Below are 60,948 nucleotides of genomic sequence, written 5' to 3' on the forward strand. Positions count from 1 at the left end.
TGTGGGGGTGTGCATGTGGGGTATGTATGTGTGTATGCGCATGTATGTGTGTATGCATGTGTATGTGTGCACATGTACGGTTGTGTATTGTGTGCGCACATGCATGTGTGTGCATGTGTACATGTGTGTATATGTGTGTGTGCACGTGTATGTGTGTATGTGTGTGTGCGCACACACCTGCTTCTTCCCCACACTCAGAGCCTCCTCACCGTCTACCCAGCACACCTGCTTCTCGCCCAGGACACGTGAGGCGCTTGGTCTGGCTCTCGGGGCTGGGGAGGGCAGAGCTGGGGTGAGGGTGTGGGTTTCTCTGTGCTTCCCTGTGTCCAGGACAAGAACCCTCCAGAGTCTTCCATGCGTCCAAACTGCTTGCTCCTTCCTGCTAGAGACGAGCGAGCGGGTCCCCACGGCCGGGCCCTGGCCCCGTCGGCGACCGCTCCAGGGCCTGAGAGGACGGCCCGGCCCACTGCTGCTGCGGCTGCTGCGGGCAGCTGTGCCGAGACCTGGCGGCGGCCGCCCGGCTGACACGTCTCCCTCCGCAGCCCCTGATGTGCCAGGGCGTGTGAACAGTGATGTGCGGGCGGGCAGGCTGCTGCAGGCCGGGGCGGGCACCGCCAGTGAGCTCAGCCTTGCACAACGCAGCCGCACCCGCTCGCCTGCCCGGCTGGGGGTGACCAGGGAGGAAGGGCCCGGGGAGGAGAAGGGGCAGCCCCAACCGCACTCTGCACGGCTCCCTGACTTCCAGAGCCTCCATCTGGGGGAGTCGAGGGCGGAAGGACTGTTCCTGGCGGGGGGGGGGGGGGGGGGGGGGATGGGGTTGAGGGAAGGAATGTCCCTGGTTGGGGGAACGGGGTAGGGGCAAGGACTCTTCCTGATTGGGGGGAGTGATGGGGTAGGGGCAAGGACTCTTCCTGATTGGGGGGAGTGATGGGGTAGGGGCAAGGACTCTTCCTGATTGGTGGACGGGGGGGGGGGGTGATGGGGTAGGGGCAAGGACTCTTCCTGATTGATGGGGTGGGGACAGGGTAGGGGCAAGGACTTTTCCTGATTGGTGGGGGGGGGGGAAACGGGGTAGGGGCAAGGACTCTTCCTGATGGGGGGGGTGATGGGGTAGGGGCAAGGACTCTTCCTGATTGGTGGGGTGGGGACAGGGTAGGGGCAAGGACTCTTCTGATTGGTGGGGTGATGGGGTAGGGGCGAGGCCTGCTCCTGGCTGCCTCCAAGCAGACTCTGGCCCCAGCCGTTGGGAGTCACCCTCGCCGGCGTCATGCCTCAGCCACCCAGCCTGCTGGGAGAACACATCCTAGACTGGCCCAGGGCCCTTCCCGACGCCTGCTCGCCCCTGCACCCGCACCCCGCACCTCCACCAGGCAGCACAGGAAGACACCGCGCCCCTGCCCATACCCACACCAGCCCCCAGGGCTCCTTCTCCGGTGCTCCCCCATTCCCTGGGCACTGGGGCCATGAGCTCGCCCTCAGCCTTAGCCGGACCACACTCGCCGCAGGCCTGCGCCTGACGGGGCCTCCCTGCTCCGAGGCCTTCACCTGATCCCCGCTGTGTCCTCTCCGCGCTGGCCGGGGACGGCTGGGCCGTGTGCCCGGGCACGGGGCTGGCAAGGTTTCCCCTTGCCGAAGGGAGATGGAGGGGAAGGTGGTCCGTCCAGGCTACCCTCGCCCCCGCCCCTTAATATCCCAGAACAGCCAGTCTCATGAGGGGGTGTCAGTGATGTGAAGGGTCTGTCACCCTTTCTGGGGGGCTGGGTCACCTCCACCTGACAAGCCCCAAAAGTCTGGATGTAGAGGGGAATCTAGACCTGAGTTGTTGTTGTTGTTGTTGTTGTTTGCTTTTTGGGTCACACCCGGCGATGCACAGGGGTTACTCCTGGCTCTGCACTCAGGAATTACTCCTGGCAGTGCTCAGGGGACCATATGGGATGCTGGGAATCGAACCCAGGTCGGCCACGTGCAAGGCAAATGCCCTACCCGCTGTGCTATCGCTCCAGCCCCTGGACCTGAGAATTTTGAGGTTTATTTTTTCCAGTTTCTCCTGGACAGGTTCCCCTGAACGAAGACGTGAGGCCCATTTTTGTCCCAGATTCAGCTACCCAGCCTCCATACCCCAAGTTCCTCATCACGTATTTGGGGTACCACATTCTTCTTATTCCCTCACAGGCTCCCCCACAACCTGGGTCCCTCCTCTCTGGGCACCTGAGATGCTACCCTGACCCCAGTCACCTGCTCACAGCCAGTTCCTCATTTTCCTGAGCAGCCACTCCGGTCTGAGAAAGAATAGAATGTGCTAGAAGGTGTTCACTCCCCCCCCACAACAGGAGCATGTAGCCTTGTGGGAGACATGGGGTCCCAAAGCTGAGGTGAGGCGGGAAGGTCTGTGAGGGAGGCCCGTCCTGCCTCCATGCTGAGCTCTGGCCCGACAAGGCGCCTTCTTGAACAACAGACCCCCGCCTCTCCGCAGCTCACTGGACCCTTCATTCACCACAGGGTCTGAGGAAGGTCCTGTCCTGGCCCTGTTGAGGGTAGCCTCAAGGTAGGGAGAAGCTGCCCCCATCACCTGAGGGTGTAAGGAGCAGGGTCCCTGAGCTCTGTCACCACACTAGGGCTCTCCTAGACCCCAGAGAAGAGCTGGGGCCAAGTGGGGGTGAGAAATATGGGCAACAAAAGGGTCAGAGAAGCACCTCTGCAAGCACTGCCCCCCCAGGGAAGAGACAGGGTAGGGGGACCCCGAATTCCATGTTCTTTTTTCTTTCTTAATTTTATTGAATCAATAATAAAAAAAGACCTCTGGAACCCAGCCACAGCCATGCTCAAGGCCCCTCTCCACACGTTCAGATGAGCCTCACGCATGAAGGGACCGGCAAAGGAACCCAGGTATGCGGGACCCGGGGCTGAGATCTCCGAGCCTGCTCAGATTGGGACTGGGCCTCTTCCACCCAGACCGTCTATTTTCCAGTAGTTTGGCAGCCACACCCACACACTGCCCCCGGTGCAGTGTAATCCCACCAACAGCCAACATCCAGAGACTATAAAAACAAGCTCCCGGAAGACATCTAATAGCCTTGTTCTCCCTTTTGGAGAACCTGACAGGCTACCGAGAGTCGATTGCCTGCACAGGAGAGCCTTGCAAGCTCCCCATGGTGTATTCATATCCCAAATACAGTAAAAGATATATATATATATATATATACCTCTCAGAGAGCCAGGCAAGCTACCAAGAGTATCCATCCCACTCACACCGCAGGGCCTGGCAAGCTACCTGTGGCGTATTCAATATGCCAAAAACAGTAACAATAGGTCTCATCCCCCTGACCCTGAAAGAGCCTCCAGTCCTTGGGAAAGACAAGTAAGGAGAGGCTGCTAAAATCTCAGGGCTGAGTGTAATAGAGACATTACTGGTGCCCGCTCGAGTAAATTGAGGAACAATGAGATGACAGTGATACAGTGACAGTGATATTGAGTCACCATGAGATAGTTACAAGCTTTCATGTTTGGGTTACAATCTCACAATGATAAAACACCCATCCCTCCACCACTGCACATTCCCCACCACCATTATCCCAGTATACCCCCCCTTTCCCACCCTCCCCCTGCCTCCATGGCAGACAGTATTTCCCATACTCTCTCTCTACTTTTGGGCATTATGGCTTGCAACACAGACACCGAGAGGTCATTATGTTTGGTCCATTATCTACTTTCAGCATGCATCTCCCATCCCAACTGGTTCCTCCAGCCATCATTTTCTTAGTGACCCCTTCTCTATTCCATCTGCCTTCTCCCCTCCAGCAGGCTTCCAGCTATGGGGCAATCCCCCTGGCCCTTGTAAATACTGTCCTTGGGTGTCAGCCTCATATGTTGTTATTCTATACTCCACAAATGAGTGCAGTCCTTCTATGTCTGTTCCTCTCTGACTCATTTCACTTAGTATAGACATGATACTCTCCATGTCTATCCGTTTATAAGCAAATTTCATGACTTCATCTCTCCTAACAGCTGCATAGCATTACATTGTGTAGATGTACCAAAGTTTCTTTAACCAGTCATCTGTTCTAGGGCATTTGGGTTGTTTCCAGATTTGGGCTATTGTGAAGTGCTGCAATGAACATATAGGTACAGGTGTCATTTCTACTGTGCTTTTTAGCATCCTCAGGATATATTCCCAGAAGTAATATTGTGGGGTCATATGGAAGCTCAATTTCTGGTTTTTGAAGGACTGTCCATATTGTTTTCCAGAAAGGCTGAATGAGTGAGCATTTCCACCAATAGTGAAAGAGCGTCCCCTTTTCCCCATATCCATGCCAGCACTGGTTGCTATTGTTCTTTTGAATGTGTGCCAGTCTCTGTGGTGTGAGATGATATCTCATTGTTGTTTTGATTTGCATCTCCCTGATGACTGGCGATGTGGAGCACTTTTTTCATGTGTCTTTTGGCCATTTGGATTTTTTTTTCGAGAAAATTTCTGTTCATTTCTTCTCCCCATTTTTGATGGGGTTTTTTTCTTGTACAATTCTACTCGTGTCTTGTATATCCTGGACATTAATTCCTTATCAGATGGGTATTGGGTAAATATTCTTTCCCATTCTGTGGGCTCTTTCTGTATTTTGGTCACTGTTTCTTCTGAAGTGCAGAAGCTTCTTAGTTTGATGTAGTCCTATTTGTTTATGTTTGCTTTCACTTGCACGGTCAGTGCTGTTTCATCCTTAAAGACGCTTTTAGCTTCAATGTCATGGAGAGTTCTGCCTACATTTTCTTCTATGTACCTTATAGATTCATGTCTGATATTGAGGTCTTTAATCCACTTTGATCTGACTTTTGTGCCTGATATTAGACAGAGGTCAGCGTTCATTTTTTTTTTTTTGCAGGTAGCTGTCCAGTTTTCCCAGCACCACTTGTTTCCTTCTTCCACTTTGTATTTCTTGCTCCTTTGTCAAAGATTAAGTGGCCATATATTTGGGGGTCTGTGACAGGATATTCAACTCTGTTCCATTGGTCTGAAGGTCTGTTTCTAGCCCGATACCATGCTGTTTTAATTACTACTGCTTTGTAGTAGAGTTTGAAGTTGGGGAAGGTGACGCCACCCATCTTCTTTTCCCCAAGGATTGCTTTAGCTATTCGTGGAGATTTATTGTTCCATATGAATTTCAGGACTGTTTAGTCTATTTCTTTGAAAAATGTCATGGGTACCCTTATACAGACCACATTAAATTTGTATAGTGCTTTGGGCAGTATTGACATTTTGATCATGTTAATTCTCCCTATCCATAAGCAGGAGATGTGTCTCCATTTCCTAGTGTCCTCTTTTATTTCTTGAAGTAGTGTTTTGTAATTTTCCTTGTATAGGTCCTTCACCTCTTTAGTTAAGCTGATTCCAAGGTACTTGATTTTCTGAGGTGCTATTGTGGACGGGATTTTTTTTTAGTGTCTCTTTCTTCTCTTTCATTATTTATATATAAGAAAGCCACACACTTTTGGGTGTTGATTTTGTAGCCTACCATTTTACTATATGGACCTATTGTTTCTAAGAGCTTTTCTGTAGAGTCTTTAGGGTTTTCTAAGTATAGTATCATATCATCTGCAAATAGTGATAGCTTGACCTCTTCCTTTCCTATCTGTATGCCCTTGATATCTTTTTCTTGTCTAACTGCTATGGCCAGGACTTCCAGTACTATATTGAATAGGAGTAGCAAAAGCGGGCAACCTTGTCTTATGCCCAATCTTAGAGGGAAGACTTTTAGTTTTTCCCCATTGAGAATGATACTTGCCGTGGTCTTGTGATAGATGGCTTTGACTATATTGAGGAAAGTTCCTTCAATGCCCATTTTGCTGAGAGTTTTCATCATAAATGAGTACTGGATCTTGTCAAATGCTTTCTTTGCATCTATTGATATGATCATCACTGTATAACTGTCATCCCATTGTTTGTTGATTTACTCAAGCAGGCACCAGTAACGTCTCTATTACACTCAGCCCTGAGATTTTAGCAGCCTCTCCTTACTCGTCTTTCACAATGATTGGAGGCTCTTTCAGTGTCAGGGGAATGAGACCTATTGTTACTGTTTTTGGCATATTGAATACGCCATGGGTAGCTTACCAGCTCTGCTGTGTGGGCGGGATACTCTCGGTAGCTTGCTGGGCTCTCTGAGAGGTATGTATATATCTGTTACTGGATTAGGGATATGAATATGCCACAGGGAGCTTGTCAGGCTTCCCGAGCGGGTAATAGACTCTCAGTAGCTTGTCAGGTTCTCCAAGAAGGAGAACTAGGCTATAAGATGTTGCTTCCGGGAGCTTGTTTTTATAGTCTCTGGATGTTGGCAGTTGATGGGATTACATGGCGCCAGGGAGCAGTTTCTGGGTGTGACTGCCTAGCTATTGGAAAATGGGGGATCTGGGTGGAAGAGGCCCGAGCAGCCTTGGAGATCTCGGCCCCAGGTCCCACGCACCTGGGTTCCTCCACTGGTTCCCTCATGCTTGAAGCTCGTCCAAACGTGTGGAGAGTGGCCTTGAGCATGGCTGTGGCTGGGTTCTGGAGGCCTTCAACTGTCAAGGCTCTGCTCAGGGCTGATGGGGGCGGGGAATGCATCTCGTCCCCTTTGAGGGGCCCTGGTGGAGACAGCCAGGAACGAGGGCAATCTCTTGCATCCATCTCTTCCAGGAGCTTGGTTTTAAAGTCTCTGGATATTGGCCGTTGATGGGATTGATATGATCATATAGTTTTTATTATTTCTTTTATAGATATGATGAATTATGTTGATTGATTTGCGAATGTTAAACCATCCTTGCATCCCTGGGATGAATCCTACTTGGTCATGGTGTATGATCTTTTTGATGAGTCATTGGATTCTATTTGCTAATATTTTGTTGAGGATCTTTGCGTCTGTGTTCAGAAGGGATATCGGTCTGTAATTCTCTTTCTTTGTGGTATCTCTGTCTGCTTTTGGTATCAGGGTAATATTGCTTCATAGAAACTGTTTGGAAGTGTTTTTGATACTTCAATTTCCTGGAAAAGCTTAAAGAGGATTGGGAGTAAGTCCTCTTTAAAGATTTGGAAAAATTCACTAGTGAATCCATCTGGGCCAGGATTTTTGTGCTTGGGGAGAATTTTTATTACCATTTCAATTTCCTTGATGGTGATAGGTCTGTTTAGATATTCCAGATTTTCTTGGTTCAGCCTTCAGAGGCTATAGAAATCTAGGAATTTATCCATTTCCTTGAGGTTTTCATGTTTTGTGGCATAAAGATTCTCAAAGCAATCTCTGAGGATCCATTGTATTTCTGTAGTTTCTGTGTAATGTCCCCCTTTTTCATTTCTGATTCGGTTTATTAGGGTTTTCTCTCTCCCTTTTTTTGTGAGTCTCGCTATAGGTTTATTGATCTTGTTTATTTTCTCAAAGAACCAGTTCTTGGTTCCATTGATCTTTCAGATTGTTTTTTGGGTTTCCATCTCATTAATTTCTGCTCTGAATTTTATTGTTTTCTTCTTCCTGTTCGGATTGGGCTCCTTTTGTTGGCCATTCTCCAAGCTCTTAAACTGTGAGGTTAGGTTTCTTATGTGAGCTTGCTCCTCCTTCCTGAGGAATGCTTGTAGAGCTATAAACTTTCCTCTTAACACAACTTTTTCTGTGTCCCATAAGTTTTGGTAACTCGTGTCCTCATTTTCGTTCATTTCCAGGAATCTTTTGATTTCCTCTTTGATTTCCTTTCTAAGCCACTCGTTGTCCAATACTGAGCTGTTTAATTTCCAGGTGTTTGATTTAGTTTTTTGTTTGTGTGTGATTTATTTCTAATTTCAGTGCATCATAGTCTGAGAATCTCATTGATACAATCTCTATCTTCTTAATTTTTTGGAGGTATGTTTTGTGGCTCAGCATGTGGTCTATCTTGGAGAACGTTCCATGCACACTTGAGAAGAATGTGTATTCAGCTTTTTGAGAATGAAGTGTCCTATATATATATCTACTAAGTCCCTTTCTTCCATTTCTTCCCTCAGATGAAGTATTGTCCTTGCTAAGCTTGGTTGATCTATCAAGAGGTAATAAAGTGGTGTTGAAGTCTCCCACTAGTATTGTGTTGCTATCGATGTCTTTCTTCGAGTCTATGAGTAATTGTTTTAAGTACTTTGCTGGTCCCTCATTAGGTGCATATATATTTAGTGTTGTTAGTTATTCCTGTTGTACAGATTCCTTTATCAATAAGAAATGACCTTCACTGTCTCTTGTGACCTTCTTCAGTCTGAAATCAATGTGGTCTGATACTATGATCTTTCTTATGGGAGTTGTTCACCTGTAGGATTGTTTTACAGCCTTTGACTTTGAGCCTGTGTTCGCTCTGACTGTTGAGATGTGTTTCTTGCAGGTAGCAGAATGTTGGGTTCAATTTTCTAATCCATCCTGCCACTCCGTGTCTTTTAATTGGTGCGTTTAGCTTATTGACATTAATAGAGATTATTGTTATGGGGTTTTGTCCCATTTTTCTGCTGAAATTTGGTGTATTTGAGGAGCCTGTCTTATCTTAAAGTAGCCCATTCAGTTGTCTTATAACCATGGTTTTGAGTCTATGAAGTTCCTGAACTGTTGTTTATCTGTGAAACTATGTGTTGTTCCTTCTGTTTTTAATGACAGTCTAGCTGGGAAAAGGTGAGGCATTTATTTCATTGAGTTTCTTCACTATACCCCACCACTGTCATCAGGGCTGGAGCGATAGCACAGTGGTAGGGCGTTTGCCTTTCATGCGGCTGACCCGTGTTTTGTTTGCATTTTCCGAATTTCTACCTTCAAATCCTCTTGTATTTTATCGACATTGCTTTCCATTGTTTCTTTTAGCTTCCTAAGCATCCTCAGTAGCTCCCTTCTAAATTCCCTGTCAGAGAGGTTGTCTAGCACTTCATTGTTATTGGGGTCTTCTGGGCTAGCCTCTTCAATAAGTGAGCTTGGTGGGTTTCTGCATTGCTTTACCACAGTGACCTGTGTGGCTTAGCCCTTCACACTCACTGTTACTATTCTGCTTATGATGCAGTGTTAACTGAGGTGGGCTTAATGAGTTACTGGCTCGTGTGTTTCTGGTGGTGAAGCTAACCTAGTGAAAGTTCCAACTAAGAGGGTAACTTCTGGTTCTTATGGGTTATGGAGGGGGGCCGCCGCTGCCGCTCAGGGCAGGAGCCCTGACACGGGCCGGGTACCTGTATGGGATGAGCCGGATCCCATGTTCTGCCGCACCCATCGCCCTGTGTAGCGGGACTCTCCACAGTGAGCAGAGTTTGACGCCCCAAACATGGGCCTTCCCAACATGACCAAGACCGAGAGCACTGCCAAAAAGCCAGAGGTGATGAACTCTCCCTAGAGAGCAGCTGAGGAGAAGGAGTTGCCAGCTTGGGGGCTGCACACTTCTGCTGTCACAACTACTCAACTCTGCCATGGGTGTAGCCTGGTGCGACTGTAGCCCAGCGTGACTGTAGTCTGGCACAAGTATAGAGTGGCATGACTATAGCCTGGCGTGAGTGTAAGCTGGCACGGGTGTAGCCTGGCGTGACTCTAGCCTCGTGCGAGTATAAGCTGCACGGGTGTTGCCTGGTACGACTGCAGCCCAGCGTGACTGTAGTCAGACACAAGTATGGAGTGGCACGACTGTAGCCTGGTGTGAGTGTAAGCTGGCATAGGTGTAGCCTGGTGCAACTGTAGTCTGGCACAAGTATGGAGTGGCACGACTGTAGCCTGGTGTGAGTGTAAGCTGGCATAGGTGTAGCCTGGTGCAACTGTAGTCTGGCACAAGTATAGAGTGGCACGACTGTAGCCTGGTATGAGTGTAGCTGGCATGGGTGTAGCCGGTGCAAGTGTAGCCTGTTGTGACTGTAGTCTGGCACAAGTATGGAGTGGCACAACTGTAGTCTGGTGTGAGTGTAAGCTGGCACAGGTGTAGCCTGATGAAACTGTAGCCCGGCGTGACTGTAGTCTGGCACAAGTATGGAGTGGCACGACTGTAGTCTGTTGTGAGTGTAAGCTGGCACAGGTGTAGCCTGATGAAACCATAGCACACTATGACTGTAGTCTGACACAAGTATGGAGTGGCACGACTGTAGTCTGGTGTGAGTGTAAGCTGGCACAGGTGTAGCTTGGTGTAACTGTAGTTGGCACGAGTATAGAGTGACATGACTGTAGCCTGGTGCAATTGTAGCTGGCATGGGTGTAGCCTGATGCAACTGTAGCCTGGTATGGCTGTAGTCTGGCACAAGTATAAAGTGTTTTGACTGTGCCCTGGTGTGAGTATAAACTGGCACGGGTGTAGCCTGATGTGACTGTAGCCTGCCATGACTGTAGTCTGGCACAAGTATAGCCTGGCGTGAGTGTAAGCTGTCACAAGTGTAGCCTGGCGTGGCTGTAGTCTGGCACAAATATACAGTGGCATGACTGTGACCTGGTATGAGTGTAAACTGGCACGGGTGTAGCCTGGTGCGACTGTGGCCCTGCATGACTGTAGTCTGGCACAAGCATAGAGTGGCACGCCTGTAGCCTGGAGTGAGATCAGGTGCCCGGCGACACAGCCCGAGTGAGCCTGGGAGCAGAGGCGGCCAGAAGGCCACGATGCACCTGACTTAGAAGCGTGAAGGAGACAGTGGGGCCGGGGGTGGGGGTGCAAAAGAGCTGACCCGAGACGTCTTTAGAAGCTCAACAGACCGAGCAAGACTCGTGGGGCGGGGGAGGGTTTCTCCCGGAGTCTCTGCGGAGAGCAGGCTCCGGGGGGAGAGGCAGGTTTCTGGAATGGACACGACCAGCGGGGTGGCATGCAGCGCAGGACCACTCAGCCTCCTGCCAGCCCTGACTTCCTACTGGGCCTCGGAGCCACGGGAGTGGAAACGGCACGGCAGGAGGCCGGGTAACACTCTGGGTAAACGCTTCCAGCTGCTTCCCAGGGCTCTCCGGGAGCAGCAACGGGAAGGATGCGGTGGGAGGCTGGGGACCCTCCCAAGAGGTCTGGGAACCCCATTCCCCAGGGGCAGGGGTTGACAGAGCCAGAGCTGACAATGACAATGACAATGTCAACTGGCTTCATGAAACCACGTAGTGGCTTCCACCCCCCACCCCCACCCCCCGGCAGGGAGACCAAGCTGGACAAGGCCCCGGCTGGGGGATCCGTGGTTTAAACACACCCCTCTCCACCCATCCCTGCAGCTGGCGGGAGCAGGTCAGACCCAGGCATCCCCCAGGCCAAGGTGTGGGGGCAGGGAGTGGGGTGGCAGGGGTTATCACTCTGGGCCCCGCATTCCTCCCAGCCTGCCAGCCTCCTGATGGCATCGCCCTTCCAAGAGCAAACACCTGATAGAATATTTCCCCATTGAATCACCGTTGGCCTCCCCCCCCCTCCCGGACATCACACGCACCGGGCTGGGCCTGCGTGCTCATCCTCCCCAGCCCGGCCACGTCCCCTCTCCCAGCCGTGGGTGGGTCACTGTGTCTTATCTCGCTGGCCCGCTGTGGCGGGGCCCTTTGCACGGGGCTTCGTGTCCCCAAGGGCCCGCATCTCCCTGCTGAGGGCGAGGGCTGCCTTCAGGGCTCCCCGCCCCTCCCCCAAGCCCACCGCGTGGCCCATCCACAGCTCTGGGCTGCATTAGAGCTCGTCCAGGCCTCAGCCAGCCGCCGGGCCACTGAGCAGCCCGGTGGGCAGATGGCAAACGCCTGGCCACTGACCGTCTGGGCAGTGAGACGAGGTGACCACACAGCTGGCAGGAATCCCTTGGCAGGGTCCTGGGGGCGGGGCACCGGTCTGGCTCCCCGAGGTCTTTGGGCAACCAGGCCTACCACGGCTGCCCCAGCCAGCACCAGCGCTGCTCTCAGGCTGTCTTCCCTGCGGGACTCTCCAGCCCGCGACTTCCTGTGGGTACTGGTGTGCCCCGCCCCTCCCCCCTCAACCCCCCCAGAGCTGCCCCTGGCTCAGATTACAGTGAGGAGGGGATTGCAGAGGGAAGCGGCGGCTGCTCAGAAACCCGAGGCTTTGGCTGTGCGGGAGGCAGGGCCAGGCAGCCCGGATGAGAGGCCAGAGGGCGGGTGAGAGCACTGGGCTCTGATAAACCGCATCCGAGGCTGCACAGGGGCAGGGGTGGGGGTGGGGCCTGAGAGGGACCCTCCGGCCACCCCTTCCAGGTCCAGTTGGAAGATGGAAGGTGGCACCGGGGTCCCAGGCTTCCTACCTGCCCCAAGTAGAAGCGCTTCCAGGATCCCTCTCACGGGGGCCCGGGGGCCCAAGAACGTGGCCCCTGCTGAGACTCCACCACACTGACTTTCAGTGCAGCCTGGGTGGCACCGTCGGGTGGGCGCAGAGCAGGATGTCCCCCCTCCCGGGCTCACTGGGACTCTCTCTGCACGGGGCACTTTCCCAGGTCGCGAGCCAGACCCTCAGGGTCGCTGGAACCGGAAGTTCTCAGGTCACATCAAACGTTCCATGTGACACACCCCAGCCTCATACTAAGTCCTTTTCGGGAAGTCATCGGTCTCACTGGCGGGAGGAGGGGCCTGACATTGTGACTGTCATCCAGGGGCCAGTGGGCCTGGCTACGTCACCCTGTGCCTGCACTGGACACCAGGGCTGGAGCTTCCCCTCCGGCAGGTCCCCCCACAGCAAGGAAACAAGGTCTTCCGGGGAAAGAAGCCACAGAACCATCCTCCTAAACAACCAGGGACCCCGGGGACCGTCCAAGGAGGGGACATGTGGCAGCAGACACCCCAGAGACCCCCAGAGGAGGTCCAGTCCCTGTTGCTGGGGCCCGAGAACAGATTCCCTGCCCCACCCCTCCCTGTGTGTGAGTCTGTGAGTCCGAGTGGGGGTGGGGGCCCAGCTGAGCTGCACCCACTCACACCCTCAGCCTGTCCCGATGCCCTAGGGTCACAGCGGGCTGCAAGCAGAGCCTGGGGCCTGGGTGTGAGCGCCAGCGGTCAGGTCCACAAGGACACTGCTCTACGGCAGCCGCGCTGGTCTGGAGCGCCACACACCCCGGTTCCATCCTGGTCAGCATCAGGTCTCACTCCTGAGCACTGTGAGGAGTGTGACCCCCCCCTCGGGGTCCCCAAACCCAGCTGCTTAGCAGGACAATTAGGGCAAGTAGAGGCCAGGCCAGTCCACAGGAGGAGGGGAGGGGCAGGAGAGGGGAGGAGGACAGGAAGGGGAGGAGAGGAGGGAGGGGAGAGAGGGGAAGAGGGGGAGGGAGGGGAGAGGGGAAGAGGAGTGGGGAGGGTGGGGGCAGAGAGGAAGCAAGGGGAGAGGGCCCTGAGGAGGAGGGATGCGGAGGTGGAAGGCGGGAAAGGCAGATGTGGAGGGGAGGGAGGAGAGGGGGGAGGAACAACCCCTCCTCCATGGTGGGGGGCAGCTGTGGCTCAGCCCAAAGCCCCCTCTTCAAGGCGGCGTCCATGTCACAGGGCTGTGGGGACAGGCAGTGGGTGTGACTTTCTCAGACAGGCTCAGGTTGAAGACCCCCGAGCAACTGGACTCCCTTCCGCCCCTCCCTCTGCGGAGCAGAGCAAGGCAGGGAGGAGGAGGAGGGGGCAGAGCCAGAGTCCAGAGTGCCCCAGCTCAGGGAACGTCCCCACGCCTGGCTCCAACACCCGTGCCCTGCTCTCGGGTTTCCTGCTGTCCCTGCTTCTAGACCGTTCCGTGCAGAATCCCCCCCTCTCTCCGGGCCCACCTGGCGGTCAGCAGTTCCTCCCTAGCTCCAGTGGCCCGAGTGCCTGCGAGTGGGGTGGTCGCACCCTGCGGGTACCCGTGGGAGCTCGGGAAGGAGCCGGACGCTCGGCCCCAATCCTTTCTTTTTTTTTTAATTAATTTATTCTCTTAGCCCCAAACCTTTCTGCACTCCACCCTCTGGCCTGTCCATGGGCTCCCCTGGCCCCCACCACACCTCAGGCTGTACCCCACTTCATCCAGAGACACATACTGAGACCCAAGCTGGCCCCTGACCATCAGAAAGGGGAGGGGGCTTCAGCCCCTTCTCCATCCGCTCCCGGCCACTGTCCTGGGGCAGGACCAGCAGCTCCACTGAATCTGAAAGCTGGAGCTTGGGACAGGAAGAGGGTGCCCTCAGCTCACCACACCCGCACCAGGCTCTGCCCCCCGGGGACACTGGTGTCCAGCTGGGGTTTCTAGACAGAGAATGAGGAGTCTTGGGTACCCCCCTCTTTTTTTTTTTTTTTGCTTTTTGGGTCACACCCGGCGATGCACAGGGGTCATTCCTGGCTCTGCACTCAGGAATTACCCCTGGCCGTGCTCAGGGGACCATATGGGATGCTAGGAATTGAACCCGGGTCAGCCGCGTGCAAGGCAAACGCCCTACCCGCTGTGCTATCGCTCCAGCCCCGGGTACCCCCCTCTTTCTCTGAGCCTCATATTTGAGAGCATGAGCTGGAGAACCCCTGAATCCTCAGTTTTGTGAAGTCGGACCTAGGCCACAGAGATGTCTGGTGCTGAAAGGCTGGGGTGGGGGACCCCAGGGGTGCAGGAAAGATGGGGCTTTCCCGTGCCCACCCCAGCACTGCCTCGGCACGCGTGCATCCCCCGAGGCCCAGAGGCAGGTCTGTGGGTCTGTGGCCCGGCTCTAGGGCCAGTCCCGCCTCTGGCTGGCAGCTCCTTGCCGGCGACCTCGGAGTCCCAGCCACGGCCGGCTTTCTTCCCAGGGTGGAGATGAAGGACCCCAACCCACTGGCAAGCCTGCGGGGGGCGCTTGTCTAGCACACAGCCGACCCGGTTAAATCCCCGGCACCACATATGGTTCCCAGAGCCTCGCCATCCAGCGCCCCCAAAAGTCCACCCGCGGGGAAGGCCCCTCCCAGATGGGGGTGTGGCCTTTGGGAGGCCACTGGCAGCTGGTCCTGAGCCTTTCCTCTCCAGACACCGGCGCCCAGGCGCGCAGGGCGTGGGGGTGGGGGGCCCCCTCGGGTGCTAACACCGGGCGCTCAGGGGTTAGAGGTGCACTGGACCATGAGATCCACAGCCCTGCAAGGATGTCTGCCTTCCCCACACCCTCTCCAACCTCTCCAGGTTTCTCCAACCTTCCCAGGGCTGGCTGGGAACATGGTGGTGTGGGGCGGGAAGGAGAAGGGGTTTGGAAGCGCGTGCACGTGCGTGTGTGCGTCTGTCCGTGCATGAGTGCGCGCGTGCGTGCCTGTGTGTGTGGCAGGTGGGCCAACAGACCCCTCTCTGCCAGTGGCTGGAGGCTATTCCAGACACCTGGCGTGGCTGTGCCCACTGAGGGAGGTGCCAGCCCATGCCCCCCACACACACACAGCGGCCACGTGTGCCCCAGAGGTTGGGCCTCAAGGTCACCCACTCTGGGCAGAATTTCGGGGGGACAAGGCATGGGAAACTCATACTGGTAGAATCCCGATTCACGAAGCTGCCATCATGTCCCCGAAGCATCCATCCGTTCCCCAATTTCCGCCTTCCCTGGTCTCTGCGCCCAGGGCGCTTCATCCCCAGCCCGGAGCCGTCGGGACAGAAACCGCTGGTTTTGCTTGCAAAGGCCAGATCTGCCCAGCAGGTGGGACTTTCTTAAGGGAAGGGAGCTAGGGGGTACAGGGCCCAGCCTCATCACAGGGACCACCCCGGATCTCATGACCCTGAAGGGCAGGGCTGGGCCAGGCCAAACCGCAGTGGACTCCGAAATCAGCCAGTTCTCCCCTGTCAGACTCCCGCTCCTTCTCTCACGTGTGTGTGTGTGTGTGTGTGTGTGTGTGTGTGTGTGTGTGTCTAGCCAGGAGCTCAGCCTTCCTTCCTGCCCCACCCCCAACACGGACACTAGGACTCTGTGGGAAGGTGTGGGGGACAGCGACGTCTAGCAAGAGTAGACGCACGAGCACGGGAGAAAGGAGCACCAACGATGCAGAGCCAGAGCCGGCGACCCCTCCTGCGCACGCGCGCGGGCGCCGCCGGGGCCGCGGCAAGCCAGGTGTTTTCCATTAGGGCTTTTACTGCCAATTCCCAGGCTGGCTGCAGGAACTCTAATCCCCCACCCCACCCCCAGACGGAGCGGACGCAGCGGGAGTCGGGAGGCTGCACGGGGCCTGCCCTTGTCCACCGCCTGGCCCCTCTGCCCTGCCCCCCCGGCCGGGAGAGGACCCGGGGCACGGCTCTGGGCTCCAGGCTGATGCTTTCCAGCTGCCCCCCCGTCCTGGGAGCATGGAGCCGCCTTCCGAGGAGCAGAGCGCGTCCTCCCACGCTTTTCCTCCAGCATCCCCCAAGGCCAGCCTTTATTCTTTCCCAAACAATCGGCTTTGATTTGTCACTCTTGCCAATCCCCGTGGTGTAAATATTCCCACCACTGCTCGGGGCAGGCCTGGTCCATAGATGCTGCAGGAACAGGGTTGGGGGTGGGGGAAGTGGGGGGGGGGGCCAGCACAGCCCCCAAAGGACATCTGTTCGGTCTTCTTATGCCTGACGCAGGACAGCCGTCGGGGCCCCAGCTGGGCCCCTACCCCCTCCCCCCCAGCCTCCTTTCTTGCCGCTTTCCCACCCTCTGGCAGAGACGGAGGTCCCCGGGGTGCACCTAGCACTTGCTGAGCACCCCCCTCCTGTGGAGGGGTGGCACCCACCCCCACTCCCGGCTGTAAGCCCCTAGATTAGGAGTGCGTCATCGCGACGCAGCCTACAAGCATGGTCCGGAAGCAGCAGATCTCCTTACCACACTGGGGAGAGTAAACCGCCATCCTCTGCAGGGGGTTTGTACACTTCTCCCCGAGTCTGTGCGGGCTTTCTGTACATTGTCTAGTTTCCCCGCGCCACATACCCAGAGATTGCAGTGGGGTTGTTGGTGTGTCTTTCCTGCCCCAGTGGGAGGTGTAAGGTCACACCCTGAGTTTTCCTGGGCTACTACCCTGGCCTCTTGTTACCCTGATCTAGAGGATGTAGTTGGAGAATGAATGAGTGAATGAATGAATGAGTACAAATTATTGCTTCCTGTTTGAAGTACTTAGGGTCCTTATATGGAACTTCAGTGACGCTCAGATGACTACGCACGGGCAGTGGAAGCAAAGCTCTTGTTTGCATCTGTTGACCTCTGTTCAGACCAGTTTCCTGCTACATCGCGACCCATTGCCCTGACCCCAGGAACCACCGCAACACAGGAGCCGTGGCTAGGCTACGGCGATGACCGTCTGTCCTTGCAGAGCCAGCATGGTGGGCACTGTCCAGACTGGGGCTGTGTCCTGGGCCCCTGGGCCCAGTCCCTCACCCAAGGGAAGCCTCTGCACCCGTGCCGAGAGGGTGGGCGTCTTGCAGGGACACACCGCTGGCGCCTGAGGCCACAGTCACCGGTCAGCTCGCTGCCTGGCTTTAGACTGGTGTCATGGGGGCTGCAGAGCAGGGGCCGGGGGAGATGCCCTCTCGGTACCCCTCCTTGTCTGCGTCCTTGTGCCACGGTTTCCTGCAGGCAGGTGGTGACTGTTGACACTGGCACCACGTTGGGCCACTACAGTGTCGTCACTGGGTCCCAGGCCTGGGAACACCTCAGGGTCGGCTGGGGCACCTGCCCCGCCCACATCCTGTCTGGGGTGGGGCTGGGGGCCTTTGTGACCAGATGGGTGAGACCAGAGGTGATGGTGCTTACTGGGGTCTGGGCGCCTTTGGGGGAATTCCTGGGGTAAGCTGGTCAGTTGGGGGCTGTACCGGCCCGGCAGAGGCCCGGCAGAGGACCACCCTGTAAAACGGGGCTTATGATACCTGCCTCTCGGGGGCTGCCTTTTGTGCACAGAAAAAGTCCTAACCCCTGGGGCCCAGGAAACAGGACCCTCAAAGGACCGAGTGCATGCCCACAGGCAGAAGACCCCAAGTTGGGTCCCCCAAATCTTATGGAGCCCCCCATGAGCTTGGCCCTGGTGGTCCCCAGCACCACCAGGCTCAAGCACCAAAGCCACCCTCGAAAATCAAAAGCACTAGCCCCTCTGTGGGACGTTTGCCGAGCGCCTGCCGTGAAACGCCCTGGCTGGACGGGCGTTCGCTCACTTTACCTCCTGTTGTGTTGGTAGCTTGTTTGGGGCCAGACCCGGTGGGATTTGGGGGTTACTCCTGGCTCTGCGGCAGGATCTTTGCTCCTCTGGTGGAGCCCAGGGCACCAAGATGCTGGGGGTCCACCAGATCTCGCAGCCAAGTGCGTGCTTTGGGCCTCAGGACAATTCTCCCAGTCTCTACTCATATTTTTTTTAATTCTTATTAAAATCACTGTGATTGAGTTGGAGCGATAGCATGGCGGGTAGGGCATTTGCCCGGGTTCAATTCCCAGCATCCCATATGGTCCCCTGAGCACCGCCAGGGGTAATTCCTGTGCATCGCTGGGTGTGACCCAAAAAGCAATAAAGAAATAAATAAAATCACCGTGATTGTGCTGGAGCGATAGTACAGTGGGTAAGGCATTTGCCTTGCACGCAGCTGACCTGGGTTCCATCCCCAGCACCCCTTATGGTCCCCTGAGCAATGCCAGGGCTAATTCCTGAGTGCAGAGGCAGGAGTAACAACCTACCCCTGAGCATCTCCAGGTGCGACCCCCAAAAGCCAAATACTATTAATAAAATCTTTAAAAATAAATAAATAAATAAAATCACAAATTTTATTTACAGAGTTGTTCAGTATACGGCTGTTTCAAGCATTCAGTGTTCCAACTCCCCCGGTGAGACCTTCCCCTCCACCAATATCCTCAGCTTCCCTCCCAGTTCCAACCTGCCCCGTGAGGCACATGACAAATTCACTTTAAATTGCTTATTCCAACAAAATTTTAAGAACTGGCCAATAGAATAATCAGAAAATAGATCAGTGGGGCTGGAGCGATAGCACAGCGGGTAGGGCGTTTGCCTTGCACGCGGCCAACCCTGGTTCGAATCCCAGCATCCCATATGGTCCCCTGAGCACCGCCAGGGGAGATTCCTGAGTGCATGAGCCAGGAGTGACCCCTGTACATCACCGGGTGTGACCCAAAAAGCAAAAAAAAAAAAAAAAAAATCAGTAAGAGCCGATTAGTAATTCCTATAGGATTCTGACCTATGTAATTAGGAAAATTTAAGCTATTTAATACAATGTAATAAAATACCTACTCTCATTTACATGTCTACATTTTCAACTCTGGAATCTAAAGTATGTTACATTAAATTTTATTCTATACTTGGTTTTTGTTACGGTAATAATCATGTGATAACACAGTGGGTAGGGCGTTTGCCTTGCCCGGGGCTGACCCGGGTTCGATTCCTCCGTCCCTCTCAGAGAGCCCAGCAAGCTACCGAGAGTATCAAGCCCACACGGCAGAGCCTGGCAGGCTACCCGTGGCGTGTTTGATATGCCAAAAACAAGTCTCACAATGGAGACGTTACTGGTGCCCGCTCGAGCTAATCGATGAACAATGGGACGACAGTGCCACAGTGTTAATAATCCTGTCTCATCTGTCATTATAACATTTTTGAAACAATTCTGTGTTAATATATTTTGGAGTTTACATGGAATAAGTAGGGTGTACATATATAAAATTTCCCCCTGGGACTTTGCATAAACACTGTGGTAAACAAGCTTGTTGATGACCTGTTATAGGCATTCAACATTCACTATTCCCACACCAATCCCATCACCATTGCACCTTCCCTCCACCATTATTTTGGATTTTCCCAACCACCTTTTAAGCCAGCCCCCACAGCAGGTCCTCAACAATTTATTTAATATTGCTTGTTATCAATAATTTGCCAACAGAATGATAAAAAAAAATGGTTTCTTAGAAGAAAATTAGTGAAAATTGTTGTATCTCACCATGGAGCCATTAAGTCCCTGTATGAGAGATTATTACTAAGATGTTGTTACAGGGTAAGCCTCCTGCTTGTATTTTATCAATCGAGATTGTTTGCCTTCTACGTTACATTCCATTCCATCCTATCTAATGTGCTACTCCTGACTTATCAATGTTGTAGAGTTTGAGATGTCGCTCCAGGAAGTCAGGAACTTTTTTTTTTTTTTTTTGGATTTTTGGGTCACACCCAGCGATGCACAGGGCTTACTCCTGGCTCATGGACTCAAGAATTAACTCCTGGGGGCTGGAGCGATAGCACAGCGGGTAGGGCGTTTGCCTTGCACGTGGCCGACCCGGGTTCGATTCCCAGCATCCCATATGGTCCCCCGAGCACCGCCAGGAGTAATTCCTGAGTGCATGAGCCAGGAGTAACCCCTGTGCATCGCCGGGTGTGACCCAAAAAGCAAAAAAAAAAAAAAAAAACGAGGGCCAGAGTGGTAGTTCAGTGGGTAGGGTACTTGCTTTGCACACAGATGACCTGGTCTGACTCTCTGCATCGCATACAGTTCCCTGAGCCCCGCCAGGAGTGCTCCCTGGACACAGCCAGGAGTAAGCTCCGAGAACTGCAAGTGTGATGACCCCAAAACCGAACAAAAGTCAGGACCCTTTGGTCCCTGTCCTGCCCCCTTGCCCACGCCTGCCGGAGAGTTGGAGGAAGATCACACAGACTCCTCCTGTGGGCCCCTCCCCACAGGGCTGTGGGACCCCAAAACCTGGCCCCTGTGTGCCCAACCTCCTCTGCTGGGCTCTCGACCATGCCCCTGCCCGGGGACCCAGGACCAGTGCTGCCTCCCTTCTTGCTGGGGAACTCGATCCAGCAGGGTTCGGGCCAGTGCGGTCAGACAGAACTCTGTGTCCAGGTGTCCGAGCGCTGGCATGTCCGAGACGTTTCCATGGTTTGTGGGGCCATAATTGCTGAAGTGGAAACTCGGGAAGCATCACTGACACCTCCCTGCCTCCTTGTCACCCCACCCCTGTCGTGCACACAGTTGGGGGCGACAAACTCTACCCGGCAGGTGACCCGAGGGCCACTGACCCAGCCTGTTGTCCTGTCCCTGCGAATCCTGTGGCACGCTTTGGGCGACGGTGGTTGGCAGAGTTTCATTCTGGGATTTTTCCATTGACCCAGAAACACCCTGGACAGCTATGCAAAAATTCAGCAGCTTGGGGCTGGAGCAATAGCACAGCGGGTAGGGCGTTTGCCTTGCACTCGGTCGACCCGGGTTCGATTCCCAGCATCCCATATGGTCCCCTGAGCACCGCCAGGGGTAATTCCTGAGTGCAGAGCCAGGAGTAACCCCTGAGCATCACCGGGTGTGACCCAAAAAGAAAAAAAATATTCAGCAGCTTGAGGGGCTGGAGAGATGGCCCAAAGGGCTGGAGCACCGGCCCGGCCTGCCCGGGGCCATGTGTCTGACCCCTGGGTACCTCTGGGGGGGGCCCCTCAGTACCACTAGATCCAAGCATCACGATGCCTCTGGGCCTGAGAATCGGGGCAAGCCCCCCCGGGAACGCCTACCCAGGCCCCTACAAAAACCAACCATGAGGAGGGGCCAGAAGATGGTGCAGTGGTTAGGGAGCTTGCCTAGCCTGCACCTGGCCCAGGTTTGATATCTGTCCCCGCTTGGTGCCCCCATATCACTGGGAGGCCCCCAGACCCACAGGGCCCCGGCAGAGCCACAGCATCTGGTTGGCTGGGAACCACCCGTGCAGCCTCCAGACTTCCTGAGCTCCGCTTGGGACCCTCACCCCACAGTAGCAATGCTCAGAGCTTATTCCTGGCTCTGCACTTAGGGATTACTCCTAACAGTGTTGGGGGGAGGGTAAGGGGGAGGAGGGCAGGGGCATCTGGAATGCCAGGGATGAAACCCGGGTCTGCTGCTTGCAAGGCAAACACCCTCCCTGCTGCACTATGGTTTCGGTCCCTCAACCACGTTCTGTTCCTGTAATCTGCTTTCCTGGCGTCTGCCCGGTCCTGCTCCCCAGCGTGTCTGCTCCCGGCACGGTGGCCCGTGGGAGCAGCCTGTAGGTCCTGAACACCGCTGGGAGAGACCTCCAAGCACAGGGCAGGGAGGGCAACCCAAACCACACAGCTCCCATGCCAGCCCAGGGGGCACCATGAAGACACATGTGGCCAGTGGGTCCTCAATGCCACCACGCACTTCCTCCCCCCCCCCCCCCAAAATGGAAAAATCTCCTGATCGCGTTGACAGAAAATAAAGGAAAGTCTGGACAAATACGTGAGCTCTGTTCCCCACAATGGGGGGCACAAAACACCACTGCAGGGTCATGTGTGGTGCCAGGCAGAAGGTGGCATTGGGGCTGGTGACAGGCACTGCAAACTGGTGAGACTTGGGATGCGGGGTAGTACAGCGGGAGGGGCACTTGTCTAGCACATGCTCAACCCTGACTCCGTCCCTGGCACCCCACAAGGGCCCCTGAGCCCCACCAGGAGTGACCCCTGAGCACAGAGCCAGGAGTAAGCCCTGAGCACTGCTGGGTGTGCAACACCACCCCCTCCCCCATGGTGAGACTCTAGGACAGTGATGCTGAGGCTCCTCCCCTGGAAAAAAAAACTTTTTTTTATTAAATCACCCTGGGATAAACAGTTACAAAGTTGTCCATAATTGTTCGGTCGTACAATGTTCCGATATCCGTCCCTTCACCAGTGTACATTTCCCACCACCAACGTCCCGGTTTCCACCCTTCCACTCCCAATCCCCAGCCGTCCTCTATGGCAGATGGCAGGCACTTTTCCTCTCTCTCCCTCTCTCCCCCACCCCTTCTCCCTCTCTCCCTTTCTCTCCCTCCCTCTCTTCTCTCTGTCTCTGACCCTCTGTCTCTCTGTCTCTCTCTCTTTTTTTTTTTTTTTGGTTTTTTGGGTCATACCCGGCGATGCTCAGGAGTTACTCCAACTCCTGGATTTGCACTCAGAAATTACTCCTGGCGGTGCTCAGGGGACCATATGGGATGCTGGGAATCGCACCTGGGTTGGCCACATGCAAGACAAATGCCCTATTCGCTGTGCTATTGTTCCAGCCCCCCCCCTCTCTCTCTTTCTCCCCCCTTCCTTCCTCCCTCCCTCCACCCCGCTACCCTTTCCATTTGGACGTTATGGTTTGTGATACAGGTACCGTAAGGTTATTATGCATACCCCTTTACCTCCTCCTGTCAGCACTCAGTTCTTGTCCAGGTGATCATTTCCAACTGTCATTGCCATCGTGGTCCCTTCTCTATCCTAACTACCCTCTCCCACCACCACCCCTACCCTCACACACTTGTGCCAAGTCTCCAACCACGGGCGAGTCCTCCTGGCCCCTATTTCTTCAGTCCTTGGGTATTCGTCTCCTCCTCTGGTTTTCACGTACCACAAATGAGTGCTGTCATTCTACGTCTGTCCCTCTCCTGCCGACTCATCTCAGGCAGCATGACACTCTCCCTGGCCGTCCATTTATAAGTAAATGCGTGACTTCATTCTTCCTGGTGACTGCATAGTATTCCATTGTGTAGATGTGCCAGAGTTTCTTTATGCGGGCGTCTGTTCTCGGGCACTCAGGCGTTTCCAGATTCTGACTGTTGTGTGTAGAGGCACCTTCCTTTCCCCAGAGCCCCTGCGGGAAGGTGTCGCTGCATCCGGACAGACTCCCCAGTCTTCTTCAGTCACAGCACACGCCTGGCCCACGAGGCCCCGAGAGTTCCATCCCCCTTTGCTCTCTTCAAAGCAGAGAGCGTGCATGGAGACTGGGAGCACCCTGAAGCTGCTGGCTGAACTTGTCCTTGGGGACAGAGCCTTGTGGGGGGAAGGCACCACTTAACTCTGTCCTGCTCAGCCTGCTGACCTGGTGTATGAGTCTATTTAAATCCATTATCGGGCCCGGAGCTATAATATAGGAAGTATGATATTTGCCTTGCACGTGGCCTACCCAGGTTCGATCCCCGGCATCCCATAGGGTCCCCTCAAGCACCACCAGGAGTAATTCCTGAGTGCAGAGCCAGGAGTAACCCTGAGCATCGCCGGGTGTGACCCAAATACCCAAAAACTAACTAAATAAACAAATAAATAAAAACATCATCATGTTGCAAACCACCATGCCTTAAAGGAAAGAGACAGTCAGACAGACGGAGACAGACAGAGAGACAGAGAGTATCTGCCATCAAGGCAGGCTGCAGGACATGTCGGGAGGGAAACTGGGGACCGTGGTGGTGGGACATGTGCACTGGTGGAGGGATGGGTATTGGAACATTGTAGGACTGAAACTCAATCATGAACAGCTTTGTAACTCTGTATCTCACAGTGATTCAATTAAAAAATAAATAATTCATCATCCCGTTGATTGTCAAATTCCTCGAGCGTCTCAGTAATGTCTCCATTCGTCCTAGCCCTGAGATTTCAGAAACCTCTCTTTACTCGTCCTTCCCTATGATGCCACATTGGAGGCTCTTTCAGGGTCAGGGGAATGAGACCCAGAATTGTTACTGGTTTTGGCATATGAATACACCATGGGGAGTTTTCGAGGCTCTCCCATGTGGGCAGCTTGCCAGGTTCACACAGAGGGAGAAGTAAGCTATAAGATGTCACTTCCGGGAGCTTGGTTTTAAGTCTCTGGATGTTGGCCGTTGGTGGGATTACAGGGAGCTGGGGGCAGTCCCTGGGTGTGACCACCTAGCTACTGGAAAATGGGGAATCTGGGTGGAAGAGGCCCAGTCCTGATTCGAGCAGGCTTGGAGGTCTCAGTCCCGGGTCCCACACACCTGGGTTCCTCTGCTGGTACCTTCATGCGTGAGGCTCGTCCGAACGTGTGGAGAGGGGCCTTGAGCATGGCTGTGGTTAGGCTCTGGAGGTTTTTGGCTGAGGGAGTTCTGCTCAGGGCGGGGAGGAAAGCTGGAGCCCACCCCCACCAAGGGGCCCCAGGGAAGATAGTCAGGCGCACAGGCAAGAGACTCTCTCTTTTTTTAAAAAAAAAATAATTAATTATTAAATAAATAATCAAAAACTTTAAAAAAAATACAAACATCATCTGGTCATACCTGGGTAGCGGATGGATCGTGAGATCAATTTTGTTCTCTTCGCTATATGTGACTCCAGCAAAAAGAAGCCAAATTGGGGCTGGAGCAATAGCACAGCGGGTAGGGTGTTTGCCTTGCATGCGGCCAACCCCGGGTTCGATTCCCAGCATCCCATATGGTCCCCTGAGCACCGCCAGGGGTGATTCCTGAGTGCAGAGCCAGGAGTAACCCCTGTGCATCGCCAGGTGTGACCCAAAAAGGAAAAAAAAAAAAGAAGCCAAATCAACATGTTTAAAGGATGCAAGGCAAACAGAAACTTTCAATGAAGTATGAAAATAAAAGTCCAGCTCCCTCCCAAGAGGCCCCGGCCACTGCCTCCCCTCCAGCCTCCTCCCTCCTGCCCCCCCCATCGCAGCCCCCTCTGTGCCTTCTCCGTGCCCCCTCCGTGCCCACCCCTTGAGTTGTCACCGCTGTCTCATCTCCCTGGAATGCTCTGCCCCCTGGGCCCCCAAGTCCCTCCACTCTGGTGAAACCGCAGGTCCCCCCAGGCCCCTACAAAGGTGCCCTCGCCCTGCCCGACTCCCCCCTCCCTCCACCCGGCACCTGGGGCCTTCCCACTGCTCCGCCACCCCCTCCCTGGCCGCCGTGGGCAGGAGGCAGCGCCTGGGTCAGTCCCGACTCCTGGCCCCGAGCGGGCTCCCCGAATGCCTGAGCTGAGTGAGCCAACAGCTGGCACTCTGGGCTCGTCCCCAAAGCAGGCCTGTTTGGGGGTGGGATTCCTGGGCCCAGACAGACGGCCGGCCCCGGGGCCTGCTGAGGCAATCTGGCGACAGACAAAGCAGCCCGCAAGAGCGCCGCCCGCTCGGGCCGCAAGGTGGCTTTTATTTCCTCTTCTGCGGGTGCCAAGTCCCTGAACAAATATTTTCCTGGAGGGGAGGAGCCTGCAGTGCTGCAAACACCAGCTGGGCGGCACATTGGGAGCCAGAGGAAGTGCTGGGCCTGGCTGCGGGGACGGGGGCGGCTGGGGCAGCGGTCAGGGGGCAGCACCGTCTCCCCAGCCTTGGGGCGGGGAGGGTCCCCCAGAAGTGGCTCCTGAGCCGACAGCTGGGAAAAGTTTCCTCCTTGGGCCCCTGCTGGGGGGTCAGCGCCCCGGGGAGCTGAGGAACCCCCGCCAGGTGGGCCTCCCGGGCTTTTTGCTGAAAAGGCTGCAGTGGGCTTCCAGGGGCTCACTAGACCCTCAGACGCTCTGTGTGAGCCCCCTGCTCCGAGCTCGGTCTCTGCAAGGCGGCCCGCGCAGAGCGTGCTCTCTTCCGCCTGGCAGCCCGGGACACCGGCACAGACCCTGACACTCCTCTCTGTGTCCCCACGTTCAGCCAGCCCGGCCCGCCACACACCCGCACCCGCAGCCCTCCTGGCCGTGCGGGTCACACTGCCCCGGGACCCCTCACGCTCCCGACTGCCTCCCGAGAGGTTGCTCAGGGCGCGGGTGGAACCCGGCCTTCTCCTTGCCTGCCGCTGCGTCGGGCTCTGCGGCCCGAATGTGCCAGCGTCCCCTCCCGCCCGTGGGCACTGAGGCAGCTCCCGTGTAGGATGAGCATCAGAAGCTGCTTCGACGCTGCCTTTCCGCAGCCCCAGGCCTCGTCCCGCGGCTCGGGGGCCGAGAGGGTGATTATCTGCAGGCCTGTCGCCACCGAGGGCTCCTCAGTGCTCTGTGGCTGGGCCTTCTCCCCTCAGCTGCAGGGCGCCCGCGCCAGGTCCCGAAGCCGCCTTCCTGCTGGAGCACTGTGGGCAGGATGCGCTTCAAAGGGCAGCTTCGTATGATGTGTATGTGTCTGTGTGTCTGTGTGTGTGTCTGTCTGTGTGTGTGTGTCTCTGTGTGTCTCTGTGTGTTACTGTGTGTGTCTGTATGTGTGTCTGTGTGTGTCTGTGTGTCCCTCTGTGTGTGTCTATGAGTGTCTGTGTCTGTGTGTATGTCTGTGTGTGTCTCTGTGTGTTACTATGTGTGTTTGTATGTGTCTCTGTGTGTCCGTGTGTCTGTGTGTGTCTCTGTGTGTTACTGTGTGTGTTTGTATGTGTGTCTGTGTGTCTGTGTGTCTGTGTGTGTCTCTGTGTGTTACTGTGTGTGTTTGTATGTGTGTCTGTGTGTCCATGTGTCTGTGTGTGTCTGTGTGTCCCTCTGTGTGTGCCTATGAGTGTGTGTATGTGTGTGTCTGTATGTGTGTCTGTGTGTGTCTCTCCGTATGTGTTTCTGTGTGTATGTCTGTGTGTCTCTCTGTGTGTCTATATGTGTTTGTATGTATCTCTGTGTATATGTCTGTCTGTGTCTCTGTGTGTCTGTGTGTCTCTCTGTGTGTGTCTGTGTATGTGTCTGTGTGTGTCTCTCTGTATGTGTCTCTGTGTATGTCTCTGTGTGACTCTGTATCTGTGTGTGTCTCTGTGTGTGCCTCTGTGTGTCTGTGTGTCTCTCTGTGTGTGTCTCTGTGTGTGCCTCTGTGTGTGTCTGTGTGTGACTCTGTGTATGTCTGTATATGTGTCTCTGTGTGTGTCTGTGTGTCTCTCTGTGTGACTCTGTGTGTGTCTGTGTTTGTCTGTGTGTGTCTGTGTATATCTCTGTGTGCCTGTGTTTGTCTATGTTTGTCTGTGTATGTATCTCTGTATCTGTGCATGTGGCTCTGCGTTTGTATGTCTCTGTGTTTATGTGTGCGTGTATGTCTCTGTGTGTACCTGTGTGTGTGTGTCTCTGTGTCTATGTGTGTGTATGTCTGTGTGTGTACCTGTGTGTGTGTCTGGGTACGTGTGTGTGTGTCCAGCAGTGCTCCGGCCTTATTCCTGGCTCTGTACTCAGGGATCACACCAGGTGGTGCTCAGGGAGCCGTGTGTGTGCCCGGGACTGAACTCCGGGCCCGCTGTGAGAGGGTCGAGTGCCTTAGGCGCCCAAGTCCCCAGAGGAGCAGCGCCAGGCGCCCACGATGCACGGCCCAGGCGGGACTCCGTCTTCTGTGCAGAATGTGTCCCTCGCCAGCGTCACGGGTCACCCGTGGACACAGAGGCAGCCCCAGGATCAAGCTCAGGCCTTCACACGGGCCCAGGGCGGTTCCTGAGCCTTGAGTCACCCCCAGCCCTTTCTCCCTGGATCTGTAGCAGGGAGGGGGAGGGGCCGAGGGATCTGCTCAGCGCGTGCGGTAGGGCCTGGAATCCGGGCCCTGGGCTGGCCGGGCTCGCGCTTGCAGGGCAGGGAGGGGCTGAGCGCATCCAGGGCGCCGGGGCATCTGCCGCCCAGAAGCACTCTGGGAGCTAGTGGTCAGGATGTGGCAGGAGGTGCCGCGATCAATGGGCCTGAGTTTAGGGAGGCTTGAGGGGGGGCCAGGCAGGGACTCGGGGCCCCTCCCCCAAGGTGCTTTGCGCCCAGCGTCAAGTTTGTTTCATGTTGTTTTCAGTACTGGGGGAAGGCCACACGCAGTGGTGCTCGGAGCTGACTCCTGGCTCTGTGCTCAGGGATCACTCCCCCTGGGACTCAGGGGACCTTATGGGGTGCCGGGGATCGAACTCCGGGTGGGCCGTGCGCAAGGCCAGCTTATACCTAGCCCACTACTATCAGGTGGGAGGGCAACTGCCAGGAGCTTGGTTGGGGGCAGCCCCCACACACTCACACCTAGACACCAGAAGGGGTGCAAACTGGCAGGGGTGAGGTGTGATAGAAGGGAGAGAGGCAGGTGGGGGCTCTCCAGCCAGGCAGAGCGGGCCGGACGCCAGACCTGCCACCCCTCTCTGCCAGGCCGGGAGGAGCAGGATGGGGTGGGGGAGGGGAGCAGAAGGGCGGGCTGACCCCCACAATCAGCGACAGAGGCTGCAGGGAGCAGCCAGTCCCCCACCGGCCTCTCTCGCCGAGGCTCAGGCTCCACTTGGGATGTGTGTGTGTGTGTGTGTGTGTGTGTGTGTGTGTGTGTGTGTGTGTGTGTGTGTGTGTGTGTGTACCTGAGAGACCCAGCGACGCCCGACGGGGTGGGGACACACCTCACAGGTCCTGCCAGTTTCTGCTCCTAATAAACGCTGCAGCCTGGCCCCTCCTCCTGGCCTTGTGACTGCTTCCCCTCCCCCCCACCCCTGCATCCCTCTGCCAGGCTTTCTCGCATCTGCCCCAGACCCTTGTGGCGCTTCCTGGGTCCTCGCCCCCACACCCCTCTCTCCTTCCCGCTCAGCCCCGCTACCCACTGTCTGTTTGATCAGCGGTGCGCCTGCCTCAGCGCGGCCTCCCTGCCTCGCTGGAGAGCCAGGCCGGAGCCTCCTTTGGCGCTTGGTGACTCAGTTCAGTGGGGAAGGACGTCAGCATGGAGGATTCCCCCCGGCGTTGGGCGTCCGGAGCGTTGACAAGCCCCCTGCCGAGCCTGCGGGCTGCGCTCACACCTGTGATCTCCAGTCTCGGGGCCCCTCTGGGGCCTGGGGCGTGTGGCTTTGTTTGCCGTGGCTAAAGCCTGAGGGACAAGGGAGGGCAGACGCTGATTCCCACGGACGTGACGATTCCGATTCCGGAGAGGATCTTAAGGAGGCGAGGAAGGCGGGTACTCTGAAGAGTGTGAAGCGAGGGCCCGAGCCAGAGGACAGCGGGGAAGGCGCTGGCCCTGCACACGGCCCACCTGGGTTTGAGCCTCAGCATTCCAGAGGGTAACCTGAGCCCACCAGGAGGGAGTGATCTCCGAGTGCCCAGCCAGAAGTCAACCAGGTGTGGCTCCAAAACAAACAAAAACAGAGTGCGAAGTGATTTAGGGGCTGAAGAGAGGCTAGAATAAGGAGAGCAGGTAGGGAACTGGACTTCCGTCCCTGGCGTGGTCCCCCAAGCACCACAGAAAGTGACTGCTAAACACTATTGAGTGTGACCAAACACACACACACAGGCACACGCACACGCACACATGCACGCACATGCACACGCACACATGCACACACGCACACGCACACACACGCACACGCACACATGCGCATACACATGCACACACATGCGCACACACATGCACATGCACACACGCACACGCACACACACAGAGTGGTTTGGTTGGGGGTGGGTACACTGGCACTACCCAGGAGTCACTCCCGTCGGTTTTCAGGGGACTGAGCTGGGGCTGGCCGCGTGCAAGGCAGGCTCTCCTGTACTAACTTTCCAGTCCTGGGGCCAAACATTTCTTTATGTTGATTTCATAAAATTTGTCACTGAGCAAATTTTATGAAAATTGTGTTCCTCCACCCCGAGCTGTGAATGTTTGGGCTAAGGAATCCGGCCTCCTGATGGATACACAATTAGCAGCAGCCGAGATTCTGGCCAAATGTCACTTCTGTCACCTCCTCCCCAGCCCCCAGGAGCACTGTCACCTCCCCAGCCCCCAGGCATTCACCCCCCAAAACACACGTGATATTACAGCAAACCCTGGGGGAAAATAAGGGGGAAAACTCTACCCAGCAGCGTTGGGGGCTCATCTGAGGTGTGTTCGGGACAGGCCCGGAAGCCAAGACGCCCACAGGGAAAACCTGTGCCTGGGTCCTTGAGGCCTTGGAAATGCCTCACGGAAGGCGACATAATCAATCTAAGAAAAGATGGCTTGTCTGGTGTAGGAAATCACTAGGGAGAACTCTGAGTGGAAAACCCAGCCAGGCCCACACCCACATGCCACAGACAAACATGCACGCTCTCTCTCTCTCTCTCTCTCTCTCTCTCTCTCTCTCTCTCTCTCTCTCTCTCTCTCTCTCTCTCTCTCGCACACACACACACACACACACACACACACACACACACACATACACTCTCGAGCAAAGTGCTGCATCTCTGAGTTCCCAGGCAGGGGAGGGAAGAAGTTGGGAGAACAGAAAGGACACGGAACAGAGGGGCAGGTAAGGCTGGGGAGAAATGGACAGAGCTGCCGGAGAAATCTAAAGATGTCCATTTTATTTATTTATTTATTTATTTATTTATTTTTATTTTTGCTTTTTGGGGTCATACCCAGCAATGCTCAGGAGTTACTCCTGGCTCTGCTCTCAGGAATCACTCCTGGTGGTGCTTGGGGGACTATATGGGATGCTGGGGATTGAACCCAGTTCGGCCACGTGCAAGGCAAACGCCCTCCCTGCTGTACCTACCTGCTCTGGCCCCAGTCATTTTATATATATTTTTTATTATTATTATTTTTAAAATTTGCTTTTTGGGTCACACCCGGCGATGCCCAGGGGTTACTCCTGGCTCTGCACTCAGGAGTTACTTCTGGCGGTGCTCAAGGGACCACATGGGGTGCTGGGAATCGAACCCGGGTCGGCCGAGTGCAAGGCAAATGCCCTACCCGCTGTGCTATTACTCCAGCCCCCAGTCATTTTATTTTTAACTATTAGTCTCCGACATTCGGTAAAGCCTGTTTGCTTTGGGGGGCCAGGAGCACACCCTTCGGTGCTTAGGGGTTACTCCTGGTGGTGCTTCAGGAACTGTGAGGTGCCAGGAGTGCAACTGGGACCTGCAAAACCCATGCTCTGGCTCAGTAAAGCCCATGTTAACGCACCGGCCTCTCGAGACGGTGTCGGGGGGGGGGGGGTAACCCAAGCGGGAGCCGAGGAGGAAGGATTCCGAGCTGGGGCGGTGGGGAGGCAAGCAGGCCACGTAACCGACTGGGATATGGCGGGCAGTGAGCCAAGGCTCTCGAACCTTGCCGGTCCCGAGGGGAAGAACACTGGGCTGCAGAGACAGTACAGCGGGTGGGCACTTGCCTTGCACGTGGCCGACCCAGGTTCGATCCCCGGCCTCCCGTAGGGTCCGCCAAGCACTGCCATGAGTGATTCCTGAGTGCAGAGCCGGGAGTAACCTTTGAGCATCGCCGGGTGTGCCCCTCCCATCCCAGAAAGACAAAAGTAAGTGGCAGGACGTGGCTCAGTGCCCAATCCAGCCCAGCCCCATGCGGTTCCCAGCAAGGCACGGTGGCAAGGCTGTCCACACCCACCCACGATCCCACTGGTCGCTGCCCTACGGCCAGGCAGATATTTACCTGCTGCATTTTTCTACCTGCGGAAATAAGGAGCTGTGCCTTCTCAGAGGCGCGAGGAGTTGTGAAGTGAGTGGGATCACCGAGGCACTGCGTCTGCCTCTGCCCCGTGAAAGGACTGATACCCAGGAGCCCTCACCGGCCAGCCCCGGCCCGGCAGGTTTCCATTGTTTGTTGAGTGAATAAATGACCTGGGGATTCTGTCTTAGTCACCAAGCAGGTGGCCTGGAGCTGCTGTCCTGGCCACCGTTGGCAGGGGTCCTAGACGAACAAGCCCCCTCTGCCTGCACTCCTAAGGGCACCGGGCTGTGGCGGTGCAGCTGAGGAGGCAGGGGAGAGGGCAGGTGGGAACCAGGGCACCGGACCCACGTGTCTGCTGCGTTCCCGGGCTCTCGGCACTTGAGCCCACGTGCCAGCGCCTTGTGAGAGTCACAGGAGGAGAAGCCAGTCAGAAGGGAATGATCGAGAAGGAGAGCGAGGAGGGGTGAGGCGGGAGAGCACAGGGCGTGGGGGAGGAGGGAGGAGCCGAAGGCCTCGGGGTGCAGGGCTGGGCACACCACACAGGGGTGGCCCCCGCCTGCCCTGTAACTGTTCTCATCAAGGCACCGCGGCGCTGAGTCAGCACCTGCCCGCCCCACCCTCACCGGGGACAGGGAAGGGCAGCGGCAGGTGGAAGGGACCCAGCCACCAGCAGACCCAGTGAGAAGGGCCGGCCCGGCCCAGGTGAGCAGGGCCACACCCCGCTCCCCACTCGAGTGACGCCCGGTCCCACACTCAGGAGATGAGATCCAGTACTGACACGGGGCCTGGCTCCCGTTTATCCGGCGGGCTGGGGGTGCATCTCTGGGAGTCCCCCAGAAGCCCCCCACCCTCGCTCAGAGCAGCCCGCAGGGAAGCTGGAACATTGTCCCGTGCGACATGTCGGTGGGGCCGGCAGTACGACTCAGTGAGCAGGTCGTCCCTGGGTGCGGGGGGACACGGGTTCGGTTCCGAGCACCACACAGTGCCCTGAGCCAAAAGCAGAGTAAGCCCTCAGCACTGCTGGGCGTGGCCCAAAGATCAAGTTAAAAAGAATTTTCTTTTTAAATTTTTTTGGAAGGGTCACACCCAGCGATGCTCAGGGGTTACTCCTGGCTCTGCACTCAGGAATTACCCCTGGCGGTGCTCAGGGGACCATATGGGATGCTGGGATCGAACCCAGGTCGGCTGCGTGCAAGGCAAATGCCCTACCCGTTTTGCTACCGCTCCAGCCCCCCTTTTTAATTTTTAAAACTCCCCAGAGGAGGTCCCAGGCGGCCGGCAGCGCCTGTCATCTCAGCAAAGGCGTGAAAACAAAGGTGAGGAAAGGGGCAGCGGCCGGAGGCCAAACTGCTGCCAGCAGGGCTGGGGCGACTGTCCAGCAGGAAGGGCACTTGCCTTGCACGTGGCCGACCCAGGTTCTATCCCCGGCACCCCAGAGGGCTCCTCAAGCCCACCAGGAGCAATTCCCGAGCACAGAGTCAGGAGTCAGCCCTGAGCACCACAAGACGTGGCCCTCAAACCCAAAGAGACAAAATCTTCTTGCCATTTTTTTTTTTTTTTTTTTTTTGGCAGCGGGAGGGATAAACTCGGGTCTCCTGCCTACAAGCCCCGCTGGGCCACGGAGCCACATCCCCGCCTCTCGACTGCTCCAGAAGTTTTGGAGCTGGTGCTTGGGGCTTGGCAGCACAGAAACCCACAGCCGGCCTTATATAACCTTCGCCCAACCGACCACCGGCCAGACGCTCAGCAGAAGCAAACTCCAAACCAGCGGAAGGCGCTCTGGCCCGGATCCCTCCCCACGGGAGAGATGACAGCGCCCGTGCCGCCAGCCAAGGATCCCCCCCGCACAGCCGCCGTTCAGAGAAAAAGCTGGTCCCCCAACCCACCCCCCACCCCCGCATGCCACCCCGCACAGAGAGAAGCAAACAAGTGGAATTCACGTGACTACTTTATATTAAAGTTTATTACATTTGGAAAATCTACTGTACAGGGAAAAACCCATTGGATTAAGTTGAGTTTTGCCAAAAGCAAAAGCCTATCACTCTTTGGGAATATTCCTGAATCCGGCCCCGGGCAGGGCCTCAGGAGCTAGTCAGAGGAGAGAACCTGGTTCTTCCCGGGGCAGCACCAGCTATGCCCGGGACCCCTCTCGTCACCGTCCAGGAGAGCATGTCCCCAGAGGCGGGCCGGCCCCCAAGGAAGGACGGGGTCAGTGCGAGGGTCTCCGGGCTGGCCTCTGCTTCAGCTGCCCTCAGTCCCCGCAGTCCTCAGGGCCCAGCCTGAGGTGCCAGGATTCCGTCCCCCACGCGCCTCATCGCCTCAGCGTCACAGCAGGGGGTGTGGCCGTGGCCCTAAGCTCATGGGCACAGATGTGGTGGCCGTGGCAGCCGGAGGGATGGGCCGGCCAGTCCTTGGGGACCTCCCCACCGGCCTCGCGCCCTCACAGACAGCCCCAACTTCAGGGCAGATGCTGGCTTCCAGATGCGATTCTCCCCATCCAAACACCGCGTCTCCTCCCTGGGGCTGTCTCCTGGCCGTCGGGGAGGGAAGCGAGTCAGGGAATGATGGCCATGTCACCTCACTTAACTTACCTCAGAAGGGGCAAAGCCTAGGGACTAGAAACAGAAGACAAACTAGAGGAAACATGTGCAAAGATAAGTCGATATCTAAATGAGACCTCCCCACACAGCAACATGGGTTCCGGGGCGCGTGGCCCGTCCCCACCACACAGCCGTCCCTGTCACCACAGCGCTTGGTCTGTACCGTAAGTGCTACAGGCACGTCAGTCAGCCCCTCCCTGGGGGTGGGGGGGGCTTTGTCCGGCCCCAGGGGCCCCATCCAGGCCCTCCGGCGTGGGGTCCCCCTTTGTCTGTGGAGCTGTGGAGAGGGGCTGTTCCAGTTTGGAGAAACTGAGTCAGAGAGCTGTACATGCCAGGTGCCGGCGGTGGTGGTGACGGGAAGGTCAAAAGGCGAGAGAGTCCTTTGGCGCCCAAGTCTCCAGGCAGAAGTCGAAGAAGCAGAGGGGCGCCCCGCCTGCCCCCGGGGGTGGGGGGGCGCCCCCAACTCAGGATGGGAGCGTCAGGGAGGGGGCACGGGGGCCTTGCGAGTGGCAGGGAGAGCGGGATGGGCGCTCCCTCAGGCGTAGAACTCCTCCTGCTTGCTGGGCTTCTGGTAGGCGCCCCCGTTGGCCTGCTTGGGCTCCTCCAGGGAGTAGCTGCCCTCGTCCTTCTTCTTCATCCGGTACAGCATGAAGCCCACCAGGCACACGGCGAAGATGAGCCCCACCAGGCCGCCGGCAATGACACCTAGGGCACGAGGAGAGGGGCCTTGCTCGGCTTCTGGAGGCGGCGGTCCGCCCCCACGAAGGACACTTCTTCCCCCGTGGCCGGCCACCTTCCCCCGCCCCCCCCCCCGACTCCCCGCCTCTCGCCCAGCCCGGCGGGAGAGAGCAGACTCACCTCCCAGCACTTCCTTCCTGTCCAGGAGGCTCTGCGAGGCCCCGGTGGCCTCATGGCCCACGGAGGACCGGTCCCTCTTATCCAGCTCCGGGGCCGCCTCAGCTGTGTTGTCGCCGGCGCTCTCGAAGGTGAAGTCCTGTGGGCAGGTAAGTACAGCTTCAGGGCGGGGCCAGGCCACCAGAGGCAGCTCCCGCCTTCCTGTCACCCCCCCCTTCACCCCCCAAATGAGGGACCTCAAGCCAAGGCCCCTCACATTGTCACCCTGGCACCCGGAAGGACTGTGGCAGAGACAGGACGGCGGGACATTGTGTCAGCCCGTGTCTGTGTCCAAACTGGCTCACTTTTGTGGAAAGTGATCAGGACGTTATCAGGGGGACCCAGCCGAGCCCCGAGGTGTCAGGGAAGCCGCCTTGGGGGGCGGCCTTGGGGGACTCTCTTGAACCCGACTCATGAGGCCCTCAGCCCAGCCCTGGGCTTGTCGGAAAGATGGGACCTTGCGAGCCCGTGTCCCCGGGGCCCAGCCGGGGCCTCGCCCCCGGTGCAGGGAGACAGTCCCCCTCCTCGGCTATCCCTCCCCCCGCCCCCTCCCCACCCCTCCCCCCCAGCCAGGAAGTGCAGGAGCGTGGGGGCGGGCACTCACCTGCTCCCCGGAGCCCTCTGCTCCTGGGAACTGGCTGGTCGCTCCATCCTCGACCACCTTCTCGGTGACAGCGGGGCCCCCGTCCCCTACGTGGTGAACCTGAGGGTCGTGCTGGCCGGGTGCCGACGGGGCCGCGGTCTCCGGGGAGACGGGCCTTGTGCCCCTGTGCGGCGGGGAGGTGACGGCTCCCAGGGCCGCGGTGGATCTGACTCTGGCCCCCTCCCGGGGGGTGGTCGGGTGCTGCGTGGGCTGGCCGGGCGCGCGGCCGGGCTCCTTCTCCAGGGCCGTGAGGCCGGGCTCCACCTCCACCACCACAGGCCCCTCGGCCGAGGGCGGGAGGGACGCGGTGGCATCCACGCTGGTGGGCTCCGGAGCGGTGGGCTTGGCCGACAGGAGCCCCAGCGTGCTCCAGGTCGGGGTCGTGTGTCGCGACAGCGTGAGGTCTGGTAGAGATCCTGCAGGGCCGGGAGCGGAGTTTGTCGGGGTGCTGGGGAGGGGCCCCACCTCTCAAGGACCCGACAGGCTCCGGCCGTGTGCAAGCACAGGGTGGCCGCGCCTCTGAGCACCAGAGCAGAGCCTTCGCTCCCTGCAAGGCTGTGTTCCCCCGTGTGGAATGTGCCGAGGGGACCCCCAAGAGGGGAACATGCACGGCACAGCCCCCTGCTCTGCTACGGTGGCCTGGGCACAGTCTGGTCTCCCGAGCCTGGAGCCCACTGGGGCTTCTGGGAAGGAACTGGACTATGTTACGTCCACTCTCTGGGTCCAGGTCTCCTGGAGACCCCTGCTGACCCCTCCCTACTCCCCCGGGGTTCAGCACCTGCCTCCCAGCCTCTATGGGGCCCCCTGGCCCAGCAAGGCCTGAACAAGCCTTTCTCAGGGTCAGAGCCCCAGCTCTGGGGTCCTCCACAGCCGGGGGATTGGACTCTCCCAGGGGAACAGGACAGGGGAGGAGAAACATCAGTGCCTCCGGGCTCCGGGTGGCCAGCAGCTCCCAACAGCCTTTGGAGGCCAAGACGCAGCAACCAGTGAGCGGGAAGCAGCCAAGGTGGGAAACTACAGGGAGAGACTCGGCAAACCAAGAGTGGGGTGCGTGACTGAGCAACGCGGCTCCAGCACTGCGTGCAACTGAGGGCTGTGGAAACGCCCATTCAGAAGAGTATCCGCACCCTGGCATTCACGGCGGCCACGACAGGCAACCGACCCAGAGGGCCCCCAACCAAAGCCTGGATAACGGAGCTGTGGCTCAATGGAATTCTCCAGAATTGGCCTGGTGCTATGGGGGCTGGAGTAATAGTACAGCAGGCAGGGTGCTTGCCTCGCACACAGTCAACCTGGGCTCTGGTCCCGGCATCCCCCGATAGTCCCTCCTAAGCACTGCCAGGAGTGACCCGAGTGCAGAGCCAGGAATAGGCCCTGAGCACTGTCAGGAGAGGCCCAAAAGACAAAGCAAAAAAAAAAAAAAAAAAGATGCAACTGGGCTGGAGCGATAATACAGCGGGCAGGGCATCTGCCTTGCATGCGGCTGACCCGGGTTCGAGTCCCAGCATCCCATATGGTTTCCCAAGCACCGCCAGGAGTAATTCCCGAGCGCAAAGCCAGGAGTAACCCCTGTGCATCGCTGGGTGTGACCCAAAATGCCAAAATGTGCTCTTGGAAGAAAAGAAACACAAACCGCTAAAACCCACATGGAACTGCAGGCGACTGTGATCAGAGGAGGCGGCGTCAGAAGGGAGGAAGTGCCCGAAGGCTTCAGCCACACTATCACCAAAGAAAACGAAGGGGAAGCGGGCGAGGGCGGGAGGGAAGGGAGGAGGGGTCCTCGAGGAGGTGGGCGGGCCCTCGGAACTTCAGGGCTGGGGAGGGGTTGGCTCTCATATGGGCGGAGACTATGGAAGGACACCCCTGAAACTGCACTACTGTAAACTCACGGGAACGATGGAAAACGGTAAAATTCCCTCCCGCACATGAGGAAAGCGGCCTGGGAAATGCATGGGCCTCCAGGGGCTGCCCGGAGAGGTTCTGACGGGGAGATGCAAGCCCAGGTCTGCCGCCACGGAGCCTCCGGGAACCCCCAACACCAGCACCCGCCCTCCGCCTCCTCAAATGCTTCCCTGGGCCCGGCCTGGAGTCTGCCTGCGCTCCCCGGCCTCACCTGCACCCGAGCCGGAGAAGTTGTCCGAGTCATCCCCAGAGCTGTCCTGGTCTTCTGGGGGCACATTTGTGGCCACGATTTGCTGAAAAAGGATCAAAGGAAAGGGTGTAAGCAGGGCTCGATGGGAGGGACGCAGACTCTCTCTCTCTCTCTCACACACACACACACACACACACACACACACACACGCACACACACACGCACACACACACGCACACGCACACACACACGCACACACACACGCACACGCACACGCACACGCACACACACACGCACACACACACGCACACGCACACACACACACACACACACGAGAGCGAGACTCCAACCCTGCTCAGACAGACAGGCGCGGGTGCCCAGCCCTCAGCAGACAGGGGTCCTGACCCCCAGGGGACCCCAGTGGCCCCCCGACACCGAGTCAGATCTCAGCGGCTATTGTTGAAGTTTCGGGTCTATGCCGACCGAGAGGCCCCCGTCAGGGTCGGGAGCCCCCAGGTCCGGCCATAAAAATGAGTCCAGAGAGGCAGGCGCCAGGCTGCAGGCAGCAAGGGTCCGAGAGGGGGAGGTGAGGGGCGGTGTGTGGAACAGCCTGGGCACCCAGGCTCACCTGGGAGAGAAAGGCGGGACCACCAGGTGGGGACCACCAGGCAGGGACCACCAGGGCGGGGACCACCCGCCGGGGGCCACCCGGCGGGGCCCGAAGGCTGAGCACCAAGGCGGCCTGCAGTAAGGAGGCCCCAATACCTGGGCTGTCGGCCGGGTGGGGCCGGCGCGCACCCAGAAGGGTCCAGTTCCTAAGGCGGAGCCGGAGCCAGGGGCCAGCAGAGTGCGGGGGCGGGGGGGGGGCACCCACTCCACAGGCGAACAGGCCCCAGATACCTGAGGGGGTCACCTGTGGCCCTGATCCTGGCTGGAGCAGGTGGGGCAGGAGGGCCCGTAGCCAGCAGGGCAAGGGGCATATCTGAGGGGCCTGTGTAGTGACAGGACGGGGACCCCAGGGAGGCCCAGGAAACGGCTTGTTTGAGGACCCCAATGTCGGGGCCAGGATCCAAGACCCAGCTCGCCCCAGGGGGATCCCCAGCCTCAGTTTCCCAACCACATAACGGGAACAGAAGCGGGAGGGCGTCTGTTCCGGATGCCCAGAGCCGGAGCCAAGCCGTACAGAGCCCCTCAGAGCCCGGCACACAGTGGGGACCCCCGAGCCAAGGCAGCTCCAGGAGAGGCGGGGGAGAGGCGGGCAGCGTTTCGGGGCAGGGCTGGGGCAGGAGGCCTGCTGCAGATACTGGGGGAGGGGATGCAGGGGGGGATGCCACCCGCAGCTGGGTTCCGGGGCTGACTCCTCTGCGGAAAGGCCTTGCCAGCTGCTCCTGGTGGGGGCCATGTGGGGCTCCCTCCCTCCCGAGCAGAACAGGGAGGCCCAGACACGACCTCTGGGCTCCTGGGCCGGCAGGGCACAGCTGGCCGAGGGGGTGTGTGTCACTGGGAGCCGAAGCGGATGCATGCAGGAACTACAGGGCCAGAAATACCACAGAGAGCACCCAGCCCGAAGGCTCCCTCGCTGCCCCCACAGGCTGGGCACGCAGAAGCCCTCCCCTCCCCTCCCCTCCCCTCCCCTCCCTTCCCCTCCCCTCCCCTCCCCTCCACCACAGCTGGTCTGCATTGCCTGCTGGGAGGGGCTTCAAACCCCCAGCCCTGGCCCTCAGCAATGCAGGCACCAGACACAGGGCTCCCTCCCCAACGCCTGTCCAGGCCCACGGTGGGCTGTGGGCATTCTGGGGACTCCCTCCTCACTCTAGGCCTTTGCTCCACCCCCCCACCCCAGTCCCCCCAGAGACCCTAAAAGAAAGTGGCCGGACCTTGGAAGGGCTGGAGCCCTGGGGATTGTAATGTCCCCACAGAAGCCAGCTGTGGGGTCCAGGCCCTATGTCACAGGCGAGGCCCCCCAGGGGTCCACGGGGAGGGAGGCCTCCCCGCTCTCCCCCCACAGAGAGAGTCCCAAGAGATGAGCAGGACTTCTCAGGGGACCGATAAGACCCCGGGATCTGCGGGGCCCTGGAAGCAATTTGTTCCCTCCACTCAGCTGGGCTTATCCCGCGGTGTGTTGACACAACAAACACAGCATCAGCGCCCGCCTGAGGCTCCCCTGCCCCGGCCCCGCCAGGCGGAGGGACCTCGGCGGAAATGATAGAAACAAGGACGGCGCTGGAGCTCGGATCTCCAGGTGCCGGGGTTGAATCCCGGCTTCCCTCAGCAGCCGGCGGCCACAGCTCCTAGCCCAGGAGGGGCCCCCACCCGGACTGGCCCAGCCACCCCGGAAGCCATCTTAGGAACTCAGTAGGGGCCCCCCAAACCTCTGCACGTCCCAGAACAATCTGCTTTCCACACGAGAAACAAGAGCCCACGCCCACGAGTCTCCACCCCGCCCACGGCTCAGGCCCACCAGCTGGACGGTCAAGGCCAGGCTTAGCGGTCCAGGGAGGGCCGGTGTGCGGGGGTGGTCGCGGGGCCTACGCAGAGGGTGGGCTCCCCCTCGGCTCTACTCTTGAAGGTGGAAGGTGCCGGAGGGTCCCCCCGATAGGACACAGCAGGGAAGTGGCCGCCAGACACGGGACAGGCGGCCCCCAGGACAGTGGTGGGCTAGGAGCTTCGGAAGAGACCTTCCTCTGCCACCCTCCAGGACAAGAGTCTCTGCCGTCCACACAAGAGCCGGCGGGAGTGCAGGGTGGGGGGCTGGCTGGCAGGGAAGCTTCGGGAAGGCCGCCTGAGCCAACAGCTGCCAGCTCCCGGCCCGTGCTGGGGACCCCAGGGGGGGTAGCCCCCCACACGGAGCCCCGGCCATGCACAGAGCCCCCCCCCCCGACACTGGGCTGGTGAGAAATCAAGGGAGCAGGTGACAACACAGAGTGGTCTACACGGGGGCTCCTAAGTTGGGGTTCGCCAGAGAGCTTGTCTGCCCGGTCCATCGCCCCTGGCTCCCCACTTGCTTCCCGGGGGCCCCCTCCCCCCCTCCCCGTCCGTAATGGGCGATGGACCAAACAGCAGCACTGGAGACAGTTCACGGGCAAAGCCCATCCCTGGCACGCCCCGCAGGGAGAGACCCTCAAACACAGAGTAGCCCCGGAGCACTGCTGGGAGTGCTACCCTCAACCCAATCTCCATCCGTGAGGCCCCGGGAAGGCGTCCCACCTGCCGGGGCTGATTCTCAGCAATGCCCTCATGCCCAAGGTAGGGAGCACTGTCGGGGGAGCCAGGAGAAGGAAAGTCAGTTCTGGCCCAGGCAAGCTCCCATAGGCAGATGCCGCATCCCAGGAGGCTTCCAGAGGAGGCGGGGGCCTCCAAGGAAGGTCACTGGATGGGGGACACAGGGCCTGCCTTGAAGCCCCCAGCCAGACTCTGAGGAGGACAGGATAACACTGTCCCAAGTCACCAGTTTCACAGCACCAAGGCCTCTGTGGCAGCCCTAGCGGGGTCCAGAGGACAGGTGAGCCCGGGGACCCGTGTGCAGCCCCGAGCCCCATCCTCAAGAGGCACCCCAGCAATGTCCCCGGGGTGCCACGCACTCGGGGGCCCCACGCGAGAGAGAGCCAGGCCTCCGGAAGTCCTGCGCACCCCGATGCCGCCTGTGGCTGAGGGCAGGGCTGGCTCCTCCCCGACATCACAGCCCGAGGCCCTCTCCGAGCCGACCTTCACCCCAGATCAAGATGCCAGACTCGGGGCTCCCTGGGAGAGCTCGAGGGTCGAGGGGGGAGGGGGGAGAGGGTCGGGCGAGGGCTTGCTGACCTGCCCCCAGCTGCCACGGACACAGTCCAGACGGGGAAGGCTCACTGGGAGTGGCCGGGGTAGGGGGCATGAGCCCCTCACTCAGGTGCTGCGTGACTCGTCCACTGTCCACAGAAAACACCCCTTGCAAAGGCCCTGCCCCTGTTTCTTTTTGCTCCGTCCTCTCCTGTGGCAGGGTGCTCAGCAGTTCCCGAGGGAGGCACAAGTTCATTTCCACACCTCGAGCCTTTCTTCAGCCCAGCCTGGATGCACCCCTCTAAGCTGACGATAGAGCTTCCGCAGCTACTCTCTTCTGAAGACAATGAGGATTCGGTGAGGGCGGGGGGGGGGGGCGGAAGAGGGGGCTGGAGGGATAGCACAGCAGGCAGGGTGTTTGCCTTGCTTACGGCCGACCCAGGTTCAGTTCCCAGCTCCTATATGGTCCCCCAAGCACCGCCAGGAGTAATAATTCCTGAGTGCAAAAGCCAGGAGTAACCCCTGAGCATCGCCAAGTGTGACCCCCAAAAAAGAAAGAAAAAAAGTTAAGGACGGAGTTAAGGATGGGAAAACCAGGCCTTTCCCATTCAAGTGGTTTTCCCCGACTGTGGGAGCTGGGAACCCCGGGGCCTCCTGAGCGTGACCCAGTCTCGGGAGCAGAAGCCACCAGGGGAGAGTGGGGGGCTCACAGGGAGGGGAGCAGAGACTGACTAAGCACCCAGTCCCGCTCCTGGGCCCCTCCCCGACAGAGCCCTGCCACGGTGGGGCTGACCACTCTGCTCCCCTGCCTCAGGTCAGGTGACCCTGCCCTCTAGTCCTGGCTGACCCGGGCACTGGGGGGGGAGAGAGTGTCCCCACGGGGCAGTGGGGCGCCGTGCTGTCCCAGCTGGGGTGCAGCCCTCCGGCTCCCTGGCCGGGGCCCCTGGCCGCCCTCTTTCCCACCTGAACAATAACGGGGGCGGGGCCGGAGAACCCTAAACTCCCAGAGGGCCCCGAAGAGCCCGGGCACAGTGGCCCAAATTCCTTATCAGGAGGGCAGGAGACGAGGGCGGCGGCCGCAGACCTCGTGCCAGGGAGAGGCAGCTCCTGGCGCGGCCCGGACCCTGGCGGGGCCCATGTGGGTAACGGCCAAGGTCTGCCCCAGGACCCCCAAGCCCCCGATGGGCCCCCCCTGCAGTGCGGAGACCTTCACTGCCAGCCTGGCCCTGGCCCCGAGCCCCAGGCCCGAGTTAGGCCCAGCCTGGCACAAGGAGCCGTGGGTGTGGCCCGGGCAGGGCAGGGTGGCACAGAGGGGACTTTCGCGTCCACCCAAGAATGCACATCCAGGGGGCTGGAGCGATGGCACAGCGGGTAGGGCGTTTGCCTTGCACGCGGCCAACCCAGGTTCGATTCCTGGCATCCCATATGGTCCCCTGAGCACTGCCAGGAGTAATTCCTGAGTGCAGAGCCAGGAGTAACCCCTGTGCATCGCCGGGTGTGACCCCAAAAACAAATATCCAAGGGGACACAACACAATCCCCAAAGCAGCAGCTGTTCCAGGCAGGACCCCCTCTGGAGGACCCCCGAGGTATGCACCCCCTTCCTGCCTCAGCGACCCCCACCCTGCCCCTTGGCCTGCCAGGCCGGACGGGGGTGGACAGTGGCTAGTCTTGGCCTGCCAGACTCCTCTGGAGCCCCCTGGACATGGGGCAGCTGCAAACAAGGCCTCTGCGCCCTACCCCCCACGCTGCCAGCTCGGAGCGCCCCCGCAGGCCGGGAGTGCGGGCAGCCCAACCCCGCCAGAGCTGCCGCCAGCACCCCCATGCCCAGCCGTCCACAGAGCCGGCGCCCGCCTGGCAGCCCGCGTGCCCCGACTCGTCTCTGCACAGGGCCGGGCCGGGCGCGGAGCGGGAGGACCAGTTCCTCTGCTTCCCACTCGCGGGGCGGCCGGCCGGGCCCAGAGACGGCGGCGGGCAGCGGGAAACGCTCGTACCCCAGCATCTGGCGGTGGGGGGGGGCAACCCAGCCCCAAGTGTCTCTCTGGGCTGGTCAAGTGGGGTGGGGGGGGGGTGACAGTTCCGAGTTCACGTCGGCAGGGCCAGGCCGCCCACCCCAGGGCAGACGTACCCCAAACATGGGGCTCAGCGTCCCCGCCCTCGACTTCCCAAAGGCGGAAATCAAGCGTGACGACGACGACAACGACTCGGGGAGGCCCCCTGGCAGGCCCCGGGGCAGAGTGGGCCCCCTCCAAAACACTCGCTGGAGGGGTCTCAGCAGCCCCCACAAGGGCCCCTGCTCTCTCGCTGACGCATCCCAGAGGCAGCCTGGCACGGGGGCCCCCAGACACTGCCTCCTGGGTTTGGCTCAATAAAGCGTCCCCCAGGGCTGGAAAGGTAACACAGTGGGGAGGGCACTTGCCTTGCCCAGGACCCACCCCGGGTTTGAGCCTTGGCATCCCATACGGCTCCCCGAGTCCTGCCAGGAGTGATCGATCCCTGAGCACAGAGCTGGGAGTGACCCCTGAGCACTGCTGGGTGTGGCCCCCAAAGCAAATCTCATAAAACAAAGCGTCGGTTAGCAGCAGCAAGGTTTCATGAGCACGGAAACCTGCAGCCCGGCTCCAGGTTGGGGGTGCCCAGGGGAGCTCCGGGTCCCCCCCACCATCAAGACGTCTCCTCGTCCACTCAGTGCGTCTGCAGCTGGACAGAGTCCTGGGCGGGCGGAGGGTGCTCACGGATCACACACGAGGCGAAATCAGCACCCATGGGGGGAGGGGCGACCCGAAACTGGGGCACCGGGGGTGGCTGCAGGCTGGAGAGCAAGGGAGACGATTTCAAAAGAGACGCTGGAAGGTGCCAAGAACAAATTTTTTAACCTGTGTCAGAACGTGGTCGCCAGCCAACCCGGCGCGGAGGGAGAAAGGCTCAGCTCCCCCTGAGCCCCGGATGGACTGGCTTCGCCGCCCACGCGTGGGATCACGGGCCGGCCTGGGAAGCGGCCCCCGGATCAGGCAAGGCACAGGCGGAGCCCTGGGCGGCGGGGAGGGCGTCCCTCGCAGAGGTGCCGCGGGGGTGCCCGGCAGAGCGGAGCTGGGACAGCAGCAGTCGCTGCCCTCCTGCCCTCCTCCAGCTGCCTCTGAACCGGGGACACGGACTCCGAGGTCAGCTCCGGGAGCCTGAGTCCGTGCAGGAGCGGACAACGCAACACACACGGGGCTGGACCATGCACGCTGCAGGCCTGGATAACACACACACACAGCTGGACAATGCACCCTAGGGGGGGCTGGATAACACACACGCAGGGCTGGACCATTTGTCCATGCGGGGCTGGACCATGAGCCCATGTGTCCTTGTGGGTCTGGACCATGCATCCATGTGTCCATGCAGGGCTGGACCGTGCGCCTTGCGCCCCTGAAGGCTGGACCACACACAACAAGGCCCTCCAAACCCACGCACGCCCTGGGGGCCAGGGTATCGGAGGGGCGGGAGCTGGCAGCTGCAGCTGACCTCAGATCAGGGACCCCAGGAAGGGCAGCGGCAGGGGCAGCCCACCCAGGGGCAGCAGGGCTGAGAGGAAGAAGGGAAGGCCCTGATGAAAAACAGACAGAAACGAGGCTCCGGGGGAAACAGCGACGGCAGCTCAGTGACCGGGCCCCTCACACCAGACACAGCTTGGATGAAGAATCTCTCTCCGCAAGCACGGGGGGACGCTAGTTCTCTCCCTGCCTGAGAGCTAAGGGCAGGGAGGCGAAGGCGGGCGATGGACCCCCGAGGCACTGAGGCCCCGCGAGAGTTTGAGGCCAACAGTGCTGGCCTAGAAGCCTCCCCTGCCACCCCGCACCTCATGGAGGCCACAGGGAGATGGGCCAGGGAACTCGTGCAGGGGCTGAGGCACTTGCCTTGCAGTCAGTGAACCCCAGTTCAAGCCTCAGACCACCCGGATGGTTCCCGAGCACCGCCAGGGGCCACGCCTGAGCACAGAGCCAGGTGTATGTAGCCCCTGAGCACCGCGGGCTGAGGCCCCAAAGCAAAACAAACAAAAAGCTCTCCGGGAGAAACCTCGGAGGGCTCCCCGGAGGTGGCTCAGAGGAAGGTGCAGGGGAGTTGTCGCCGGGCTTCCGCAACAGACCCTCTCAGGTAGCTCCGGGCACAGCTCAGGGGTCCTGAGCCTCCCTGGGTGACCCGGTGTGCGGGACCGCCAGCCTCTCCCCACGGCTCGCCCTGGACAGGCTCAGGCAGGGCAGTCTGCCCCGCAAGGGCAAGGATTCTGGGAAGGGACAAAAGCCATGTTTGCCGACCCTGTTACGTCAGCACCGGGCAGACTGACCGGTCAGTCACTCACACCGAGCGACTCCACCCAGCCCCTGTGTGTTTGTGGGGGTGGGGGTACCACTGCCCCCCCCGCCGCCAGAGCTGGGCCTTGATCTTGGCAGAAGCCCACACGGGCAGGATATGAACCCCCTTGGGCAGATGAGAAAACCGAGGCCTAGCGGCAGGCAAAGAAAGGGTGCACACGGGAGGAAGGGGTGCAGTGTATCCCCCAGTGCCGGCCTGGGTCCCCTCACCCGTTGAGCCCCTGGGGAAGGAGCTTCCGGACCCCCGTACCTTCCCAGAAGGGGCGCAGGCCCTGGGAGGAGAGCTCAGGGACCCCTAAAGAGGGCCAGAAGGATCTTGTTCCATGGGCGGAAGGGAAGGTGGAAACTGGGGGCGTCCTGCTCCCAGTTCCTCGGCGCCCCCAGCCCCCAGATATCCGGCCTGAGCTCCCCTGGCCCTGTGTCCCCTACCATGAGTGCCTGGGTGGGGCGGTACTTAGGGTCCAGCCCCAGGGGTCCCTCTCCCTGGCCGGGCACGCAGGGCAGAGCTAGGCCGGCCGCGACCCTCCCCGCACCCTGGCCTGGAGACGGGGCCACAGACACCGCAGCACTGCACCCCTGCTCTACTGCTGGGGTGAAGCTGGGGCGGCTTCAAGGACCCCAAAACATCTGTGGCCTGGGGCCCTGCGAGCCCAAACGTGACCACACATCTGCCCGGGCACACTCTCCGGGCTCTGAATATGTGTGTGCCCGTCATCACAAGGTGTGCGTGCTGATCGCAGTGTGTGTGCATACAGATTACAGTGGAAATGGGTGTGTATCAGTCACAGTGTGTGCATGTGTGTGTGCGTGCAGGTCACTGAATGTGTGTGTGTGTGTATGTAAGTCACAGTGTGTGAGTGCATGTGTGTGTGTGCACCCATAATAATGTATGCGTGTGTGTGTATGGGTGTATGTGTACAGGTTATGTATATATGCATGTGTGTGTGAACAGGTTACAGTATGTGAGTGTGTGTACAGGTTACTGTGGTGTACAGGTTACTATGGGTATGTGAGTATACAGGTTACTGTGTGCATTGTATATAGGTTACTGTGTATACACAGGTTATTGTCTGTGTTGTATGTACAGGTTACTGTATACATGTGTGTACAAGTTACTTTGTGTGCATGTGTGTGTACAGATTACTGTGTGTGTGTGCATGTGCGGGTTACTGTGTGTATATGCGTGTGTGTGCAGGTTACTGCGTGTGTGGCCCTGGGGTTCCCAGGCAGCAGGGCTGTCCCAGACCCACAGACACCAATCAGGCACTTATCAACCATCCCAGGGCCAGTCCTGGGTTCGGGTCCTCCCAAAGCCTGGAGTCTGGCATGTGCCAGGTGTCATGGGGGCCCAGTGAGGCCAAGCTTTGGGGGCGTCCCCACGTGGGAAAGAGTGAGTCCAAGTCAGTGTCGCTGGTGTGGGGATTGTACCCCGTGGGCGGGGACCAGGCCCTCTGGACGCCCGGGAGTCTCGTCCCAGACACTTTTCCCGGCCACCAAGCCCTGCCTCGCTGCCAGCCGGGGTTCCAACGAGAAACTCCAAATGAGCTTCACGTGGCACCGCGGCCGGTTTCAATCGAGGCCTCCCCCTCTCTCTCAGGAGCCCGCCCACAGGTGTGGGCCCCTCCCCGCACGCTCCCCTCACCCCCCAGCTCTGGGCAGAACCCCCACCGGACAGCCCAGGACCCTGACCCCGCCACACAGGGCCATCCAAATGCACGGCCTTACCCAGTCTGCCAGCCCCACCCAGATCCCAGATGGGCTCACTGAGGCAGCAAAGTGGGGGCCGGGAACCCTGTCACCCCCCTGCACCTTCACCCAGGCCTGGACGTGGGAGTCCAGCTGAGGAGTCAGGAGGGGTGCGGGGTGGGGGGTTCCCGGCCCAGGAGTGCTGGGCGCGTCCCCATCGCCCAGACTCGCGTGTGTGCCCAGCTGAGTGGGGCTATGACCGTACCTGCCTGCCCTGCTGCCTGGCTGCCCGATGTGGCTTCCCTTCCTGCTGCCCAGTGGCCACGGCACTGGCCAGGATGCCGGGGTGCCTGCAGCCAATGGCCCGCCTGACCTCACCCGCCTGAGCCCCCCACGGTGAGCACTACGCCCACCTCCTCCAGGCCGGGGGCCCTGCCCACCACCCTCGCAGACACAGGGTCACACCCCAGACTGCCTGCCCCTTGGGGGCTGGAGCTCCCTGGAGTCCCCGGCAGGACGCACGTCAGGGTGGGAGTGGGGGCCCACCGGCCCCAGCCAAGTCTCCCCGACCCGCATGTCCTCAAACCTGGGGCTGGCTGAGCTCAGAGACAAGGGAGGGAGGGCAGGGGTCAGGGGGAGGGGTGCCCTGCGCAGACGCGGGCTCGGCTGTCTCAACTGGGAATGAGGCAAGAGCAGGAACAGGCCAGTGGGAGACAGCAGCCCGCTGTCTTTGGAGGAAACGGCCAGCAGGAAGGTGGCCAGATTGCCCCCCAAATTCAAGGGCTGGCCGTGGTGCCCAATGGGAACGAGTTAGCTGCATCTGAGCAAGCCCAGCTACCACTGCCGGGCCCCAAATGCATCTACACACATGCACACGCACACACGTGTCTACACATGCCCACACAACACCCTCACACATGCACAGACATTTCGCCCCCTGCTCAGGACTCCCACACAGTCTACACACACACACACACACACGCATGTGTCTACACATGCCCACACAACACGCTCACACATGCACAGACACCTCGCCCCCTGCTCAGGACCCTTACACACGGTCTACACACACAGAGACGCACGTACACACATACATGCACACACACATATGCACAAAAACAGATGCATTCACACTTGTGCACAAACTCACAACCCTCAGCCTTGTCTTGGGCAGTTTCTCCCAGGGCTGGACGCCCGGGAAGCAGCTTTCTGGAAAATTATAGTGCCCAGGGCTTTGAGGAGACCCTGAGGGGCAGGAGGGGGACAGAGCAGTGCAGCGCCAGCCCCCCCGTCTCCTGGCCAGGGGCCCCCAGCCCCAGGACTGCCCTCTGCACTGCCGCCCCCACAGACACCCAAACCAGGCAGCAGGATCCTGCAGGCAAGCTCAGGCCGAAACACCCCCCACCCCACCCCAGCACCCAGCACAGGGGCGCACACTTGGTGCTCTGGGAATGCTGGAAGGTTCTAGCAATTCCTGCCCCATGGCAGTTTCCAGAGGACAGGCTGGAGCAGTGGTGTCAGACACGTAAAGGCACCACCTCCGGGCTGGGCCCGAGCCCCCAGTGTGCCTCCCGGTGCCGGGGGACACAGGAAGGTTTGTCTGGAAACTGGGGTGCACACGGAGGGGCTCCGGACCACACACTCCCCACCAGCCTTGTGGGAGGGCAGAGGGAAAAGGCTCCTGTGGAATGGAGGGTGCCCAGGAGCCCTTATCCCCTCCTCTCTGCACCTCACACCCGAGCCTCCCTGGCTGGCTGGTAGAATAGAAGAACCCGTTCCTGCTCGGAAGCAGTAAATGGGGGCTTCCCTCGGGGCCCCTCCCACTGGGATCTAGAATGGGGGGACAGGGGCGCTCCAGAAACTCTGAGCCCGAGTAACCCCATTCGTGCCACAGCGCCTAATTCCCGGGCCGGGAAATGGATCTAGGGGTCCCCCACACGCTTCCGCGCAGCTAAGCTGAAACACAGCTCAGTCTGGCCCTACCTGGAGGCCAGCAGGTAGGCGCTGGGCACGGGGCAGACCCCTGCACATCCAGACAAGGATAGCGGCCCGCATGCATGTTCTCGCACCTGGCCCCATGGGTTCCAGCTTCCAGACCCTGACTTCTTGGGGTGGGGGCGAGCGGGCTCTTGGCCATCCCTAGCTCAGGCCCCCAGCTCAGCGCCCCTGTGACTCTCCAGGGATGCCCACTAGGACCCCACAAGGTTGGGCCAGTCCCCAGAAAGGTTGGGCCAGTCCCCAGACGGCAGCCAGCTGGAGGAGACCTAATGACATCAATAGAGGTTCTGCTCGTCTGCGCCCTGCAGGAGGGGGCCTCGCCTCTCTGGAACCCTGGTCAGGGTAAAGGCAACGGGAACAGTCGGAGAAGTATCATCCCCGCCTGTCACCCAGCCCTTCGGCACCCAATCAAAGGCGACACCAATAGAACCAACAGCTCACTTCCCTCCGTCCACACAGCAAACTCTCCTGGGCTCATCATGGAAAACGGATGCGGGTGACAGACAAGGGCAGGGAGAGCCCCAAGATGAGAGCCACTTTCCAGAGGAACCAGAAGCCAAGGGACTCCGCCCAGGGCACGTGGTGACGCGGCTGCAGGTAGAGCTGAGGCAGCTTCAGCCAAAGAACCCTTTCTGGCCTGCCAACGTGTGTGTGTGTGTGGGGGGGGTTGCCTTCGCAGGGGTGCACCCCAATCCAAATCAGACACGAGTGGCTTGAGAAAACAGGGCCATAACGATCAGGGTTCAGAGCAGTTTCTCAAAGGCGATGCCACCCCCGCCCCAGGGCACCGGAGCAATCCAGGGCCCCGTAGGCACCTTGGCCACAATTAGGGGGTGGGGGGCACTTTCTGTTTGCTCACTGAAGGGAGGCAGATGTCCAGAGGGGCGCTGAGTCCTTTTGCTTCTGAAAGGGGGGGCTGTAGACCAGGTAAGTTGGGGAACCTCAGATTCGGAGCAAGCAAGCCTGGCTGGGGTCTAGGCCGGCTGAGACAACGTCAGGGAGAGGAAGCGGGGAGCTGGGGGGGTCAGGAGTATCCCCGAGAAGTCATCACTGTCTGCTCCTGTCTGTGCTCTAAGGGAGGCCCCTGGATGTTACTCCGGGGACTCTCTGGGACACGGCAGAAGCCCAGGCCAGCAGCACTGCTCACACTTAGGAAGGGGATGGATGAGAAAACTCGCACTTTGCATGGCTGGACCAAAGCGCGAATGTGAATGTGGTCTAAAGGGGGGCTGGAGCGATAGCACAGCAGGGAGGGCGTTTGCCTTGCATGCAGCCAACCCGGGTTCGATCCCCAGCATCCCATAGGGTCCCCTGAGCACCGCCAGGAGTTAATTCCTGAGTGCAGAGCCAGGAGGAACCCCTGTGCATCGCCAGGTGTGACCCAAAAGGCAAAAAAAAAAAAAAAAATTGAATGCGGTCTAAAAGCTGACAGCTCGCTGCTCTCTGACGGGGATGGAAGACAGGGAAAGCATGCACCAGGATGCAAAACGCTGCATGAGGTGGTCTGTAGGGAGGGCAGAGGGGAGGTCAGGACGAGGGGCAACTCATTCTCTATGGAGCTCAACCAACCAGCACCTCTGGGGCTTAAAGAAGGTTCCTTGGGGCGTTGGGAAGAGAGGGAAGTAGCTGTCTCAGAGCTCAGTCCCGAAGTAATGCTTCCAAGCATACCGCAGATCCTTAGCTGACAAGAACTCCGAGGAGAGATCATTTCCCCACCCACCCCCAGAAGTGGAGAGTCCCAAATCCCGCCGGAATAGGAAAGATTCTGTTCTAAAACCCTCCCATTCAAGCTTCTCGCTAATTCCTTCCAGAGCCCTCTCCTTCCTTATTCCTCCTTCTGCCTACCCAGCTGGGGGAGCGAGATTTTATTGGAACCCACCGCACGCTACAGGTAGAGACTTAGACGGGCTCCACCCTCGCGGGGCCACCGCCAGGCCTGACATCAGCTCCGAGGGCTGGGAGCCGCGCGGCCCCGCCCCCACCCACGCCGCCAGGCCGCAGGGAAATGTCTCTACTAGCCCCCATAATTAAGGCAAAAAGGGATTTTATGCCTTTCAAGAAAGAAAAAGAGAAGAAAACAGCAAATCGCTATTCCAGAACAAGTCATTTCTCCTGCACCAGGGAGACAAAGGGCCAGGGGCAACACACAAGCGCGCACAAACCTTGTGAGACAAACCTGTTCTCCCCTCGCGGGGCTGGCTCGGGGCATCTCCTGCCCCGGCGGACTCACGGGGCCCTTCGGAGGCAGCACCCGGAATCACGCCCTACTCGCTGCTCCCCCCACCCCGGGGGGTTCTGACCTGCTTCGGAGGGGGCCAGAGTAGGGGGGGAAGAGGGTCAAATTTCTGCAACCTGTAGACATACCCCATTTAGGCACATTCCCTTTCTCTAGGGGAGTGGTAAAGGGTTCCAGGGAGATTTTTAAATCATTCTATGCACCCACTATTTTTTTTAGGGGGAGTGGAGAACAGCTCTGGCAGTGCTCAGGGCCAACTGCTGGCTCAGTGTTTGGACCTCAGGGCTCCTGGGATCATAGGGTACTGGGAATTGAACCCAGGCCCTGATACCTGTGGAGCAAGTGCTGTACCACTGAGCCACATCCCAGGCCCACGGCTTGCCACTTTGGAGCCCTCCCTGTGAGGGGGAACAGGCAGGGTGCGGGAAAAGAAAAGAAACTAAAACTTAAGAAAAACTAAATCCAGGGCTGGAGCTGTAGCACAGCGGGTAGGGCGTTAGCCTTGCACGGGGCCGGCCCGGGTTCGATCCCCAGCATCCCACATGATCCCCCGAGCACCGCCAGGGGTAATTCCTGAGTGCAGAGCCAGAAGTAACCCCTGTGCATTGCCGGGTGTGACCCAGAAAAGAAAAAAGAATACCTAAATCCTAGGCTGGAGTCGGACCTCCCCTCCCCCAGAGTACAGTACTGTAAGGCTCAGCTCAATCACCCCCTCCAGGAAGCCCTCCCTCCTTCCAGCTCAGCACACAGCAAGTTGGTCCACAGAGAAGCGCGAACCCCAGTGTCAGCCTCAGCCCGAGGCTTCCTGCCCGGTCACAGGGCTGTAGGTGAGAGCCCACCTCAGCAGTGGAGATGGGGGTACGGGGCTGCGAGGGGGGGGGTCTGGAGAGTAGGGTTCCCCAGGGAAGGCCTGCTGAGCCAGGGGGGCACGCCAAGTCCCTCCCCCCGTGTCTCCATAGCGTTAACTATGAGTCCAGGCACCAATCGGAGTCCCACAAAAGCCACAGGCCACCGCGCCGGACCCCACGGCCAGGAAACCATCAAGACACCAGCAGCCGCCTGCGGCTCCCGCAGACCCGGCACCGCGATTCTTTCTCTCTCTTTTCACTCTCTCTCTCTCTCTCATCCGCCGTTCAAGAGGCATCAAGAACCTCCCGGGTTTCTCAACGTTCGCCTGGGAAGCCAGGAGCCCACTTCGCAGCCCGGCTTGGGAAACGCCTCCCGGAGCGGTGGTGTGGGGGGCTGGGGGGCGGCTGGCGGCTCCCATCCTGCGGCCGGCGGCGCCGGAGCTTGCCCAGATGCCACCGTGCGAGTGGGGGACGCCGGTGCCCACGCGGCCGGCTCCTTTCCCCGCCCACGTGCCTGGCTCGCCGGGGCCTGGGAAGTCGGGGCCAGATGTGGTGGCGAGAGAGACCGCCACTTCCGGAGCGGGGGGCGCCCCTCTGCATCCCGGGGGGAGGGGTGGGTGGGCGTGTGGGGGGCGCGGGGGTGCTGGACGCCGGCACCCCCTGCCCCGACAGCCAGGTGGGCGCGGGTCTCGGACCCTCGCGCGGGCCGGCGCCGCGGGGCGGTTCCCAGGAAAGGGTTCCAGGGGCCGAGAACAAAGCGCCCCCATTGGGGAAGGCGCGCTCGCGGCCGGCGGCCCGGGCGGGAGACCACTTTCGGGGGTCCCTGGGGATGCTCTTTGTCGGCCACGTCTCTCTTTCGAGGGGAACCCAGCCTTCCCCCAAGGTGGATGCTGCAGCGGTCCCCTCAAGGCCTCCCCACCCGCAGCCTCGGGCTCCACGTTGGTCTCCCCTCTCACCCCCCCTCCACCCCCCACCCTCCTCCAAGCTCCGCTGGGCGGGCCGAGGGACCCGCCTTCCCTCCGCGCGGCTCCAGCACAAAGCCGGGCCGGGGGAGGGGAAGGGCCGTCCCGGGGTCCCCCCGGCGGGGAAGGCGCCCGGCCGGCTCCGCGGTGCCCAGCGCCTGCACGCGCCCCCGGGGGCGACCGGGCGCCTCGACCCGGGCCGGCCGCAGAAGTTGGTTCCCGCCGATCGCCAGGTTCCGGGCCAAGTTCCCGGAACTCCAGCTGCCAGCTCGGCCCTGCCCGGCTGCCCTGGGCGGCCCACGAAAAGCGCGGGGAGTACCCCCCGCTCCCCACCGCCACCTCCGTCCGCCCCCGCGGGGCCCCCAGGGAGCCCCCGCCGGCCCCGGCTCCCGGCAAACGCTCCCGCGCCGGTTCCGCGGCGTCCCAACGGGTCTCGACCCCAAAGGGCCCGGGCTTTCGGGGCTGCGGGAAGGAACTGAAGGAAGGGGCTGCGGGGCGGGACGCCGGGGTGGTGGTCACTGCTCCTCCGGGGTCACCGCCACGGTGCTCGGAGTGACGGGGTGCGAAGCGGCGGTGCCCGGCACCGCCGCAGTCTGGCGGGCTCCGACGCCGGTGGAGCCGTTTTATATATACATAAATATATATATATATATATATATTTGAATGCAGGGGGGAGGTGGATAGGGTGGGGTAGGGGGGTGCTCGGGCGCAGGCTCCGACACCCCCAGCTCCCGCCGCCCCGAGTCGCAGCAGGACCCGGCGCGGCGCGCAGCCACGGCGGCGGAAACCGGGACGCGGAGCGCCGACTGGAGGTGCCCACGGTCCCGGGCAGCGCGGGAAGCAACGGGGGTCTCCGCTCCCCCTCCCCCTCCACGTGCGGCCCCGCGGGTCGCCCAGCCCCGCGCCGCACTCACCGGGACGGCCGGCTGCAGGCGCAGCGCCAGTGCGCACAGCCAGAGCCAGAGCGCCGCGCGCCTCATGCTGCCGGCACCGGGGGGCACCGCGCGGGATTCCGGGGCGCGGGGAGCGGCTCCTGCGGTGCGAGGCGGAGGCTGCTGCCCGCTCTCGGCGGTGGGAGTCCTCGGCGCCGCGCTCCGCTCAGCTCCCGCCGCACCTCTCGCGCCGAGCTCCGCCTTAGAATAAACCCACGGGCCCTTCGCCGTTGCAAAAACTCGCCCCCCACCCCCCCACCCCACCCCCAGCTCGCCGGGTCTCGGGGCCGGCCCCAGGCCCCACCCCCTAGGACCCCGCCCCCCGAGCCGCCCCGGCCGGCCCCCGCGGAACGTCCCGCCCCGGCGCCCGGACACGCCCCGGGCACGCCCCCCTCCCGCACCGCCGGGTGAGAGCCTGGCGGGACCCGCCTGCTGGGCTTCCCCTGGGCGCCCACTGCGGTCCTCTGGGCTCCGCGGCTCGCGGGTGGTGGTGGTGGGGGGGGTGTCGAGTGGACCCCCCTCTTCCGCCGCGCTCCGTGGTCTCGCGTCGCGGTCCACCGGTAAAGGACGGGAGAGGAGGTCATTGGTTCTCTGCTGTGGGCGGCAGGCTGCAGCGCCCTCTGGGCGTGGACGCCGAGCGCCCTCCTGTGCCACTGACCGCCCAGATCCCGGTGGGAGCCCTGTCGGGCTGGAGGTGCTGGGGGTCTTCCATCTCCAGTGCTGGGATCCTCATCCCGCCCCCCCCCCACTCCGCCCCCCTGCGCCCGCTGCAGCTGGGACTCCCCACGCCTGTATGCCCAGCCCGGGTTCCCACGGGCGCGAGCGTCTGGGCAGCCTGTCCTTGAGCTTGGAAACGAGGGTGTCTGAGCCAGCTGCACGTGCGCACACACACACACACACACACACACACACACACACACACACACACACGCTCAGGAGGGACTGTAAATAAATAAATAAATAAAAGGAAAAGCACCCGCAGGATGGGGCAACTTTCTTTAGAGATCAGTCTCCTGCCCCTTGAACCTCTGGCCGGAAAGGAAAATCGGGTGGAGGCGCTCCCGCAGCCCTGCGGAGCCCTGCGGCGCGCTGGGTCAGTGCCTCAGTGGCTCTTGGAGAGGCCCAGGTCCCCAGCGTCTCCATCGCCAGTCACACCGACGTTAAGACAGGCTATGGATAGTGCAGGCGCAGCGCGCTTGCTCCGCGTGTGACGGCCAGGGTTCCAACCCTGCACCCCTGCCCCGCGCCGGGAGTGATCCCTGAGCACGGAGCGCGGAGGAAGCCGTGAAAACAGCCAGATGCAGTCCAGCCGCCCCCTGGCCCGCACAGAACGGCTACGGAGCGCTGAGGGCTGATCACATGCCTTGGCAGCAGGAGACCTCGCTTGGATCTCGGTTCCCTGAGCACTGTCAAGACAGAGACCCACCCCCAGCCCCTAGCACAGAACTGGAGCACCAAAACACAGCGGGGTGTGGCCCAGACATTTATTTTTTTCAAGGGATGGGGGTTGCTGTGGAATAGGATCTAGTGCAGGTATTAGGCAAAAAACCTAGAGAGAAACTGGAAGAAACAAAACAGAAGAAACTAATGACCCTGTGACCCCAGGATGGCAGCGTCTCACAGTCCTCCTGGGCAGAGGACAAGGCCCCTTCATACCCCCCCCAACACACACAGACACATGTATGCATGCACGGGCGCGCGCACGCACACACACACACACACACACACTCACACAGACACGTCTGAGCTGGGAAGTAAGAAATACTCTTTAGTTTGGCTTGGTTTTCGAATTTGGGGACCAGGAGTACTCAGGGTTTACTCCTGGATCTGTGCTCAGGGATTTCTCCTGGCGACGCTCAGGGGACCATATGGGATACCAGGGATAAAACCTGGGTCAGACTCGTGCAAGGCAAATGCCCTACACACTGTACTATCTCTCTGGCCCAGAAAGTCTCTTAAGGCTCATTGCCCCTCCGGCTGCCCACTCCTTCTGCTTAGATGCATGAGATGTCCCTGGTGCTGCTTTGTGACAGGGACTTTAGCGCTTGGAGTCTCCTTCACCAGCTCTGTGCTCAGGGATCGCTCCGGGAGGGGCTTGGAGACCTTATGGGACGCCGTGGATCGAACCTGGGTTCACCCAGTGCCAGCTCCCTACCCACTGAATGATCTCGCAGGCTCACTGGCATATATATTTTTATTTGCCTTTTTGTTGTTGTTGTTTATTTTGGGGTCACTCCTGGTCACACTGATTTTGAACGGCTCCCCAGGTTAAAACATCTTGCTGAAGGCTTTGCCTGCCTGCTGATAGGGGGTATACGAGTGCCAGTGCCCCTCTCTGCTTCTCTTCTGGAAAAGAACCCCCCCATCTCCACTCAGGAAAATCCCCATGACTGCTGCGTGTGTCATTCCTGCCACGCAGAGCGCATGACTAGGTGGAGCATGAGTTCACTGCATGCTATGAGTTCACTGCAGCCTGGGGAAGCTTTTTCCTCCTGGAATGCAGAGGAGAGGGTGCAACTGGGGGCAGGAAGTGACCTTTGAGCCAGAGGTCACACATGGCATCAGGGCAGGGGGGCAGGAGCATGGGGGCATGGTCCTGCCACACTAGCCCCGGACCCTCCCCCCGGAGGAAGACTCTTCTGCTCCGCTTCAGATGTCGGTCATCCTGGCCCTGCTGTCCTTGGCTGGCCATCCTGGCCTCTCTGCCACAGCCCCAGGGCGGGCAGGGAGGCTCAACAGTGGGGAGGGGCCCGCGGGAACTCTGGAGATGCCCCAGAAGCAAAATGGAATTTCCTGGGACAGCACAGCCTGAGCTGGCCTGGAGGCTAAGTCCTGGGCTGCACGCATCCCCTCTGGCCTTCAAACTGGGTTAACGGGGGCTGAGTGGCAGTACAGTGGGTAGGGGGCGGCCTCGCACACAGCCACCCCAGATTTGATCCCCAATACCCTGTAGGATCCCTAGGAGTAATGCCTGAGTGCCCAGCCAGGAAGGAGTCAGCCCTGAGCACCACTGAGTCTAACCCAATATTCCCCCACGACCCCCCCGCAAAGAAAAACAGTGTAAATAAGGGGAACTGTTTGAACAATAAATGTTTTTATTATTATTATTATTATTATTATTATTATTATTATTATTATTATTATTATTTTAGGTTTTTGGGTCACACAGGGGTTACTCCTAGCTCTTGCACTCAGGAATTACTCCTGGCGGTTCCTGGCAGTGCTCAGGGGACTGTATGGAAGGCTGAGAATTGAACCTGGGTCCACCTCGTGTGAGGCAAACGCCCTACCCGCTGTGCTATCGCTCCAGCCCCACAATAGGTGTTTAGAGCCCCAGCAAGGTCTCCCATGCTCCCAGGGACGGTTCTGCGTGGGCGGCGCTCCCCTCCCAACCCCTGCGCCTTGCTGGGCTTGAGTCCATGAGTGACCAGTTCTTTGCGTCTTCTGAGTAACCCCCACATTAGCTGCCAGGAGGAGCTGAGGGCCAAGATGGGGCCGAGTGTCCCGGGTGCTTGGTGCTGGGTGGCCCTGGGCTGGGGATGCAAGCCTGGAGGTGCGTTCTCTGCACCCCGCCCCCCTCCAGCCGCTGCTTGACAGTTTCTCACTTCCTCCCCTTCTGACTCCCTCTCCTATTGGCCAGAATGTCAGAGGTGAGCGGACAGAAATGCATCCTTTGTAAATATCACTGAAATTTACACATTCAAATGAGCGTATCTGCTTCCCGCCAGCAGCCCCTGGCAGGGAGTCTGCCGGGCTCCCCCTGCTGCCCACCCCACCCCCAGGGGCGGCCGAGGGACCCTTGGCCTGCAGGATAACTCTTGTTTGGAGGGTGCGGGGAAGCGGACCTTATAGCCCGTTCACTAGGGGACAGGACCCAGTGCTACAGGCTGACCCGCTCGGGCAGTTCTGCCCCCGCTCTCTTCCAGGATGGCATGTCACCTGCGACCTGCCTGTCTGGTGCCCCTCGAGGGACAGCCTCGGAGAAGCCCACGGAGCAGCCAGCACCTGCATCCCGGGTTGCAGAGACAACGTGAGAACACGACCTTTGCATGCTGGAGAAGGCACGGTCTCAGGGGAAAACAGAGGCTCATTAAAAAGAACGAAGTCTACAACATCCAACAGGAGAGAGAACAAAAGGGAATGCCCTGCCGCAGAGGCAGGATGGGGTGGGGGGGTTGGGGTGGGGGGGGTGGGAGGGATACTGGGATCATTGGTGGAGGAGAATGGGCACTGGCGGAGGGATGTAAACCAAATGCAAACATGAAAGTTCATAAGTTTGTAACTGTACCTCATGGTGATTCACTAATAAAAAATAAAATTAAAAAAAAAAAGAACAAAGGGCCTTGCATGCAACCAACCCTGGTCTGACCCCCAGAGTCACACATGGCCCCCCGAGCCCTGTCAGCAACGACCCTGAGTCCAGAGCTAAGAGTAACTCTGAGCACCACAAGGACCAAACCCCAGTCTTCCTCTAAAGAGAATAAGTATATAAACCTAAAACAATTCCCTAAAACCTAAAAGCATGTATATACACAACATAGTGTATTGTCTGTCAACCAACTAACTCTCGAAGCAGGAGCACACAACTGATTTGAGCTGCGGAGGGAAGGTCGTGACAGGTTTCACAGATGAGGAGGGGGCCGGGGTGGGGGTCAGCCACTAGAACCGGGGCGGATAGATAGTTCCGGGGTTAAGGTTTTTGCCTTGCAACTCTTTATGGTCTCCCAAGTTCTACCGAGAGTGATCCCTGAGCACGGAGTAAGGAGTTAGCTCCAAGCACCCCTGTGTGTGGTCCAAAGACTAGGGAAAGTCATTAGAACCTGTCCTTTGGTAAAGAAACAGAATTTCAGCCATGCCTGAGTTCCCCATGGCTTCTGTGATGCCCCGCTGAGTGGCCTCAGGTGGCCCAGTTATTCTCTGGAGGATCCGAGGCCACGAGTCACACGCGTCGGGGTTTCATGAGTGGTTCTCCCTCTCCCCAGGTCTCCGAGCGGAATCTCTCACGACTCCCAGCTGGAGGCTGCTGCCTCCCTGGCCAGCCCTGCACGCCTCAAGCCAGCAGCGTCACACGTGTCTGCTCCATGTTCTCTACGTGCGGCCATGTCTCTCGCTGGCCCCTCCACAAGGACACAGGCTAGTAGTCCTTGGATCAACCTGCATCAAAATGCTGAATTTAGCCACATCCACAAAGACCCTCCGACACACACACACACACACACACACACACACACTCTCTCTCTCTCTCTCTCTCTCTCTCTCCCTCTCTCTCTCTCTCTCTCTCTCTCTCGCTCTCTCTCCCTCCCTCCCTCTCTTTCTCTCTCTCCCTTTTTATGCATTGAAGATGACAAGATGACCTTCCCAAGGTACAGCCATGAATAGGACACAGCCTCCCTTTTTTTCAATATATATTGATTTGTTTTGAATTATTACAGTTTAGGTCACATGTTTACAGTAGTGTTAATGAGTTTGATTTTCAGTTACCCTAACTCACAACCATCAAAATGCCCATGAGATATCTATTTTATTTATTTAAGATTTTTTAATTGAATCACTGTGAGAAAGACCCTTACAAAGCTGTTCATGATTAGGTTTCAGTCCTACAGTGCTCCAGCACCCGTCCCTCCACCAGTGTATGTCTCTCAGCACCGGTGTCCCCAGGTTCCCTCCCATCCCCCCACCCCATCCCCAGGCACTTTTCTTTCTGTCTCTGTCTCCCTGTCTCTGTCTGTTTCTCTTATCTCTCTCTGCCTCTCTCTCTGTGTCTCTGTGTCTCTCTATCTGACTCTGTCTGTCTGTCTCTCTTTCTCTCTGCCTCTGTCTCTGTGTCTCTCTATCTCTGTCTGTCTCTTTCTCTCTGCCTCTCTCTGTCTCTGTGTCTCTCTATCTCTGTCTCTGTCTGTCTCTCGCTCTCTCTCTCTCTCTCCCTCTTTTTGGGCATTGTGTTTGCAATACAGATACTGAAAGGTTGTCGTGTATATCCCTTTACCTGCTCTTAACACTCAGTTCTTGTCCAGCGCGATCATTCCCAGCTATTATTGCCATGTTGGTCCCTTCTCTAACTCGCCTAGCCTCCGCCCTCCATACGCTCATGGTAACGCT

General features: G+C 59.0%; 1 protein-coding gene across 1 annotated transcript; it reads right to left on the minus strand.

Moving 5' to 3' along the window:
- Positions 1-33,789: 33,789 nt before the first annotated feature.
- On the minus strand, positions 33,790-55,089 carry SDC1 (syndecan 1). The gene is made up of 5 exons (XM_055121736.1): positions 54,832-55,089; positions 38,099-38,180; positions 35,947-36,401; positions 35,307-35,442; positions 33,790-35,153 (listed from the first exon to the last, which is right to left on the minus strand). The coding sequence occupies exons 1-5, from the start codon at positions 54,895-54,897 to the stop codon at positions 34,984-34,986; spliced, it is 909 nt and encodes a 302-aa protein (XP_054977711.1). The 5' UTR covers positions 54,898-55,089; the 3' UTR covers positions 33,790-34,983.
- Between the last annotated feature and the right edge of the window lie 5,859 nt (positions 55,090-60,948).

Source organism: Sorex araneus, chromosome X, assembly GCF_027595985.1.
Source record: "Sorex araneus isolate mSorAra2 chromosome X, mSorAra2.pri, whole genome shotgun sequence".
In the NCBI taxonomy this organism is placed as follows: domain Eukaryota; kingdom Metazoa; phylum Chordata; class Mammalia; order Eulipotyphla; family Soricidae; genus Sorex; species Sorex araneus.

Coding starts and splice junctions, on each gene's coding strand:
- SDC1 (XM_055121736.1), bottom strand. CDS start 54,897: ATGAGGCGCGCGGCGCTCTGGCTCTGGCTGTGCGCACTGGCGCTGCGC. Junction 36,402..38,098: donor CTTCTCCGGCTCGGGTGCAG/GTGAGGCCGGGG, acceptor CCGGCCCTGCAG/GATCTCTACCAGACCTCACG. Junction 35,443..35,946: donor CAGAGGGCTCCGGGGAGCAG/GTGAGTGCCCGC, acceptor ACCTGCCCACAG/GACTTCACCTTCGAGAGCGC.